This window comes from Pipistrellus hanaki (assembly GCF_964339955.1).
Source record: "Pipistrellus hanaki genome assembly, chromosome: 10".
In the NCBI taxonomy this organism is placed as follows: Eukaryota; Metazoa; Chordata; class Mammalia; order Chiroptera; family Vespertilionidae; genus Pipistrellus; species Pipistrellus hanaki.
The window spans coordinates 59,914,814-59,986,902 of NC_140512.1; the positions used below are offsets into that span (position 1 = coordinate 59,914,814).

Here is a 72,089-nt window from a genome sequence, read left to right on the forward strand (position 1 = left end):
GAATATGGTTCATAGAACATTACTTGCTCCAATCTACTTTATAAAAATTTACTCAATATGCAGATGTTTTGTGACTTACCAAATTCTTCATGCATTTACTGTGAATTACAAAGTCGTCGTCCTTCTTGAGATGGGCAGAAGACTAAAGCACTTCTAAGTAATTTTTTTCAAGTGTCATTGGTAAGTTTATGGTATTCAATGAATAGCAAATACTATAGACAAATATCAGAGACATATAGATCTTTAAGCAAACAGAGCATCTGCTCTCTAATGCAAGAAAGAAGTGGTTCAAAGTCTTACATTTTAAGCTACATCTATCAACAGATTGGGAAAGCCAAAATTACTCAAGAACTACTTCAAATGTAGCATTTGTCTTTTAAATTAGTCACAGTCCACAGAGTACAATAGTCAGGAGACACAATTGTGGGAAACTTTGAGGGGCTTTTATTTTTAACTTTCATTAAGATTTTAAACAGGGTAAATTTGGAAATTTTCTGTCAGTAAGATCTATAAATATGGTCTAATAATTTTTTTTCTGAACATTTTCCCAAAGTACTTTATATCTTTAAGTCAACAAACAATATTTGAAAAATATTTATTGAGTATTTCTCATGAGTTAGGCACTGTTGTAAATAGATACTGGGTACATGTCTTCTGACTTTTATTAGTGTGTAGCTCATACAGAGAGAAAAATCTGTTAATAAAAAAAGCAGTGAATTATTATAAAAGTGTTACAAGGACCAATGGAAATACAAAGAAAGAGATTTATTATATTCAGGGTGAAGGAACAGTTTTATAGAAGAGACAGCACTTGAATTGAATTTGAAAAGAAAAGTTGATATTTAATAGGTACATTAAAGATAGGATAACAAGAGAAAGCAGAGACCAGGAGGATGAAGAAATTTGACACATTTTATGATGACAATTCAGACTAGCCAGAAAGATACAGATGTAGATATTGATATAGATACACAAAACACATACCGGTGTATATATATATATATATATACTAGAGGCCCAGTATACTAGTATATATATGCGAAATTCTTGCATAGGTAGAGTCCCAAGTCCTGACAGGTGATCAGGGCCAAACTGTGGGGCCACCAAGGCCCCTCCCTCCCCAAAAAACTGGCACCTGCTTTGGCTAGCCTGGGGGCCTGTGGGCTGGGGGCCACTCCTGTGCTGAACCTCTGCCCCCTGGTGATGAGTGCATATCATAGTGACCTGTCATTCCACAGGTAATTCTGCCATTTGGTCAATTTGCATATTAGGCTTTTATTATATAGATAGGATATAGAATATATCAGACTAGTGCCCCAGTGCACAGATGTGTGCACATTGAAAGGATATTAATTAGAAGGTGGCTGGCAAGACGAGATTGGGTGTGACAGGCCCATCAGGTCCTGGAGGCAACCTCCCACAGACCCTCTCTGGCCAGCTACACCTTGGGCAGTGCTGGGCTTCCAGGGTGTCTGCAGAGTGAGTGGGGTCCCTCTGGAAGGTGGGGTCTTTTGGCCTGGCTTGTGGGGATTGGGCTGAAACCAGCTCTTTGACATCCCCAAGGGGTCCTGAATTACAACAGGGCATCAGATGACTCATCTAGAATCGGGTTTCCTCCTCTTTGGTTCTGGAGTTCATCACTCAAGAACTGCCGCTGCCAAGTCACCACAGCCCAGCAGCTCCTGCATTGAACATCTGCCCCTCTGGTGGTCAGTGCACCTCATAGCTACCGGTCAGATGGTTGGACAGTTGCGTAGCTATATATATATGATATTGAAATACTATCTATAATAATAAAAGCATAATATGCTAATTAGACTGGACATCCTTCCAGATGAAGCTGGGACTGCGAGGGAAGCCTGGGTCCCAGGTGCCAGAGGGAAGCCAGTACTGACAGCTGGGGAAAGGAAGGCCTACTCTTGAATGAATTTCTTGCATTGGGTCTCGTGTGTGTATGTGTGTGTGTGTGTGTGTGTGTGTGTATACCGAGCAGAAAAAGAATGTACTTTGTGATAAGGTTGGAAGGGAAGGAAAAGACTAGATCCTGGGAGAGCTTAGCATAAGATGTTAAGATATTTTGACTTCATATCTTCTAAGCCAAAGCTTTTCAAACAGTGCACCAAGTTCAACTGATATACTGAATGTGTCATGGGTACATAGTCCACAAACAACTCAGCTCTGTGGTGGATGTGGGAGGTCACTCTGGACAAATAATCTAATCCATTTATCCCAAGATATATGGCATTTACAGGTGTGCCATGATAAGGGGAAAGTTGAGATATATTCCTCTAGGTAGTAAAGATTTAAATTCAGTCTAAGCTAGTGATTTATATGCAATCTAAAAGGGTCACTAGAAACTGCATGAGAGGTAAAGAAGGTTTAAAGGCCAAGTACAGAGTTCAGAATTCATAACAAGAAGGTACAATTATTATCTTTGAGAAGGTAAAATGATGGCACCCCATTTTGGTTTAACTAATAGAATAATAATGACTTTCACTGAGTTTAAGAATAAAAGGTAAGAAAGAGCTTTTGAAAGAAAGGTGTCCTTGCATGTCTAATGTAAGTGGGACATATAAGATATATGTGACATGCCAGTAGAAATATCAAATATTACCATCAGGTATATGTGTCCTTAATAGAAACTATACATAGTACAGTTACCCTGTTTCTGTTAGAAGCTTCCCTGATGGTGAATAACAAATATGTGAAAAAGTGGATGAAACAAGTAGAGACATTTCTTCCCCCAGGGAGCATGACCAGTTTTGAGTTGGACATTCCAGCATTTGATGCATCAGCTCCAGGCTGTGAGCCACGAGCCAGGTCACCCTAGTCTTTTCCAAGGAGCTGTGCTTTCCGGTGGTTCCCAGCCTTACAGTCACCACAAGGTTGTCAATGGCTGTTGAACTTCTAGCCCCGTGGTCAGCAAACCGTACTTCGCGAGCCACATGCGGCTCTTTGGCCCCTTGAGTGTGGCTCTTCCACAAAATACCACAGCCTGGGCAAGTCTATTTTGAAGAAGTGGCATTAGAAGAAGTTTAAGCTTTAAAAATTTGGCTCTCAAAAGAAATTTCATTCCTTGTACTGTTGATATTTGGCTCTGTTGACTAATGAGTTTGCCGACCACTGTTCTAGCCAATAGATTCACATTCCACGAAGGAAGAAGGAGCTAGAGGAAAGGTCAAAGGGCACATGACAGCTGAGTTTAGTTATTCTTTCAAGATTTCCCAGAGATCCTTAATAGTACCTTCTGTCCATACCTGGGGGATCAAACCTGGCATGTGGCCCTAGCTGGTTTGGCTCAGTGGATAGAGCATCAGCCCATGGACTAAAGAGTCTCAGGTTTGATTCCAGTCAAGGGCACCTAACTTGGTAGCAGGCTTGATTCCCAGCCTTATCAATATTTCTCTCTGTGTGTCTCTCTCCTCTCTTCTACTCTCTTTAAAAAACAGTGGAAAGAACCTCTAATTTTGGAGGTAAAACAATGGGATTAACAACAAAAACCTGATATGTGGCTGCTTTAATCTGCAAGAGAGCTTGAGACTGATTTTTCTTTAAGCTGGGGACACTGCTATCTCAACTAAATCAAAGTCTGTTAGAAAGGAAAAGGGGATATTAAATACTAACTGCATTACTACTAATGTTGTATTGCACTCAACCTACAATACGGGGAAATATCATTTGAATGCTTATTTTAAGAACATTCTTCTCCATAATTTATATAATTCCTTTTTGCACTTCTCAAAGCACTTTCTCACACATTATTGCATTTGCTCCTTAAAACAGCCCAGTGAAATAGTGGGAAGTAAAGCTTTCTCAGTTATTTTAAAAAGCAACAGAGAAACAAGACATTATAAGCAGTGAAAATAACGCGAAGCGTCTAATTTTTTTTATTTTATTATAAAATTAGGACTTTTGCCATGGTAATAAGGAACAAAACTGACTGGTTTTCAACTAAATTGACAAGATGTTTTTAATATCATGTAGGCCCAGTCTCTCCCTCCTTCAGAAGACACAGGAAATTACAGCAGTTTATTTTCAAGGTGACATCAACTTGAAAACAGGAATCTACGATTTGCCTAAATAATTCAAGAACCAATATTAGGATGGCATCACAAAGTTCCTTGAGGTGGGTACTTATCCAATATGTGATGGGTAAAAGGATGTCAGGAGAATGGATGATCAATTTGTTCTCTCTCTCTCTCTCTCTCTCTCTCTCTCTCTCTCTCTCTCTCTCCCCCTTTATTCCCATAAGCTGCTTACTGTGATGGGAAGAGGCTTTCAGAAAAGCAGACTTTGCTCGTTTCCCTGTGTTTAATAATGTTGCCGTGAGACACAATTGAATGTGTGTACTGCAGGTAGCTCATGCTGAAGAGACTGGGGAAAGAAACCTCTTGCTTTGGGGGGGGAGGGGCATGGCATGGGAGGACCTATCCCTATCTGGTTATGAGAACTGTCACTCATCTTTACCTCAGAGCCACTGAAACTTGCCTCCAGAAAGATCCTAGGCTTTGTAGGGGTGACAGAGACTAGAGAACACGGAGGACAGCCTAGAGGAAGAGACTGGAGGAAGAGACAGGAGACTGGAGGAAGAAGGTATCCCCAGAAGAGGCAGCCCTTGTATATACAGAAAGGCAAGTTGATATAAAAAATAAAGTTTCACCCACCTCTGGGTCTTCATTGGCATCTGAATCAGCTAGTCATGAATTTGTTTTCTTTCTCATATGAACTATACAACTTTATTTCTAGATGTTCTGAGTATGAATAAGACCACTGATCAAAATAAAAGAAGTCATTGAAATAGTTTCTAAATTTTATTTGAGTAATAAAATTTGTATTACTGTTTATCCTTACTTATTAATGCCTCTTTATTATATAGTTCAGCATACCATAAGAAAGCAGAAGCATTGATATGTTTTATATCTATATATCTATATATTTATATATCTATATATCTATATATCTATACACACAAATATATATATATATATATATATATATATATATATATATATATATATATATGAGTTTTTACAAGTAAAAATTTCAATTGGAAGAGGGAAAGAAAAGGGAGTTGGACGGTTTGACCAACTGGGGTTCTTTTGTTTTGCCACATGTTTGCAATATTAATCTTCACATTGGTGGTTACAGCCAAATTATTGTCCTACCTCCAAAATTAGAGGTTCTTTCCAGCTGAAAATTAATTTAAACATCTTGGTGTAGCTGGGATAGAGCTTTAAACAAATCAAGACTTGAACACATGACAACAAGGTGTGTCAGGAGATGAGAAACAAAACTAAAGCATTTTCCACTGCCGTGGTCATGTTAGAGCTCAGGTATCTTCTCCATAATTGTTCAGATGCTTTCCAGCATCAATGGGAGAAAGTTAAGAGAAATAGAGAAGTATTTGTTGGTGGGTTTTTAATTCTAGAGAGAAAGAAAATAGATCCTGCCTTGGCCAGTGTGACTCAGTTGGCTGAGATCATCCCATCCACCAAAAAGTGGCATGTTCAATCCCTGGGTACATGTGGGAGGCAATTGATCAATGTTTCTCTCTCACATCCACATTTCTTTCTCTCTCTCTCTCAAATTAATTTAAAAACTTTTTATAAGTGACCCCATAAAAATGCAGTGATCTTTTCTTTTGTCTATGTGTCGTATTTGTTTCCAGATAAATATGTCATGAGGGTCAATTTTCTTGATTGTACCATGGTATTCTTCAATGCCAAACGATAATAAAATAATAAAATTTGTTAAGTATTTCATTTTAGTCTAAAAAATTTTTGACATTCTTTGTCTAGGTAATTGCCCATTGAGTAAAAATCATTTATTATGGTCATAATTGTTACATAAGCAGATCAATTTTTGAAATTTCTGCTTTAAAAGTATCATACACACCCATTATTTTTGGAAGACTGGCTCTTCCATGAGATCGTGAGAAAAGTGTTTCAAGGATCCATGCACAGGAGGTTGTAATGTGGATGTGGCAAGATGATTTATTAGTTCCCCTCCTGGCTTCCCAATGTCCCATCTCCCTCCATCCATCATAGAAAAAGTCTAACCATGTTTACAGCAAGACCAAAACAAAAGCCAGTGCCCAGAGTTTCTGCTTCATATTGAGGTCGAGTCTTTTCAGAGCCCATGGAGTCTAGGGCTCCCACTGCTGGTGGACCCACATGGTTGTTAGCTCTTGGGTGAATGCATCAACAAACAGGCCAAGTGCAGGAGAGAGAGAGAGAAACTTCAGTAAAACCTCAATATAAAAGACTAATTTGGATGAGGAAATATTTATTAAAGCCAAAAGTCCATTATATAATAAAGTAGATTTTTTGAAATGGGTATGTTTAAAAAAGTGACAAATTATTTAGTATATGTGTTTTTCACATATGTAGACATGTTTGTGTAATTAAAATTAAGTTTAACGTCACAGAAAAGTTTTCTGCATGTATAACAATAATTTTAAATTTAGACTGAACAGGTCTAGTAAATTCGGGCATTCACTAATAATGTAAACAAATGCACATGGCTGGGGGAGGCTTAGCCCGTGTCAGAACATGGGCCAGCAAGAGTTAAAACTGCTCTAGAAAGTCACACCATGTGACAACAGAGCTCATTACTATGTGGTGGGGGTGTGATCATGTGCCAATCGTTAGCTGAACATTGTTTACCAGCAGTGACCCTGGGATTTAAATATGTGTAGACTATAGTTGTAGACATGTAATATTTGTTTACCAGAGGCCCAGTGCATGAGATCTGTGCTCTATGGTCCCTAGGCCTGGCCTGTGTTCAGGGCCATCTTCCCTGGCTGCCTGCAGCCGGCCCTACCCCCCACCCCGCCACCACCCATCCCAAATTCCCCATTTGCCATTGGGAGACCAGAGCCTGCTAGCTGTCGGGGAGGAACCAAAAGGTTGGCTGTTCCCGCCTGCTCTCTGGCCCAACCCCCATCACAGATCATATTCTGTGTGGTGTGACCAGCAGGGCAGGGGCCTTAGCCTGGTGTTTCCCACTCCCCCACCACCCACCCCTGGTTCTCTGTTTGCCATCGGGAGATGGGAGCCTGCCGGCCAGGGAAAGGGACCAAGAGGATCATTGTGCCTCATAGTGACTGTTCGAGTGGTTGTTCTGGTCATTCTGCCATTAGGGTTAATTTGCATGTTACCCTTTTATTATATAGGACACATATGTCAAACACAAGGCCCGTGGGCCAAATCCAGTCCGCCAGGCCTTGCAATGTGGCCCACACCACACTGTCATCACTGCACTCCGCTGTCAGTTTATGACATTGTCAGTTTATGACTGTTCAGTAAACCATTCGGCCGGCAATTTAGGCTGGATTTTAGATTTTGGCCCCTTCTCTGATTGAGTTCGACACCCCTAATATAGGATGTGATGAAATTGCTACAGTGTTTATTCCAACATATGGCCTATTGGCTAAAATTTGTTGTTAAAAAATAACAGTGAGTTAATAACACAAAAAATAACCTGTCAATTTAATTATAAGCAAATCTTGGTTAAAAGCATTTTTAAGTAAGCAGAGTGTTAATTTTCACATATGACATACCCACCAGAAATTTTGTCTGTTAAATCAAGGCCTGAAAAATTCAGGGCTTACTGTTCTTCGCTCACATGGAATTATAGGTTCTCAGGCTTGGGAGGAATCAGAAGTTTTTCAAATAACCAATCGGCTTCTTAGGCTCGCATTTGGGTCCACCCCTGAGACAACTATCTTTTTCCCGGGTTAGACTTCCAGTCCTCTGTGGTGAGTACCTCCCCTGTGCCATTTCCACATCACTGCGCATGTCTTTATCTCCCTCGGAGCATCCTCTTTCCTACCGGGTGCTGAGGTGAGGGCCAGCCTTAGGATAACTCAAGAAAAAGAAATTCCTGAGACTTGATAAGATAACGAGTGATTTTTAGTTGTGAAATTACATCCCTGGGTTTCCAAAGTCCCATTCTAGTCATAAAGAAGAATAGCCTGGGTTCCAGTAAAGCTAGAAGCAAAGCCGTGTCTAGAGTTCCATGGTGTAGCCAGACCAGTTCACCATCACTGGTTGGCATCCACATGGCCCATTTTGTGGGGTAAAGTCAGGAAGCAGGAGTGAAAGAGCCCCACAAGCTGAGAGTCAAGGGCAACACACTGGGAGGAACCAAGCAGAGATAAGACAGTGAACTCTTTTATTTAGGGGACTAACTATCCCAAATTCCATGCCCCTGCAGTGGCCACTAACAGGCAAGTACCTTCATTAGTACCTCCAACTTCACTGGGCATGTGCCTATTTTTCCTCTGCCCAGTCTCCCTGGGGGGAATGTGGGGGGGGGGGGTAAAGTTGTAACTTCCTGGCGAAGCTTTCCAAGTGACATACCTATCATATTTGGCTTTCCTTCTGCTTATTTCCTGTCATTAATAGCTAGGTTAATTATAAGGGTATCACTCCTCCCACACACAATCCGGTACCAGAGGGGGCAGGGAGGGTAATGGATGTCAGTTTCTTGGAGGGACAATGCTGAGATCTCTTGGTGTGAAGCTGTAGCTTCCTGGTGAAGCAGACAGGCCTCTGCTTCCCAGCTGACAAAGTCAACAATGCCTGAGGCTCCCTTTGCTTCCTTTCCCATCAATCATTAGCTAAGGACGGTACACAGCCACGCTCTGCTTTCACCATCTTCCCTTTGTGACTAATATGTTTCCTTTTCAATTGCCACCCTGCTTACCTTCCCAAGTAAAACTTGGTGAGAAATGTAAGTGCTATGATCATCTCATAATCATCCCATGATGAATCCTTAATAGTTTTCCAGTAAACTCTTTTATAAGTGTTGTTTTTGTTACTTCCAGAAAGGCAAATTTATCCACCAGGAATAAAATGGAGCAAATTTATCCACCAAGAATAAGTGGAATAAATGGAGTAAATGGAGGGATTCCCTGTCTTTGTGTGTATTCTCAGCTCGGGGACAACACACCACAGACTTCTCTGAGCTGCCCAACAACTCCATCAGTTGAGTACTCAACACCCTACAGTTTTCTTTAGATCCTTCAGAAGGACAAGTGCATTTTCCAAGTGGTAAGCATTCTTGGCAGCTCAGGTAACTTTTCAGATTTGTGTTACTACTTTTGGCAGGACTCGTATCACCTGTTGGGGGATTTATCCATTCCTCCTGCCTTCTCTTTTCTTCTACTTGCAACAGCGAGGAAAGATAGGAAGTATCTTTTACTTCCATTCTCAAACTTTCAGTCCTTCGCAAATAGTAAAGAGAAAAATGTCTGAAGTTAAGGAAAGGCAATTTTTAAAAATGTATCTTGATGGTTGAAAGGATTACAGATGTCCCCATTTTTCCCCATTGACCTCTTCTAGCCCACATGGTTAATCTCTCCTTCACCCACTGGGGAAATTGAAAGTATGACCTTTTCAAGAGACATATAGAGAGGCAGCTTAAAGTCTTATGAAATCTCTGTCAAATTCCGTGTCCCCTATTCCATAATTGCCCATCAAGTCATTAGACTCAGTGAGGATTACTTAGGAGCCAGCCCATCTTGTGCAATTTACAAATACTCCCTCCCCGTTCCCCTGTGAATTACCCTTTAGTTTCATCCCCATTACGTTTCCCTGTCATTTTTCAGCTTTCACCCATTTGGTGATCAAATTACACATCAGACACCAGTAACCTTGAACACCAATAGCTAGCACAGTAAATTGAAAAGAAGTTCAAAGAAATATCTTTTTCACCAGAAAATAGCATCTTCATTTCTATGCTGAGAAGAAAATCTAAGTTCTATTCCGGATTTAGATATGACTAGCAATTTAACCTGTAATTAGTCTCTTTTTTAAGTTGTGAAATAGGGATGAATAATCCTTTTAAAGTAGTTATGAGGAATGGATAAAGTTCCCTTTATATTATAAATAAAAGAGGTTTTAAGAATGCTAATACATGAAGCAAATGATTGTCAGTACTTTCAGCAATGCAAAGGGGTTTCGCAGGCAAGTTTCATACATGTGTAATTTCTAACTTAACCTTGCAACAAACTGGAGAACTAGATAGATATCCGATGTTACAGATGAGGAAACTTAGAGACTTCAAGCACCTTGATCAAAGTCACACATTTAGGAGGAATCAAAACCTTGACTAAAACAAGGCCATCTGATTCCACTCCCCACACTGTCTTTCTATGCTTTTAAAATAAAAATTAAATTAAATTAAATTAAATTAAATTAAACTAAGCCTGCATATCTTCATTTATACAATAATATTGCTTGGATCATTTAAAAATAGACTAAAAAAACTAGAAAAGTCTCATAGCCCATATTTACCATGTCATAGCAGATTCTCTGAATTCTTTTTTCCAGTGTCAGGACCTTGTAAAGGACAGCCTGTTTTGCTGTTAGAGTTGTCCTATCTTCTTCCCTCAACTTCAAAGCATCTATAAACTCTGTCCTCTCAGAGTGCTCTGCCTGGCATTTGGTTATGTTCCCCAGATCCTTTTAGCTTAGCCCACTAAGTAACAGCTCTATGATGGCTCTACATATATTTTATTTTATTTTTAAAATATATTTTATTGATTTTTTTACAGAGAGGAAGGGAGAGGGATAGAGAGTTAGAAATATTGATGACAGAGAATCATCAATTAGCTGCCTCCTGCACAACCCCTACTGGGGATGTGCCTGCAACCAAGGTACATGCCCTTGACCGGAATTGAACCCGGGACCCTTCAGTCCACAGGCCGAGGCTCTATCCACTGAGCCAAACTGATTTTGGTGGTTCTGCATATATTTTAAATTGGTTTGCCTTCTATTTTTCTCTTCTCTTGGGTAAGTTTTCCCAAGTCCTTATATGAGACATTTACCTGCTTTCTCTTTAGGACTGACATCTCTTTTTTTTTTTACTTTTCTTAATTATCAAAAAAGAATCCAGAAGAAATCTTAGATTTCTTTCCACCAAGATAGTGGTCAGCAAACTGAGGCTCATGAGCCACATTTGGCTCTTTGGCCCCTTGAGTGTTTAATGCCACTTCTTCAAAATAGACTCGCCCAGGCCGAAAACCGACTTCTGCACATGGGCCACGAAGTTTCAGTGGCACTGTCCATGTGTGCCTGCATATGGTATTTTGTGAAAGATCCACACACAAGGGGCCAAAGAGCCACACACAAGGGGCCACACACAAGGAGCCAAAGAGCCACATGTGGCTCAGGAGCTGTGGTTTGCTGACCACTACACTAAGACATTAGAGGAGTCATTTAGACATTTGAGGTCTCATCCACTCTCTCCTACCCATTTCTCCAGGGATGAGAAAATCAAACCAAAGGGCTAAGTGACTTGTCTAAGGACACAAAAGACGAGGCACCGGACTGCTGGGTGACCTCTGGTAAATCTGATTCTGTTATTGTCATGACACTAATGACTCTCCCTTCTTTGACCTGCAAACATGAAATGCTGAAAAGTCACTAGAATGTTAAAACAACCAATGAAAGAATATTCTCAGCTAATTCTACAGTAAATTGGTCATTTGATGTATCTATTTTTGGGCCTAAGTCTTGAATAGTGTCAAGGCTGCCACAGAAGCAATGCTTGCCTTCCAAAAAAACAAATCATTTCCAAGATCACTACAGTTCTAACAGCCTCTGGGTCTATATTAGAACGTCAAAGGGTATTGTACATTCTACTTCCAGGAGCTGGAACTTGCAAGTCTATTGTTGAATCTCTGCTGCTGACTTATTGAATAACCAAATGATTTAAGGAAACGTCTTGAATGTCTCCCAGTTACCAAAAATAAGCTATAGGGAGTACTTTAAAAAAGAGTATTATATATTTAAAGTGTATTTCTAAGCTCTTATACAAAGTGCACAAATATTTATTAACTGGTAAATTGAAGGATAGGTTATTTTGATTGGCCCTCAAGGTTTCTAGATAATTGAGCATTCTCTTCCTACATAATAAAATTACTGGGTTAATGCAAGGATTTACCACATAAATTTTCTTCTATGTCTGTATAATTGCAATTTTTTATTTTTAAACAATGTGCTCTTAGAATATGGCAATTTTACACACCAAAATCTGACAGCAATATAGCCAATGACAATGTTGATGCATTTTTTATATTTTTTATTTTTTATATATCTTTATTGATTTCAGAGAGGAAGGGAGGGGTAGAAAGAGAGATAGGAACATCAATGATGAGGGAGAAACACTGAATTGGCTTCCTCCTGCACTGCGTTCTACACGCTCCACACTGGGGATCAAGCCTGTAACCTGGAGAATGTGCCCTGACTGGGAATTGAACTGTGACCTTCTGGTTCAAAAGCCAATCAATGCTCAACCACTGAGCCACACGTTAACCACTCAAGTAAATAATAGGCCTTACATCAATAGAAGAAATACATTTCACTTACCTATTTTCATATTTTTAGTTTTTCAAAAAGTATTTTAGTAAAGATACTGTTGGCACATTATTATGGATATATCAAACTGTGTTTAACCAAATCTCCTATAATGCATTAAGTTTTTTCCATTTACTGTAATTAAAGTTCTTCCTGATAAACAACATTGCGTATGTATATTCTGGGAGAACAAAAAAGATATAGTTATTAATATTTTGAAGTTCTTTATCTTATAGACTTCAGCTATATTTTTACTCCCACCAGACAAATATGGAATGCCTGTATTTTTCTAAACATTCATTGTTTTAACTTGCTTTTGTTATTACTATTGAGACTACTGTGGTAGGCAAGATAATAATTTTTCAGGATCTCGAACAAGAAACCTGTCAATATGTTCCTTTTCATGGCCAAAGGGACATTGTAGATGTGATCAAGTTAAGCATCTTGGGAGGGGAGATTATCCTGAATAATCCTAGTGGACCCAACGATTGGAAAGGTCCTTATAAGAGGAAGGCAGGTGATGTCAAAGAAGGCAGTGTGACAACAGAGACAGAGAAGCAGATGTGGTGACTGAGGGACCAAGAGGAGACAGGCATTTGAAGATGCAACACTGTTGGCCCTGAAGACGGAAGTAGGAGCCACAACCCAAAAAATTAAAAACATTTAAAAAATGCATGCAGAGTCCAGAGAGCTCAAAAGGCAAGGAGATGGGTTCTCTCTAGAGCTTCAGAAGGAATACAGCCCTGCAGACCAGAAAGGTAAGGTAATAAATTCTGTTGTTTTAAATCACTATGGTAACGTATTAAAACACAATAAAAACAAACACAACTACTCTTATTGACTGTGATTAAATTATGGTGATTTGTTTATAGTTTCTGTTTTTTGAATTGCCCAAACTAAGAAATATGTACCTAAATCTTTAAGACTATAAATACATTTGCTTTTTTACTTCTATAATCATGAGCATAAAATGCTTGACAGTAGTCACAGACCATCTGGGGTTACCACTCAAGTTAATAAAAACATAGGACTTAGATCAATTGAAGGAATAAATTTCACTTACATACTTAGAGACACATAGACACAAAGGCTACTAGCTCTCCAAGGAAATTTAGAGACTATATAGTCCCACAAAAACTAAACATTTTTTCATAAGAAATGTGGTAGGTTATGTTGATTTGTTTGTGTACGTTGAACCATCCTTGTACCCTTGGAATGAACTCCACTTGACTATAATATATTATTTTTTGGATGTATTGTTTCATTTGGTTTGCTAGTATTTTGTTTAGAACTTTTGCATCTGTATTCATCAAAAATATTGGTCTGTAGCTGTGTGTGTGTGTGTGTGTGTGTGTGTGTGTGTGTGTGTGTGTGTGTGTGTTATCTCTGCCAGAATTTGGTATCAGGGTTATATTGGCCTCATAGAATGTGTTAAGAAGTAGTGCCTCTTCTTCAATTTCTTTTTTTTGGAAGAATTTGAGAAGGAGAGTTTTTAAATTTTCTTTGACTATTTGGTAGAGTTCACTGGTGAACCATCTGGTCCTGAACTGTTGTTTTGGGGGAGGCTTGTTATGGTTGTTTAAATTTCCTCACTGCTGGTTGGTCTATTTAGATTGTCCAATTCTTCATGAGTTAGTCTAGGAAGGTTATATATTTCTAGGAACTTATCCATTTCTTCTCAGTTATTGAATTTGGTGGCATATAATTTTTCATAATATTTAGTACGATCCTTTGTATATCTGCTATGTTTGTGGTGACTCCTTCTCTCTCATTTCTGATTTTGTGTATATGGTTCTTTTCCTTTACTGAGTCTGGCCAGGGGTTTGTCCATTTTATTAATCTTTTCAAAGAACTATCTCTTTGTTTTATTAACTTTTTTTGTATAGCCTTTTTGTTCTCTATTTCATTTAATTCTGCTCTAATTATTATTATTTCTTTTCTCCTGCTGATTTTGGGTTGCTTTTGTTCTTCTTTTTCTAGTACTTTAAGATGTAATGTTAGGTTATTTACTTGGGATTTCTTTTATTTCTTGAGATAGGCCTGTAATGATATAAACTTCCCTCTTATTACTGCTTTCGCTGTATCCCAGAGGTTTTAATATGTTGTATTGTCATTCTTGTTTGTCTATATATATTTTTATCTCATCTTTTATTTCTTCTTTGACCCAGTCATTTTTTACTAGTATGTCATTTAATCTCCATGTATTTGTGGTTTTCTTTACTTCCTTTTTGCAGTTGATTTCTAATTTCAAAGCATCATGGTTAGAAAATATGCTTCATATAATTTCAGTCTTCTTGAATTTGTTGATTCTAGTTCTGTGATGCAACATATGGTCTATCTTTAAGAGTGTTTCATGTGCACTGGAGAAGAATGTATAATCTGATGTTCTGGCATGAAATGTTCTGTAAATGTCAATTATGCCCATTTGGTCTACTGTTCCATTTAAGGCCAATATTTCTTTATTGATTTTCTGTTTGATTCATCTGTCTAGAACTGTCAATGGATTATTAGGTCTCCAACTATGGTTGTGTTTTGATCTGTAAGTAGTTGTTTTATATATTTTGGTGCTTCCTGGTTGGGTGCACGTATATTGTATATATTAAGAAGTGTTATGTTTTCTTGATGCAGTGTCCCCTTTATCATTATAAAGTGTCCATCCTTGTCTCTTGTTATCTTGAAATCATCTATTTTGTCAGATATAAGTATGGCTATGCCTGCTTTTCTTTTTATGTTATTTGCTTGGAGAATCATTTTCCATCCTTTTACTTTGAATCTACCTTTGTATTTGCAGCTTAAATGTGTCTCTCAAAGGCAGCATATGGTTGGGTTTTTTTTTGTTTTGTTTTGTTTTTTGATCCACTCTGTTACTCTGCCTCTTTACTGGTGAATTCAGACCATTTGCATTTAGGGTAATTATTGATGTGTGAGAATTTCCTATGGCCATTTTATGTTTCGTTTTCTGGTGACTCCATTGGTTCTTTTCCTTTAGGTTTCTGTCTGTTGTTTTTGTTTGGTCGTATTCTGTATATCTTCCCTCTGTTTCCTCCTTTTTAAAACTGTATGTCCTGGTTTGTGGATTTCTGTGCATGGTTGCCATTAGGTTTATATTATAAAAAATGAAGTTGCATATATACCAGAGTCATTTTCCTTTTGAGTGCATCTGATCTTTATCTCCCTTTGCCAAATCAGATCTTTTCCCTTGCCCTTGTATGAGGAAACTAATATTATTTTTGTTGTCAAAAATTATCCCTGTTTACCTGTGCTGAGCAGAGACTTCTTTGTTAAATCATAGATGGTTAACTTGTTGAAATGTCAGGAGGAGAGGAAAAGATGTGCCCTTACCCTGCCATTCCTCTGACGTCACTCCTTCCTTTCGCAAAATCTTAAGCAAATACCCAATTACTATGTTAGTCCAGGTTCTCTGAGAAGCAGACATCAAGACAGGATTAAATGTACAAGGGTTAGAATATGGGAAATATTTTAATATATGTAGCTGCTCCAAACATAACTTGATTAGCTCACTTCCCTTCTAGATAGAAATAAATTAGGTTTAAAACAATATTTCTCTTTTGAAATGCAGTATAGGATAGTGAAGGGTGCTATAAAAACATAGAAAAACCTTGGACTTTGTAATCCTAGAAGACCAGAGTTTGAATCATATTTTAGCCCCAGCCCCCAAAACTTACTGACCCATTACAAATTAATTAAAATACCCTAGACTTCCCAAATATGTAAAGTAAGGGTAATAATATTTATATTACATGGTTGTTCAAAAATTAAATGAGATAATAAATGTATTCAAAATGCCTACCTAATGCTGAGCACATAAGAACTCAGTAAATGTTAGTTATCATTGATTCTTGTTCTCTAGTATATAACTAGAGAGTTGGTGCATGAAATTTGTGCAAGGGTGGGGGGGGTGTCCCTCAGCCTGGCCTCGACCCCTCGGGGGATGTCCAATTGCTGGTTTAGAGGTTAGAAAAAAAACTAGTGAGAAACAAACAAAAACAGAGGCCACTCTAACAAGGGTGGGTTCTGAGGAGCTGGAGTTAACTTTCTCAGTGAAGATTCCCCAGGCCAGGCACCCTCCTCCCCCCCAAAGACTTTTAAAGCACAAAACTTTGTTTTGCCCACATTTATCACATGTCTAAACACAAACCATCGTGTACCTCAAGCAACATGTATTAGGGAAGGAGAATGCTCCTCTCGTCCCCCCAACTGAAGCTCCTCGGGGGACCTGCCTCTTTGCAAATCCGCATTTATCTCTTGGCCCGTGGGAGGTTAGGGAGCACAGCATTACCCTGGGAGGGGAAGGTCACGGGGACTGCACCCATGGTACTCGCCCCAAGTTTCATTTCCTCACCCTCCCGGGTTGTTTTCCACCCACCACTGATCCAGTTAATGGGGTCAGAAGACTGCAGCTGGACACCTCCAGGTGGAGAGCACATTGGAGGCCACGTGGTCCGGTTCCAAGGCCCCTGCATCCACACCCACCCCCCAGCTTCCTGCCTGTGGGCAGTGGCTCTGAGTGTTCAGCCCCACCTTGTGCCAGACTCAATCTGACTGGATTCAGGGAATAATTGGGCGGCTCTGTGGCAGGTGACTCCACAGCGAGCACCTTTGAATTGCGTGTCACTAGGGGGGAAAGAAAAGCCTCCTCAGTAAGAGGTTTTTCAAAAGCCTTCAGAGACTGGGAGGTTGGCTGGCCAGGGCCTTCCTTCCCCTGGCTACTGGCTGCCAGGCCAGCCCCCTGCCCACACCTGCCTTGGCCTGATGCCACTGACATCTGCCACCACTCACCCCTGGTTCCCTGTTCCCCATCAGGCAATTGACACCTGGCCAGCAGGCCCCAATCAGGTGATCATGGTGGTCAGTGCATGTCAAAGCAACTGGTAATTCAGATCATTTGGTCATTCCACTGTAACAGTTGCTTAGGCTTTTATAGATAGATAGATAGATAGATAGATAGATAGATAGATAGATAGATAGATACTAGAGGCCCAGTGCATAAATTTTTGCATGGGTGTGGTCTGGCCAGCCCACTCTGATTGTGGCTGATCGGGCCAGGCCTGCTGGGGGGAGGGGCTGCGGGTGATTGGCTGGTCTGACCACACCCCCTAGATGAACTCTGAGTTGAACTCCTGGTTGAGGGGACAATTTAGCCTTTTATTACATAGAATACTTTTATGGCTGATAAGTTAAGTAGAGTCATCAATTCCTAAAGTGAATAACTATGAATGATTACCCTCATCATACTTCTTTAAAAGTCTTTAAATATCTTTTCTTGTCATTCATCACTCATGTACTCAGGGGTCATGCTTGTCATCATCACAAGAGTCTATGTGCTCATTTTAGTGTCTTTGTTTGATATCTTAGATTTTACTTCTAATCTGTTTAGGTGCTTGGTCATCAGAGATTCAAATATAATCCAATTTACACTAATAACAAGAAATAAGCAAATGGACCATACCTCCACAACACCCATCAGCTAATCAGGAGTGAGTATGCAAATTAACCCAACAAAGATGGAGGGTTAATTTCCATACACAGGCAAGGACCAGCTGGGTGGGGCTGGACGACTGCTAGGAAGAGGAGGGTAGGGGGCAGAGAGAGAGCTACAGGAGCAGTGCTCCTGCCAGAAGCGAAGACTTGCAGGCTTCCAAGCAGCTGAGAGTGAAAACTTGCAGGCTTCTGGGTGGCCAGGAGTGAAGAAGGGAAAGGAAGGCCTATTCTTGTATGAATCTTGGTGCAACATGCCTCTAGTTGTGTACAAAATAAGAATAAATATATTACGAATGAAGGTCTGAAACACTTTACTTGGGCAGAGGATTCAGTGTGAGTACCCAGACTTCTATGAACTGTACTGTGCTTCTCAAAGGTCACATTCACATGCCTCCTGATCTTGATTTTTCCCCTCAGAACTGAGCCTCAGCTTACAGTTGCTAACTACAGGCCTAAGCACATAGAAGATGCAAAAAAAAAAAAAAAAAGTTGTTAATGGAATGAAATGGAAACAAATTTAATAACATTATGACCCTCTTCTCTGAGTGTGATGCACAGTGCAATTGACTAAACGGTCTATAAGTGTCTACATTATTTTCTTTCTATCAATCATTTCACATTTGTGGCCATGTGTTATTAGTAACTTTGACTTCCTATCTTTTATACCAACAGAAGAATGAATGAAAACATTGTTAGTCTTGTCTTTCCTTCTATGAGGACCCACTCCTGTGCCTGATTCCACAAGTATTGGCATGTGGGACTGCCTTTAGTTGTGGCAAACATTCAATACTTCCCTGCTTATTAGACTTTAAAAAGGTTTGTGAAGTGTATGTCTGGGTATTCTCAGCACTTTCTTTTTCTCTTTTTCCCAAGTGGCATTTAGTACTACATAAAAACTGATCAGAGGTTTAGAATTATCATTGGCCCATTGTGTTTCCATGGTTACAGGTCTGTGTTGTTCATCTTCCAAATTCAGCCTCAATGGCTTAGGCAGCCTTTGTGACCCATGCTTATTAAATCTTGATTACTATGATCCATCCATGTTGGCCTCTTACTTATACCCTACAATTGCTTCTAAAGGAGGCAGTATTCCTGCATTGTGAACACAAACTCCACTCGTTCAATACCTGCCATGATGAAGTTCACACTAAAATCACCGGCCCCTTTTCAAGTTATTCTTTAGGAAAGTAACATTTTTTTAAACCTTTGACAATGTTGTTCCTTCACAATTCTCTCCAATGTATGATTTATCATCCACTTTTCTACCTTCCCATTTAGCAAAACTATTGTTTGTCTGTGTTGCTACCAAGATAATGAACAGATTAATGTAATATAGAAAACAATGAGGTTTTGTTACCAAATTAACAGAATATTACAACATTAATTAATATAAAATATTTTGAAAATAAAATGGTAATTCAACTCTGTTGGTGTGCCTGCTGCCCTTTGTGAGTAAATTTAAAAAAATCTCAGATAAGAATAAAGTACAATAAAGACAATTAAAGTAAATTATCCAAGGAAATTAATTAAAAAATAGTGTCAGAATTAGGCACAGCTGCATGTAAAGATAGTCACAAAAATAACACCTTGAGTAATATAGAAGTTCATAGATCTCCTAATAGGGCTCTAAAAGTAGGAATCTGCGAAGAGATGGCAGCTCCATGGTCATCAGGGACCAGGCTCCCTGAACTGCCTTAGAATGTTCAGTGGCTGATCACAAGCCAGTATGGCTGCTAGAGCTCCAGCTCTTATATTCACATTCTAGGCAACAAGGTAGAGAAAGGGGAGAACTGACTTTTTTTTTATTACTGCTTCTATTTCATCAGTTGTTAGGTGTGTTTACATCCTTTTGGCCAGAACTTAGTTATATGTGTAGTTTGCAAAAAAGTGTAGGGAATAAATGCAGTCTCTTAAATAGACTTCAAGGTGCCCAGCTCAAAATGAAGATTCTGCTCCAGAAGAAGGAGGAAATGGATATTTAGAGCAAGTATCAGTCTCTATCACAATTTCCAAAAAGTATATAAAGTAAAGCACATAAAGAATACAGTGAACAGCAGAAACCGGTTTGGCTAAGTGGATAGAGCGTTGGCCTGCGGACTGAAAGGTCCCGGGTTTGATTCCGGTCAAGGGCATGTGCCTTGGTTGCAGGCACATCCCCAGTAAGGGGTGTGCAAGAGGCAGCTGATCGATGATTCTCTCTCATCAATGTTTCTAACTCTCTATCCCTCTCTCTTCCTCGCTGTAAAAAAATCAATAAAATATATTTTTTTAAAAAGAATATAGTGAACAATGGGCACTACAGACAAAAATCATATTAACCTATGTACTGTAGCACCCAAAAAAAAAAAAAAAGCCACAAAACAAGCACTGATGTGGGGGGGGGGGGGGAGCACATACCTGAGTTTCAGGTTCACTCTCTCCTCAGATGGGGCACAAGTGGGAGGCAACCAGTTCATGTGTCTCTGTGACACTGATTTTCCCTCTCTCTCTCTCTCTCTCTTCCTCTCCCTTCCTCCCTTCCATATCCTCACACGAGAATTATAAAAATATATGCATTTTAGCCCTAGCCGGCTTGGCTCAGTGGATAGAGCGTCTCAGGTTTGATTTCAGCCAAGGGCATATGCCTAGGTTGCAGGCTCAATCCCCAGTGGGGGCCGTGAAGGAAGCAGCCGATCAATGATTCTCTCTCATCATTGATGTTTCTATCTCTCTCTCCTTCTCCCTTCCTCTCCGAAATCAATAAAAGAAATATATATATATATATATATATATATATATATATATATGCATTTCAAATATTCCTTTGTTTTAGGAATATTTTCATCTCTTTCCTGTTCTTGTCTCTCACAGCATTACCTGTATTTTCTGTTGGCAATCCTATCTAATAAAAGGGTAATATGCAAATTAATGATGGCAGCACCCATAGCCACAAGATGGCAGTGCCCAGTTGTCTCAGCCCCACCAGAATCCCCCAGTCCAGGGTGAGCAGAAGCTGAGAGTGAGCAATGTGAACGGCCTGGCGGAATGCTTGCTTTTTTGCCATGGCAATGAGGCAAGCGTTCTACCCCGGAGGACTTCTGGACAGTGGGCACAGAGGAAGGGGGGCAGGAGGTGAGGGGGGGCGAGAGGGGGACACTTGTGTCATTGCCCTGGTGATGAGGCAAGTGTTCCACGCCTGGGCATGGATGGGCCTCTGGGCCATGGAGAGCTTCTGGGCAGCGGGCGCAGAGCAGCCAGGCCCCACAGAGAACTATTGGTGCAACAATTCGTACGCAGGGCTACTAGTTTGATAATAAAGATAATGGACATTTATTGAGCATTTACTAAGTTCTAGGCAATGAGCTAATTTCTTTCTTTTTTAAAAAAAATATATTTTATTGAATTTTTACAGAAAGGAAGGGAGAGGGATAGAGAGTTAGAAACATTGATGAGAGAGATATTGATCAGCTGCCTCCTGCACACCTCCTACTGGGGATGTGCCCACAACCAAGGTACATGCCCTTGACAGGAATCTAATCTGGGACCCTTCAGTCTGCAGGCCGACACTCTATCCACTAAGCCAAACCGGTCAGGGCTGACCTAATTTCTTAACTTGAATTTTTTAAACCTTGAGCCAACCTTTTGAGATGCATATAATTGTATTCTCATTTTATAGAAAACAAATTTAATGAGGTAAGTAATTTGACCAGTCACAGAACTATCAAGCGATGAAGCCAAGAAAATCTATTTTCACTATACTACACTCTTCACTTACTGTGATTATCATTTGTTTCTTGCACTGTCCCATGTACAATTCTTATTTCTCATTCCTTCTACTTTTACATCCAGTTACATTTTCTATTCAACACTCAGTAAGTGGCCTGATCGCTCTCCTTAGAGGCAAGTATGTATGTTCATTGTCTTCTCTCCCCTTCACAGTGCCCACTACAGTCTTCTGCATAAAGTGCATGCTCATGAAATTATTAGAGACAAAATAAAAGAAGGCCAGAAATGTTAATTGGTGATATATTGCTAAGTTCAAACTTTAGGGCAAATTACTGAAGCAGAAATAAATTATAAAGTATTAGCAGAATAAAAAGCAGAAATTTTGAATGAGTCTAAACACTTGAGTTTTGCATCAAAAGATTAGATGTTGAAGATTGATGGCTGTCAGAGGAAAGGGGACATGTTGAGGATTTCAGTGTCTATGTTCATCAGGATATTGGCCTATAGTTTTCTTTCTTTATAGTGTCTTTATCTTGTTTTGGAATTAGGATAATGCTGGCCTTGTAAAAAGAGTTTGGAAGTGTTCCTTCCTCTTAAACTTTTTGGAACAGTTTGAGGAGGATAGGTGTTAGTTATTTTTTGCAGGTTTGGTAAACCTCCCCTGTGAAGCTATCTGGACCAGGGCTTTTATTTTCAGGGAGTTTTTTGATTACTGCTTCTATTTCATCAGTTGTTATTGGTGCACAGGTGACATCTCTAACAACCAGACCACCACTCTCTGTGCCCCCAAATAACACTATTAGTCTTCTTTGCTTGCTGAGGTATGAATGAGTCAGTTGTCAAACCCTGTCTTTTTACCCACTTCCCAGTCCATTCCTGGTACCACTTATGTTTGTTCAGATTTCCAAAAAAGTAGACACCAAAGTATTAGACGTGCAAGAGATTTATTGGAGAAATGCCTATGAAACAAAAAGAGAATGACGCTGGAGAAGACAGAGCGAAAATTCAAAATGAGATGAGATTTAACCTCTATCAAGGAACGGAGGAAGGAAGGAAGATTGGGTAGGAATATTCTAAGACTGCAGCACAGTTTTTAGAATGTTCTGGCCTGAATGAGAAGTGTCCTTGGGCCAAAGGCACACAGTTGAGAAGCCCCCCGTCTCATGGGAATGGGTCTGCACCATTGCTCCTTTAACACCGCCATGCTCGGTCCCTGGGTGGGAAAAGCCCGTGGGAAGCAGAGCCCATTGCAAATGCGGTTGTGGACCTAGAAGAGCAGGAGCTGGGCTATCAGTCAGCAATGCCACCAGCAGCAGGAAATTTGAGCTACGCATTTCCATAGCCACAGCCACCACGGCTCCTTGCAACTGGTGTATGTAAATGCTTCCCTGTAGAGTTCTGCAAGGCACAACCCCTAGAGGTCTCTGACACCTGAACACCTACTGCATAAATTCTCCTGAGTTCAAATGGCAACATTTAATTTCTTCCTCGTTCTCAATTCATGGGAACTTCTTTCCAACTTCACTGAAAAAGAAAAAAAGAAAAAAAGAAACACAATAAGAAAGGAACTTTTAACGTGTAATCACCATCTACATGAATCATGTGTATATTTCTTTTCCTCCTGCTATTGGCGACAAAAAACATCCTTGCATATAGCAAAGACCAAATTCTCCCTCTACTTGACTAGATCCCACCACCTCTTGTTACTCTGGACAAAGCTGCAAAGTCTCTCCCTCTCCTCTCCTCTCCTCTCCTCTCCTCTCCTCTCCTCTCCTCTCCTCTCCTCTCCTCTCCTCTCCTCTCCTCTCCTCTCCTCTCCTCTCCTCTCCTCTCCTCTCCTCTCCTCTCTTCTCCTCTCGTCTTCTCTTCTCTCCTCTCCTCTCCTCTCTTCTTCTTTCCTTTCCTCTCCTTTCTTCTCCTCTCCTGGCCCCTCACTTTCCCCTCATTTCCATAATACAAAAATATGCTGTTATCCATATTTTTTAAATTTATGAATTTATGAGCATGGATATTTGAGGGATGGGAACTGGTCCTAGCAGGATAGTGGCATGTGGTTGGCATCTTTATTCCTGAGAAATTATTGTTTCCAAACTCCAGGGACATAGTCTCTGCAGATCCTTCCATGTTTCTACTAATATAAAGAGGGTTGAAGTAGCCTGTGAACGAATCTGGATTCTGAGGGATAGGACAAAGACCAGGAGGTGTAAGAACTCTTGCCCACTTTCTCCTCATTTCTTACTCCTTTCCTTTTCTTCCTCATCCAGTCTTTCCTTCTTGCTCTTTTTATTCCTCCTGTTGTTTTCCCCATGCAAATCCTTTGGGTGGTACAGAGCTATCTAAGTCATCCACGAGGTTTGGCATCATTATTTGCACTCGGGGCTGGCTAACAAGTTACTGCTCTTAAAGCTGAGGAAGATACAGAAGGTAACCAAGTGAAGGTTTCTCACAGCTCAAAGTAGCCCATCTAACTCTTATTCCAAAACCTCTCCCTAAGATACTCAAATATACAGTATACTGAAAATATACAGTCCTAAAATTAAACAAGAACATTTTCCCAGTGGGACTCTATTTATTAAAAACAAAAATCTCACTTTTATCTGTTGAGAGTCTCAGTCTCTCAACCTTGATCCACGGTTGGCTCTTCCATTGGAGTCTGATGAACCTATTCACATCGGTAAAGGCTACAGGCTATAGAACAGTCATCCCAAGGCTAGAAGAAACCAGACATGATGTGTTTAAATCAATGATTTTAAGCTGTATTATACATCAAAATCACCTAAAGGCTTGTTAAAATTCAGATTATTGGGTCTCACCCCCAGAAGTTTTGATTCAGTAGGTCTGGGTAGGGCCCAGCAGTTTACATTTTCTAACTATTTTCCAGGAGGTGCTGATGCTGCCGATACACAGGAGCCTTGGCGATAGAAATTGTAAGAGATGACTGCCTCTAAAGCTAGTGTTTATTTTTCTGCCCCAAGCCTTCCCAGCCTCATGGACTTATACTATGTCGTAGGGCAGTGAAAATTTGACCATAGTCAACACAATAGCCATCTGGTGGGAATGCCCTGTCTTGAACCATAAATATATAGGTCATATAATAGAGTTGCATCTCATTAGTCATGTCAAATAATAAGTTTGTGTCTGATTTGTTAATTCTTACAGAATAAGTTTGTGTCTGATTTGTTAATTCTTATCAGAAATTATCATGTCAAATAATAAGTTTGTGTCTGATTTGTTAATTCTTATCAGAAATTCTTACATACCAGAACAGGCATCTGATATTTTTAAAAATCGCTTTGCACAAAAAAAAGTAGGTAATTACTGTTATTATATTTTGTCAGATTGGGAAAATGATATATTTTGGTGTGCTGCAGAATTTTAGTAATTAGCTTACGTATGCCATGAAGTGAAAAGGGTTGAAAATCTCCGTCTTAGGGAGGGAGACAAAGTCAGTAAAAATGTCTGGGGCTCTGGGGTGTGTCTGTGGCTTTGGTGCCCCTGTAATTGAACATATAGTGGAGGGTGATGTGGGGGGGTTATTCTCTTCTACACTAGTACATACAGATCACCAGAAGCTCTGCAGGATGAGTGTTCAAATATTCTAGGGCATCAGGAATAATTCCTGGAAAATAAGATGAAAAAAGAATAATTCCTAGTAAATAAGATGAAAAAAGATGACACTAGTAATTCCTAGTGGAGATAATAGTGTCACCTAAAACACAAATAGCTTTGTTGATGATGACTTCTTTTAACTCCTTTTGTTCAGAATTTTACCTAAAGCCTATGGTTGTTTTCATTTTAGTATTAAATTATAGTTTTTGTATTATCTATAACTAGGGGCCTGGTGCATGAAATTTGTGCACTGGGGAGGGGTCCTTCAGCCCAGCCTGCCCCCTCTCACATACTGGGATCCCTCAGGAGATGTTCTACTGATGGCTTAGGCCGGCTGCTCCCTGTTGGGAACAGATCTAAGCTTCAGTCTGGCCTCCCTTTGTGGGAGGCAACCTGGCTAATCAGGGGAAGGCAGCAGCCCCACCACTGCTGCAGCCACTGCCAGTCCCTGCAGCCACCAAGGTATTTTCATCAACATGGACTCCAGTCCCTTCACCATGAAAAATATGACAAATTTCTTTAAGTATTTTGAAGATGTGTCTTTTATAAGATATATTTTTTTTCTTTATTTTTCTTTTATCCTCACCTAAGAATATGTTTCCATTGATTTTTTCCCCTTCCCTCAGATCCTAGGCTCAGCCCCTTCCCAAGCCTAAAGCCTCTGCTCCAGGCTTTAGGCTTGGGAAGGGGCTTCCCCCACCCATACCTCTGATCACAGGCTTGGCTCCTTCCCAATCCTAAAGCCTCCGACCCTGGCTTTAAACTTTGGAAGAGGAAACCCCCAACAACACCCCCCCACACACACACACACACACACATACCCTTCCGATGGCTGGCTGGGAGTGACCTGGGTACCAAGGAGATTCCCAGGACCCAGGTATGTATGCAAATTAACCTCTATCTTTGTTGAGTTAATTTGCATACTCACTTTGATTGGCTGTGGGGGTAGCAGAGGTACAGTCAATTTACATGTTTCTCTATTATTGGGTAAGACTAGAGGCCCAGGGCATGAAATTTATGCATGGGAGGGATGGTCTCTCAGCCTAGCCTGCACCCTCTCCAATCTGGTACCCCTCGGACATCCCTCTCACAATCCAGGACTGCTGGCTCCTAATCATTCACCTGCCTGCCAGACTGATCACCCATAATCGTTCTTCTGCTGGCCTAATCACCCCTAACTTCTCTGCCTGCCTGATTGCCCCTAACCACCTCTGCCTCAGCCCTGCCACCGTGACTTTGTCTGGAAAGATATCCAGAAGACGTCCAGTCTATCCAATCTAATTAGCAAAATTACCCTTTTATTAGTATAGATTAGCAACTTGCCTGTTGAATACATACATGGGCCCAGGGTTTTAGCAATGTGTACTGAACAAATTGCATACTGAACAAATTCATGCTATGATTCTTATTTAAAGAATAACATTTTAAAAAATGACTTCTGGCCACACAGGTTGGTGATAGAATTAGAAACAGGAAAGAGAATGCACTCTGCTTCTATGCTTGGACCGCATTAGTTACTGCCAGATATTCTTTGTAAAATGCTGGCCATTTGGGTGTTGTTGCTGCATGAAAAAGAACAATTCTGTCATTGAATATTAGTAACAGAGGGGAGAAAATGTGTTTGACTAATTGGGAAACATCTGAACCCACTCTTTTTTTTCTTCAACTAGGGTCAAAGGCTCAAAACTCCAAGACAAGTTGTAAGGAAGGGTTTCTACTTTTCAGGAAAGGGACTTACAAAGGGAAAAGCAGGTAAGCAAACCGTGCTGCTCATTTTGTGGTGAGGTTAAAAGTCTTCAAAGATGGATGCCATCTTCCTCCACAGAACAGATATATATTGATACCAGGGAAAGCGAGACTGAGTCACAGACTGAAAAGAATCTTTGTTGTAGGAAGCAAGGACAGGCTGTTACCTCCAAAGCTGAATTATCTCCAGATTTATCGAACACTGGGCGAGAAAAGAGGAACCCGGAGTACAGGTCTTTCAGGCTCTTTAGAAAAGCAGGCTTTGTTTAGAGGCCCTAGATCTTGCCTAATGTGCAGACTCGAATGCTATTAGATAATTATAATGCATATAGGGTTGGTGAATGCTTTGTAATAGTGAAATATATGTAGTAAACATTTAATTCCATTACAGAAAAAGTGGTGGCTTTTCTAGCCATAACCAATACATCAGAGTTGGGAGTACTATCAGAAGAACCTTATGCATGTTCACAAATTTGGGAACAAAGCTAGCTCCCGCAAGTTTCATGCTGTGTGAGTGCAAAAGGGAAAGAACTACCTTGAAAGAGGGCTATTCTCATAGCATGGATTGACAAAAATATCCCTGGAGAAGTGGGCACTCCTGGCCTTTTCCAACGGCTCGCTGCTCGTGAACTTAGAGCTCACCTCCCTCCTCACTGATGATTTGCAAAGTAAAATATTTCGCGGTTTTGTTATCCTCACCAACGTGCAGTTGTCTTCTCCACAGGTGGCTCTAAAGCAGTGGGTGCAAAACTGAGCTGCACTTAGAATGAGATGGAGTGATTTTTTTTTTTTTAATCCTGATATCCAGGCTACACCCCAGGCAATTAAATCACAGGATTAAGCTTCAGTTATTGTTTTCATTTTCATTTTACTTTTAAAGCTTTAATGAGGTACAATTAATATACAAAGCAATATTCACATTTAGTGCATACCATGTGATGATTTTAGACATATTTAAACTATGGTGATACACAATCAAAGTAAAAGACATAAGCAACAACTCCCAGAACTTCCCTCTGTTCCTGATTTTTATCTTTGTGGTGAGACACAGTATGAGATTTGGTCTCCTTTTTTTTTTTTTTTTTTTTTTTTTTTTTTTAATCCTCACTCCAGGATATTTTCCCATTGATTTTTAGAGAGAGGAAAGGACATAAAGAAATAATGTGAGAGCCGAAACCGGTTTGGCTCAATGGATAGAGCGTCGGCTTAGGGACTGAAAGGTCCTGGGTTCGATTCCGGTCAAGGGCATGTACCTTGGTTGTGGGCATATCCCCAGTAGTGGGTGTGCAAGAGGCAGCTGATCGATGACTCTCTGTCGTCGATGTTTCTAACTCTCTATCTCTCTCCCTTCCACTCTGTACAAAATCAATAAAATATATTTTAAAAAAAGAAAAAAAAAAGAAAGAAAGAAAGAATGTGAGAGAAACACATTGATTGGTTGCCTCCTGTACATGCCCTGATCAGGGTCAGGGCAGGAGAGGAGCCTGCAACTGAGCTACATGCTCTTGACCAGAATCTAACCCAGGACCCTTAGGTCTACAGACAGACATTCTATACCCTGAGCAAAACCGGTTAGGGCAAGATGTGCCCTCTAAATAAAGTTTGAATGCATGATACCATATTGTTGACATAGGCACCATGTTGTGCAGCAGATCTCTGGAATGTATTCCTTTAGAATGACTGACAACTTGCACCCATTGAATAAAATTTCTTGGTTTCCTCCACCCAGCAACCACTATTGCATTCTCTGCTTTTATGCATTTAACTATTCTGGGGAACTCATTTAAGTGGACCAGCTTATTTTATTTAGCATAATGTCCTCAAGGTTGTCGCAAATACAAGGATTCCCTTCCTTTCTAAAACTGGGTAATATTCCATTGTATGAGTACAGTAGCCACCCTGCTCTGAGGTTTCACTTTCCAAGGTTTTACCTGCTGTAAATTGCAGTCCAGATGATTAAATGGAAAAGTCCAGAGATAAACAATAAGAGTGCATGCCATCATTGTATGCCTTTCTGAGTCACCGGATAAAATCTCCTGATGTCCGCCTCCGGGGGCCCAGGATGTGACTCATCCCTTTGTCTTCACTTCCATGCTGTGTGGCTATGTGTGCCCCTGCTCTCTGGTCACTTAGGAGCCGCCACCTTGGTTATCAAAGCCTCTGAATGATAGTTGTGCTTGTGTTCAAGTGACCCCTATTTTCACTTCATAGTGACCCCAAAGTTCTAGAGTTGTAATGCTGCCAATTAAAGTATGGAGCCATAAAGTACTTCCTTTATGTGAAAAGGTGAAAATTATCCAGTTAAGTAAAGAAAAAAAAATCGTATGCTGAAGTTGCTAAACTCTACCATAAGAATGAATCTCCCATCTGAGGGTGTGAAGAAGGAGAGTTCTGGGTAGTTTTGCTTTTGCATCTCAGACTGCAAGAGTGACAACTCTAGTGCATGATAAGTGCTTAGATAAGATGGAAAAGGCATTTAATTTGTGGGTGGAAGACATGACATCATCGTGGCTTTGTGATTCTCCTTCTGAATTATTGCCAGAAGGTCAAGACCAGCCTGACACTACATCACAATGCCTACGCCATTCACTTCAATTCATCTCATTATGGAGGCCTTATATACTCACAAGAAGAAGGGTGGCTGTAGTTCATTAACATATTTTGAGAGGAGGGAGACTTTCATATAACTTTTTTACTGTATATTGTTATAATCTATTTTATTATTAGTTATTGTTGTTCATCACTTACCATGCCTAATTTATAAGTTAAACTTTATCACTGGTGTGTATGTATAAGAAAAAGTACATCCATCCATCTGGGGTCTTGGAAAGTATCCCCCACAGATGTGCAGAGGGTACAGTTGTATACCAAATTTATTATCTTAAAGTTTTGAAGGTCAGAATCTTAAGTGGGTCTTATGGATCTAAATCAAGATATCGGCAGAGCTGTGTTTCTTCTCCAAATATGTTCCTTGCATTTCCCTGCGTTTGGATGCTGCCTGAATTCCTTGGCTCATGACTCTGAGCTCTGCTTTCATCATTTTCTTTCCCTCCGACCCTCACCTTCCTGCCTCTCTTTTATAAGGACCTTGGTGATAACATTGGGCCCACCCTGATTTTCCCATCTCAAGATCCTTAGCTTAATTGTATCTGTAAATCCCTTTTGCCGCATAAGGTAAGATATTCAAAGGTTTGTGGAATTATGATGTGAATGTTTTGGAGCCATTATTTTACCTACAACAGTGTAAATAAACTACTGTGTGATGGAGGCATGACCAGAGCATTATTGAATTCATATTTTATTAAGTTGGGGTCCATTTTACCAGTTTCCCATTGGTCCAAATACTGATCAATAATGCATGTTCACAGTACAGATCATAGTAATCACTCTTTACAATGGGCACATATAATGTGTGTGTGTGGGAGGGAGGAGTAATCACCATTTGTGTCATTCAGTTTCAATGCATTTGTTCAAAGGAAATATCTAAAACACATGTTTTTCCCTTAAAAATAGCTGTCAATTTGGCACACTTATACTTTAGCATATTTGCCAATTTCTGTTGTTTGAATGACATAGGAATATAACCACATGTAATCACATTGTGTATTTCTCTACTATGCCAGGCTGCTGGTTTTATGATTTCCAAGGCCCTTACAGGTGCAATATAGCAGAACACCTGCCTCTCCAGCCTGCTCTCCCTATTCTCATCAATCAGTCCACAGATACTTTCTAAGTACCTCCTGGGTGTTGTAATGTTCCAGTTGCTGAATCAAGGGCCCTTAGAGATGGCTCTGCAGGATTCAGATGCACACACAATAGAAGAGCCAGCCTTTGAACACCTCACGCCAGGGAATATCCACCACCAGTCTAGGGACCCATCTTGAACGTCTCCCATTCAAATTCTCCCAAAGAGAGTGTCTGGGTTTTATAGTCAGTCACTAACACATAGACACATAACCCTGTGGAGTAGAGTAGTATTGGGCCATCTCTCAGGCTGCAGGCCAGCCCAGGAGAGGTTGCTTTGGACAGCTGCTGATTCTTAGTCAAACTGCTGTGTCCGGTATCCAGTCATGAGGGCTGTAGATGGGGGCTGAATTCAAAGAACCTCGGATGAAGTTTGGAGCATCACAAGCTTTCTGAGGTTTCTCAGAATGAAGCGGTATAGTTAGGAGGCAACATGCTTAGTGCATCCAGGAAAAAAGGCAACTGTTAATACTATTATTGCATATTTCCCTACTTACCATCATTTCTTATCTTTCTCCCTTCTTATTATGTCTGGATATGTTTTAAGAGATTCACCTTTCAATTGCAAATCATTATTTTGTTATCTTGTTTTTTTTTAATTTCCTGATTCTTACATTTTATTGAGAATGCAAAGCAGATGCTTTTCTAATATTCTGACTCCTTGTGTAATTTTTTTAATCCTTACCTGAGGATATGTTTTTTTATTGATTTTGAGAGAGAGAGAGAGAGAGAGAGAGAGAGAGAATACTATCATGAGAGTGCACCAAAGAATGCAGAAGGCTGATGGACTTGGGTGTTGGCAGGGCTGATGCTAAGCACCTCATCTGTTGAGATAGTGGTGGCTCAAGGCAATTCCCTCAACCTGATAATCCTTTTACTGTTTACCAAACTTTACCTTTGATATGCCTATATGCATTGCTAAAGGACAAATGTGTATTCAAGTAAATAAATAGTGGACCAGGCCAGAAGTCGGTGTGCCTCTTCAAGAAAGAGATCTCTACCTGGCCCCCAATATCTTCTAAATTCATATTCCTTGTGTAATATTTTCATTTGTGCATCGACCCCTCCTTCAGATCCTGAACCCCACCTCAAAGGTCCCAGTAAGAGAAAAAGGGAGAGGGATAAAGAGAGAAACATTGATTAATTGCCACCCCTATTTGCCCAGACTGGTGATCAGTCCTGCAACCTAGGTATGTGTCCTGACCAGGAATTGGACCAACAGCCTTTTGGTATATTGGATGATGTTCCAACCAACTAAGCCACCTGGACAGAGCCTAATGTAATATTTCAACACTATAGTTTACCTTTGCATCATGAGTTCAGTGGTTTCTTGTTTTATTTTCAAGAATTCTTAACTTTATGTTAGATTACTTCTGTTTTCCCTTCCTTGAATAATTAAACCCCACCTAGTCTTGGTGCTTATCACACATAGAATCAATGACTCACTTTGTCTTTCTACCAAGTAACAATTACTAGAATTCTCCTCTCATTTTTGAAGCCACTAATTCAATATTTGGTGTCTAACTGGTATAGTTTTTCTGAATTCATTTCCTGAATTTATTCTTTAGCCTGCTTAGAAAGCTATGAATTAATTTCTAGATATTTAGAAGTAGTGTGTAGTTTGTCCACTGCCCAAAACAACACTTGAAGTCTACAGATTCACAAGTTGCCTACTTATAAGAATCCTTTTGCCTCTGAGCCTTTTAATTCTCAGCTTTATGTTATAATCTACCACACCAGCAACACTGGATACTCGAAAATGTGGTCCCAGAATCAAGATAGAAAAACACTCAGCTTCATGAAGATGCCATTGTAGTTGTTTGGGCAACTACAAACTCAATTTTCCTCTGCTGAGATTACAAAGGCTAGAAGGACAAGTTGCTTCAAACAGATGAGAGTGTAAACACAGATCTTCACCACAGACCACTGGCTGCTTAGCTCAAGCTCAGGCCTGCGGGGATGGGCTTTGAGCAGCATGGGCACATGGCAGGGACAGTGCAGCAAAGGCCACACTATGCTGCTGGAGAAGGAAGCAGCCGGCAGGTGCAATCACTTCAGCAGGTGCCTAACAGATCAGATCAGCCTTTATCCACTGGCGTCAGACTTCCTTGTGAGCCCACAGATTCTTCCAGAAATATCTAAGGGGCAATTTTCAGAAGAGTGCAGTTTTACAAAACCAGATTACACAAGAGTCCATGTCATTTTATGTCAAAACCATCAGTGATCCATTTGTCTCCATAAGTCTGGTCAGAGGAAGGGAAGCATAAGGACAATAAATTGAAGAGGAAAAAACAGTGAGCAAGGCTTCTAGGCCTTTCTATTCAATAGGCTTAATTTTTAAAAATGGTTTACTCTTTTATTTTGAGCAGTGTGAGCAGTAACAGAAAGAACTTAGCTATGTAAGGAGAAAACAAATCAAAGCAGTGATATTAATGGGACAAGAACAATTCCCAAAGATATAAAAAGGTCAGCGCTGCTGAACCGGAAGATCAATAGCAAAGGATGCCACACCTTGACATAGGGAGTGCAATGGGGTGTGTGCGGTGGTTTCTTGAGTTGAAGAATTTGACAGGCAGCTATGAAGTGGTCTGTATTGGAGGGTGATACTTGAAGGTCTGGGGTTCCAGCAATTTTGTGGGTAAGGACTTTTGTTTATTATTTTTTATTGATGATCGTACTTTGGTTGCAGCATCTACCCCCAGCTCCTGTGGAAGCTGGGAAGACAGGAATTCTGAAGTTGTCATGATTACAGCACTCAGTTAGCAGAATAGATATATTACCCAAGACATGAAGGAACAGTGAAGGATTCATCTTTCCTTCTGTTTAAATTGTAGGTTAAAAGAATGAGGCTATCATTTAAAGAAGATGGGGAAATAAGTTAAAGACACCTCACAGTGATAAAAAGGAAATCAATGGCGTGGTTATGAAACAGGCATTTTGTTTATGGGAATAATCAAATAACCTCAGGAGCAAAAGCCCACATTCAAATAACATTTCCCTGCATCCCAGGTCTGATAACAAATCAGCAAGCAAAGCATAAGCAAATTCTGAAGATAGGAAAATGGCAAAATATAAAATGAGTTAGGGAAAATTTGCATCCATAGACAGGTATTTTCTTGCATAAGACAATAGTGAGACCAAGAATGTATTTTCTACTTGGAAATGATTGCAGAGATTCTAGGTCTATGTGTGGGGAGATACTTTGGAGTGGAAGAATGATACCCAACCAACTCACTGTTTTCTTCATGATCATCTATCTGCTCGAGTCCTTGACAATAATTGTGCAGAGTAGCTTAATTGTTGCAGTGCTGAGCAGAGAGTGGGTGCAGGTCAAAAGGCTGTCACCTGTGAACATGATTCTCATCAGCCTGGGCATCTGCCGCTTCTGTCTACAGTGGTCATCAGTGCTCTACAACTTTTACTCCTATTTCCACCCTGACAATGAGCTTTGGTACATAGGAGTCATGTGGGAATTCACTAATACTCTTACATTCTGGTTAACCAGCTTGCTTGCTGTCGTCTACTGTGTCAAAGTCTCTTCCTTCACCCACGCCATCTTCCTCTGGCTGAGGTGGAGAATTTTGAGGTTGATTCCCCGGCTATTGCTGGGCTCGCTGATGATTTCCTGTGTGACAATCATTGTTTCAACTATTAGAAATTACATCAAGAGTCAGGTAATCTCCATAATGCAACTACCTGGAAACAACACGGAGACTGAGATACTGAAGTCATTTTTGGAGAAATATTACAAACATCAGAATCTGGCAATGCTGTTCATTCCTTTCCTCCTGTTCCTGGCCGCCATCATCTTGCTCATAGCCTCGTTGTCCCAACACTTGAGGCAGATCCGACATCACAACGCCGACCACAGCAACTCCAGCATGAAAGTTCATGCCACTGCCCTGAGATACTTTGCCTTCCTCCTCATCTTCTTCACCTCTTACTTTTTGACCATAATCATCTCCATTAAATACATCCTAGGATATAAGAGTTCCTGGTTCTGGGCCTGGGAAACACTCATCTATGCTATAGTCTCTATTCATTTAACTTCACTCATGCTGAGTAGCTCTACGTTGAAAAAGGGTTTAAAGGTAAGCTGCAATGGCCCAAAGCTGCCTGAGGCTCCATGTACAACAAGACTATGAGCAAATGGGAGCTTGCATTGATGCAACTAATGCCAACAACCAGCTTTACTCTTCATGATCCTATATGATAGTAATGTACCATAAATGCAAGCAGGCCCAAGCAAGCCTCCTTCTCTACCATCCCCACAGCCATTTATCGCTAAACAACCAGCCTTTCTCTATTCTAAGCCACTCCTATCGTTTCCTCTCCACAGTCCCCAGGTTGGTCCCAACTTTCTCATGACTTCCCCATCTCTCCTTAGTCTTCTCTATCTCTGGAGTTTTACTCCCAGTGTATTCTACCCAAGAGAGCCAAAATCATAGTGTCCATACATTATATTTATTTTATCCTTTTCATGACTGCAAATTACTCCACACATTAATAGAAATAGCTCCCCCACAATAATTTGTTGCCTACACCCTGAATGTTCTCCATGCTGAGGTCTCAATTAATCATTTTTTTTTTTTAATTTAGTCAAAAAAATGTCTGACCATCTTTCTTTTTCTCTGTTCTTTCTGGACCTTTATTTGATGGCATAACTTTTCTTATTTGTTTCTCTCCCACACAATGTGCCTTTATTCTTTTAAAATCCAAGTAAAAACCTAACTTTTCTTGGCGAAACCGGTTTGGCTCAGTGGATAGAGCGTCGGTCTGCGGACTAAAAGTTCCCAGGTTTGATTCCAGTCAAGGGCATGTACATTGGTTGTGGGCACATCCCCGGTGGCGGGTGTGCAGAAGGCAGTTGGTCTATGTTTCTCTCTCATCGATGTTCTAGCTTTCTATCGCTCTCCTTTCTTCTCTGTAAAAAAATCAATAAAATATGTTAAAAACAAAAAACTTAACTCTTCTTTTATTTTCATTTGTCAAGACATTATATTCTTCCCAGAATAGCAAACTACATACCCAATCTAGATTCTTCCTAGAACATCTCCAAATATTGGCAACTTAACTGGGTCAATTGCATATGGTTTCTGTTGGCAGGATTCTTGCCTCTCAATTGCACTGCAATTTGGAATAAACTTTCTAGAAAGATTCCTAGATGTCATTTGGAAACTCTTCTTACTTCATAAAAGCTGAGTGACATTGGCTTAAACTATACTCTACTATTTCTTCCTCTGTGATAGTTCAAAACCCTCCCAAATTGACAAGAATAAATGAATCATATAGTAATCAGTTGAAATCGCCTATGGGACTTTTCGGTTCTTTACAAATCCTTTTCTGTTTCCCCAATCCTTTTTTTCCCTTCAGCTTATCTCAAACCTTTTTTCTTGTAGGACTCTGTCTCCCCATCTCCCCATGGCATCTCTCTCATCATTCCTGTCCTCTTTACCCCCATCTACTAGCAACAAAGTATCTTGGTAACAGCCAACTCCCAGACTTTTGGGTCTCAGCTCCCATTTGCTTCAAGCATTTATTAGGGTGTTTTTCCTAAAGACAGCTTCATCTCTTAAGGCTTCCAGGTACCAGCGGTTAAGAATATACTTTTTATTCACCTTTCATACATGTATTGGGCATATCTGGTAAACTAAACTTCTGGATCTGCCATTAGAAGACTGAAATACCGCCAGAGAGAAAACCATCCTATGGGGAAAAGAATGCAGGTATTTCAAGCTTGACTATGAAAGAAGCACGTAGGCCTGGAGTGGAAATTTCTGATCTGGTCTTGGGTCTATCACTCTGATTTTTTTTCCAGTTAAGTCATCGCTTGAGTTAATATTTGAAACTGAGGGTGTGAAATATAAATACAAACTGAAAGACCACTTTAACCAAAGACACTGTGCCAATTGGCACACCTCAGCAGCATCTTTACCATTGCACAGAAAGGGGAGTAAAGCCTATTTTCCCACTTCGCAGCAGCTCGCCATGCAGCCTTGGCATCTCCCAAGCTCCAGTGGTTCAACGATAGTAGACGGTGGGATGGAACCTGGTGGATGCAGTGATGTCTGAGGAGCAGAATCATAACTAGATGATATGGGACTGAGGAGAAATAAAAGGTAGATATCAGCATGGTGTTATTTGTCCAGAGACTTCGGGGAACACTTAGGAGGCTGGTGAGGAGGTGGGTTGCAAGGGTTTAGTATCCTGAAAAAGTAAGTGGAACAGAGGCCAGTGAAATTTGAGTTACTGGTATCATTTGCATCCACACTGTGCATGTTCTAAAATCTCAGATAGCTGGAAGAAACCATTTCCTTTATATCAGTAGAGAATGGGAAAGTAAGAGCCTCCTTCCCTCCACTACCACACACACAGAGACATTCCTCCAGAATCTATTAAATATTTATAATACTCTCACTGTCTTCTTTTCCCTAAAGTGTAAGGGATGAGTATTAGAGAAAGTTGGGGGGAATCCAGAAATTTTTAAAAAAAGAAATAATATCTATCTCTTATCTTTGGGACACCTAATAATTAATTCATAAAGAGGTTTTACATAAATTTTCAGCTGAAAGGGCAGACAAGATTATTCAATCCAACTCAGCTGGAAAACATACCTAAGAAGATCAAGTGAATTACTTAAATTCATGAGACTGGTTAATATCATTCCTAAGAACCAAAGGACAAAGAGAGGAGACCAGGAGATACATTTTAAAGGAGCAAAGAGCTTAAATTTGGGGAAAGATGGTTGGGATATAAAGGGAGTTGTGTTTAGAATAATGAACAGCACCTCCAATGCTTGGACTTAGAACAAGGACATTCTTTTGAGTTTGAGTAGCTTGATATGAATTTCAGGAACCAAGAGGTTATGCACCTGTGTTGTCTAATCAGTAAGTATGCTGCCCTGTAACACTAATTAATACTCATGCATAAAGTGTGCTGCATGATAACTCAGAACATACAGGGAGCAGAAGATAAAGATGGCAGTGTCCCTGGGTTTTAGGAGCAAATGTCGGGACACTTGTGAGTAGCAACGTTAAATTTAGTAGGAGTTATGTAACTTTGATAGCCCAGCACCTGTATACAAACATTTATAAATCATATGTACATCAAACCATTGACAAGTGGAAAGTAAACCCCTGCCCTTCACACAATGTCACATATGGAGGAGACTGTCAAAAATGGTGAATTCTTGGTAGCACCTGACATAAAGTTTATTCCTAATTAGACACACCGCACATTTATTTGGTGGATACTGGTATGCCCCTCGATGCCTACTGTTCATGTTACATGTGTTAGAAAACTTCAGTCACACCATTTGCCTATTTAGGAGCCTGGTATGCAAGAATTTTCAAGATCTGCCTCTGAACTACTGGCTTAGCCTTAACTTCCAATAATCTTCAATATAAACCCAAGTGTTTGCACCCAATGCATCTGCTCTTTGTTTCCTGAATATCCATGCATAGCTCTAATTCCTCACATTTGCTGATGCCATTTACCTTACTTGGCACAAATTTAAGCTCTGTGACACTATTAAATTTCTCTTCCTTTTACCTCTTTTTTAAATTACAACATAATGGGTATGCAACACTGTATAAGTTTAAGGCATACAACATGTTGATTTGATATCCTTATATGTATATCAAAAATTCCCACCATAGTGGAAGGTAGCAGCTCCATCACATCACATAACTATTTCTTTTTTTGTGGCAAGAACATTTCAGATAGAGTCACATGATCTAACTCATATGTGGAATCTAATGAACATAATAAATTGATGAACAAAATAGATCCAGAGACATAGAAGCGTGGAACTGACTACTCTCAGAGGGAAGGCGTGAGAGGGTGAGAGGGTGGGAAGAGATCAACCAAAGTCAACCAAAGAACTTGTATGCATATATGCTTAACACACGGTCACTGGCAATAGGGTGGTGAAGGCCTGGGCTGAAGGGCAGGGGTGGGCAAGAAGAGGTCAAATGGGAAAATTGAGCATCTGTAATACTTTCAACAATAAAGATATTTTAAAAGATATAATTACTTAGCAATTTTCAAGTATATAATATAGTATTGTTAACTATAATCACAGTGCTGTGCATCAGATTCCCAGAACCTATTTATCTTCTTAACTACAAGTTTGTATCCTTTGACCAATATATTCCAAATTCCCCCATGCCCTGGTGACCAGCATTCTACTCTGTATGTACAAGTTTGGCTTTTTAATATTCCAACTCTGATATCATACAATGTTTATCTTTCTCTGTCTGACATATTTCACTTAGCATAATATCTTCAGGCCCATTCATATTGTTGCAAATAACAAGATTTATCCCCTTCTTTCTCATGGCTGAATAATATTTGTGTGTGTGTGTGTGTGTGTGTGTGTGTGTGTGCACATGCACACACAAGAAAGAGAGAGAGATATCTTCATAAGTAGAGAATAGGAAAAGAACGAATTTTGGTAGGGATTGCATTAAATCTATTGATGGCTTTGGGGTACTGTGGGCATTTTAGCGACATTAACTTTCCAATTCATATACACAGAATCCAGTTTTTTGTATTTTCATAAAAATCTTGTAGTTTTCAGTGCACAGATCATTCACCTCCTTGGTTAAACATATTTCTAAGTATTTTATTGATTTTGGTGCTATTAGGAATGGGATTATTTTCTTTATTTCTCATTAAAGTAGTTCATTGTTAGTGTACAGAGTCATAACTGATTCCTATATGATGTATGTGTATCCTACAACTTCACCAAATTCATTTATTGGTTCCAATAGTTTTTGGTTGAGCCTTTAGGATTTTCCTATTTATAAAATTATAGCATCTGCAAATAAAGATAATTTTACTTCTTCCTTTTAAATTGTTGCCTTTTAATTTCTTTATCTCACCTTTATCTTATCCCAGTACTATATTGAATGAGCAATAAAAGTGAGCATCCTTATCTTATTTCTGATCTTAGAGGAAAAAATTTCAATCTTTTACTGTTGATCATGATGTTAGCTGTGGGTTTGTCACATATAACCTTTGTTATATTGAGGCACCTTCCTTATATACACAATTTGCTGAGGGGGGTTATCATAAAAAGATGGTGAATGTTGTCAAATGCTTGATCTGTAACCATTGAGGTAATATTTTGATTTTTATATTGCGTTATATTAATATGGTTTATCACTTTTATTGATTTGTATATGTTAAGTCATCTTTGCATCCCAGGAATAAATTGCACTTGATCTTGGTGTGTGATCCTTTTAATGTGTTGATAAGGTTGGTTTGCCAATATTTTGTTGAGGATTTTTGCATCCATACTCATCAGTGTTCTTGTCTGGTTTTAGTATCAGGGTAATGTTGGTCTCATAAAATAAGTTTGGAAGCATTTCCTCCTCTTCAACTTATTGGAAGTGTTTGAAAAGATTGGTGTTAATTCTTCTTTAAAGGTTTGACAGAATTCACCAGTAAAACTACCTGGTCTTGGGCTTTTCTTTCTTGGGACTTTTTAAAATTTATTTATTACTGATTTAATCTCCTTATTCATTATTGATCTGTTCATACACTCTTCATGATTCAGTCTTGGTAACTTTCATGTTTCTAGGAATTTCTCCCTTACTTCCAGGTAACCCATTTGTTGGCATATAAATGCTCATAACTGGTTTCTTATTATCTTATATATTTCTTGGTGTCAGTTGTAATGTCTCATATTTCATTTCTGATTTTGTATTCTCTCTTTTTTCTTAGTCTAAAGATTTGTCAATTTTATCTATTTAAAAAAAGCTCTCAGATTTGTTGATCTTTCTATTTATATTTCTAGCTTCTCTTTCATTTATTTGTGCTGTGATCTTTGTTGTCTTTCCTTCTGCTTACTCTGGCCTCATTTTGTTCTTCTTTAACTAGTTCTTTGAGATGTAAAAGTAGGTTGAGATATTTCTTTTCTTAATATATACATTTATCACTTTAAATTTCCCTGTAAGAAAGAGGGTATGGGTTCCACAGTAGGGCAAGAGCTGAGAGGAGTTTAGCAGAGAAGTGTCCCTCTCTTACCAATGATTGAGCTCCGGAGTCCTCTCAGGCTCCTGAAGAACAGGAAGCAACATGCATTTGGACTCCTTTCCCAACAGAGGGCACCAATAGCCAGATTACAATAGCACCAGTCAATTAACACTTAAATTTTATTTCTTCCACCTCCTTAACTCCATGGTCCCATAAAGGCAAGAAGAAGAGGCAGTAGAGAAGTGAAAAACTGAATTCTCACTTTCTTACCTACTAGTCCCCATCCTCTATGTTAGAGCTACAATAGGGGGAAAGATGAAGACTTTAATTAGATGTAACATTAATGTTTGATTTAGACTCTTTATCATCTGCACACAACAAAACTGTGGAATCTATAATGCCATCAAGAGATGGGAAAGAATGAATGATCTCTGGAATTTGAAGGCATTGGATAAAGAAAAACTTTTTTCATCGGAGCTCAGTCTATCCAATAAATTTATTACACGGTACATAAAAGTCAGTAAGATGCTAAATACCTTCACATTTTCTCGGAGACTTCTTGTCAGATACTGTGTATTCCATTCCCCTTATAAAATGGCCCTGAGATAAATTCCTTTCTCAGGAGCTAAACCAAAGACTAAGGTAAGAGCTTACCTCTGATGATCCAGTTTTCCAGCCACAATGGCCCATATGATTCTCTCTACCTAAACCCAGATAGAGCAGCCTTAAATTGTGGGCTTGATCACAATACCTTTGCACACAGTGATGGGGAACCCAAGCAAGAAGTTACAAATGTTATAGCTTTAGATACATAGCTGATAGGCATAGTAATGAATGTGGGTAGAAAGCTATTGTTCCAGGGACTGGAATGTATGAGTGGATCTGCCTGACTTTAGGAGACCCTCAAGCAATTGGTCCTTTGTGCCCCAGGAGTACTGCAAGGGCCCAAGATGTTATCTGAGCCATTGTGCTCCAGGGAGAGAACATCAGCTGCCCAGGATGCAGACAAAGAATCGCCCATCAGATTAAGAGTTGCTCAGAAAAGCTCAGACTACAATTTTTGTCTGATTAACCTTTTTCACTAAGTTCCTGACTATTTACCTACACTTTTCTTCTTCTTATAAAAAAAGGCTGGCTTGAGACGAGATGTAAGACAGTCTTTTAAGGCACACAACCCACTGTCTTCTCAGATTGCAGCCATTTGAATAAAGAGCCCATAAAGATTCAATCCTTGTCCCTACGTATTGGCAGCAAAAACTCTGACTTTCCTGGTTTGAATAGGATTTCAAGAGCAAAACACTGAGTTCTGATGTTTGTGCTTCTGTTTTGTTAATGGTGTTGTTTTTGTGTCAATGATCCTCATTGTTCGTGCATTTCTATTATAAATTGTGGTAAATTCATTCCGGAAATTGGTCTTAGGGGAGATAAAGAAAGAGCAAGAAAAGAAAGAAAGGCTCCAAAGATAATAGTATAAGCATTGTAGCAATGAAACAATCATGACATAACTGCAATTATAAACCAATTTTTTAAAATTATCCAGATTTACTTTTATTCTACGAATGCACATTAAAGAAAAGAGGTTAGGAACTCTTTCAAATGAAGACTACATGATTATCTACTTATAATCCATATAAAAATAATTTATTCCTGTGACTACTATAATCGCAAAAAGCTTCGTAATCATTGGGGTAAATGCACCTTTTAGAGACTCATTTATAATCTATACATTGTGTCTCAAACTCCAAAAATTTTTTAAATTATTTATTTTTTTAATAAACCATACAAAATTTTTTCTAAGCATGAATTCACTTTTTGCTAGTTTTGGTGACAAGGGTCTATAGTTGTAGAAACTATGTTGCAGTGCCAAGTTTCTTTAAATACTATTTTAGATAAAATACATCAAAATGGAAGATTACATTGGTTAGATAGGAGAGAAATCCCTTATTATGAGTTAAGGTTTTTTTTTGTGTGTGTGTGTTTTTTAACCTAACTGCTAGAGTTTTGTGTGGTTTTTTAAATTAACCTTTATTAAAATATGCTAGATGTAAGAGATGTAACTGAAACACAGCCAACTCATAATCAAAATGATTGGGCATAATCACTTGCATTTGCAGAGGAAAATAAATTTTAACATTTAAGTTTAAAATTAGAAGAAAGATACATTTCACAAACCTTCATTCTTTAAAGATAAAATGTGTAGGTTGATATTTCTTGAGAATATTGGCAGCTGGATGTTGTCAGTACTGGATGGTTTGAATGAAGCCCACTCCAAGAACTTGGAAATGAGATTGTCTTCTAAAGGGTAAATCAACTGTTCTCTTACCTCCACTCTACATGAATTAATCAGAAAATAGGTGGTTAAATGTCTTCACATCAATCTAGGCAGAGTCCATATTGTAACATGTTACACAAAAAGAGGTAAACCAGGTCTTGACATGAACTTATATCAAAAAGATAAATTTGAATGTCATTATGTTTATCCCAGTCTGCCCGGGTTTGGGGAACTCACTGAGATGCAATATGGCTCCAGCAGCAAAGGTGCCTGGGAAATGTTGAACTCAATCTTTGTAGCCCCAGGCTTGGCTGACTATCCAGAAAACTGGAATGCCAACCAAAGACAAACATGGTGCCCCAGGAAGAAGGTGAATGAATGTATAGAGTGCAATAGCTTCTTGATGCATTGCTCTCTGGTGGTCTATGTGACTACCCACCATATTGTTTTGATATTCACCCCTTGTAAAAAGGAGACTCTATCCTGAGAGGGGTGTGGATTCTTTCTAGCCTTCTACCACTGAGAGAAGCTGCTTTGCCAGTGTCTGTAAGTTTCTCCTATTAAAGCTCTTATGAATTTGAATAAAGCTACGAATCAGTTCTTCGGAATGATTCTGACTTTTGGGGCCTTCCACCAGCACCATGATAGCGGGATGATTGGTCAAATAATGTAAAGCTTTCATGTTCTTTTGACAAGTCCTTCAAACTATTATCTGAGAGATTTGTCATAAGGTCATATGAATCCTGCCAGTTTTTGTCCTATATGCTCTCACATCATTATGATTTGGCCTTTATGATATGATAATCTATGACTATATTCCTAAGTAGACATAAAAGGAAAATTCCTACCTTGCCCAGTGTATCTTAGTAGTTAGAGCATCAGCCTGTGCAACTAAGGGTCATGTCAATTCCTGGTCAAGGACATGTAGTATCTTGGTTGCAGGTTTGATCTCCACCCTGGTTGGGATATGTGTGGGAGATAATCAATCAATGTGTGTCTGTCACATTGGTTTTTTTTCTCTCTCTCTCTCCCCCTCATTCTCTCTCTCTCTCCCTACTCCCTCTCTTTCTTCCACTCTCTCTAAAATATCAATGGAAAAAAATATATTTTGGTGACAAATAACAAATAAAAACAAAAAGAAAATTTCTAAATCCTAAAATATGAGGATAAGTAAAAGGAGAATGTGTAATATAGAAGAGTATGGCACAGCAAAACTTTCAGGATCCAGGTCCCATACATTAAGACAGATGGCTAAGCCTGGCCAGCATGGCTTAGTGGTTGAACGTTAACCTATGAACCAGGTCACAATTTGATTCCCAGTCAGTGCACATGCCCAGGTTGTGGGCTCCATCCCCAGTGCGGGGTGTGCAGAAGGCAGCCAATCAATGATTCACTCTCATCATTGATGTTTTTCTCTCTCTCTCTCTCCCTTCTTCTCTGAAGTCAATAAAATTCTACTTAAAAAAAAAAAAAAGATAGGTAGCTGGTTCTGTAACCAAACAAAATATTCATCCACCCAGCACCAGCTGAGCCAAACACTGAACATTGAGAACTGCAGTACAGAAATTAGATTTGTTTTATTGGTAATGCTACACCAAGAAGCTGCACAAGTTTTAAGTACAAACTTGTTTTTAAAGGGTGAAAAAATGGGGGTAAAGTTTTTCAAGAAATGGTCAGTTTATGGGTATCTTCTGATTGGTTGGAGCTGGAGTAACAAAGAGATATTTTAGGAGTTCTGGTAATCAATCCTCCAACATCAGGTATTCTGGGGTTTATGTGACTATGGTTAGTACCAGTAAGCACTAGTAGTTTTCTATCTGGTGGAGGTTTTGCAAATACAACTCAAGGTGCACATCAAAGTTTTCTGTGATTCTAGTGCCCCCAAATCCTGATTTATGTCTGAAAAAAATTAACTTAAGTAAATGTAAGGAAAAGAGACTCAGTTTTGTTTTTGTTGTTTTTTTTTTAAGCAAGAAACTTGGGGGAGGAGGTCATAAAGTGATTCCGGCTGGGTTTCAGTACTCTACACACACTGCTTATCATTCAGAGAATCTCCTGAGAAACACAAGAGAAAGCTACACTCACACTGTCTCTGGTGTTGTCATCATGTTTTTGACTCTTGTCAAACATTGATATATTGGTATAGGTGAAGTTTATTTCTGCCAACTTCATACTCAGTTTCAGATTCTTTACTTAGACTTATGATCATACCTAACTTGAATTTAGGCAGAAATTCCCCTAATATCTTGTCATCTTATATAATAAAGAGGTAATATGCAAATTAACCATCATTCTAACACACAAGATGGCCGCCCCTATGTGGACACAAGATGACTGGCAGGGGAAGGCAGTTGAGAGTGACCAGGCCTGCAGGGGAGGGCAGTTGGGGGCAATTGGGTAGGGGAGCAGTTAGGAGTCAATCAGGATGGCAGGGGAGTGGTTGGGGGTGATCAGGCTGGCAGGCAGAATCAGTTAGGGGCAATCAGGCAGGCAGGCTAGTGGTTGGGAGCCAGCAGTCCTGGATTGTGAGAGGGATCCCAGATTGGAGAAGGTGTAGGCTGGGCTGAGAGACACCCCCCAGCCCCATGCATGATTTTCTTGCACCGGGCCTCTAGTTTAACATACATGCTTATCCCCATCTCAGTCTCATTTGTCTCAGTTTCAAGGTATGAGTTACGTAGTTTCTTAACTTGACCACACCAGAGAACTGACAAGGATGGGTTCCTGAACTCATAAAATTGAGCAGTACCCCGATATTAAATAATATTAATAGCATTTGACACTAAGATATTATCTTGAGAATAATTCTACCATACTTGAGATTATTACTGTCACTGTCTGGGTTACTTCTTTGTTATAGGCAACAAAATTTATTCTAGATGGTTTAAGGGAGGAATTTCAAGATTTTAGAAAGCAGATAGATTCAGGGAGGTCTAGGAAAATGGTCAGAGCAATGCAGCCAGAAGAAATGCCCAACTATGCAACAGAGTTGTTCCAACAACACCATCTGCCACTTGGCATCCATGACATCAGAGAACAGGCATCACAGCTGTCCCAGGAGCCTTAGATGCCTCTGAGCCAAGATGAAATCTGGCCTACACCGCCACTATTCTACATCATTTATTTCCTTCCTGTAGAACCTGGTGGGTGCCTCTGCTGACTGATCATGTGTCATGTATAGAGCCCTACCTGCTAACAGTCTGGCAAAGGTCATGTGTAGTTTTCCAGCCTTTATCGAAGCCTCACAAGAAGGGATCTCTAGGTGGAGAAGAGTAAGGCTAAGCAGTCTCTTCACAACTTTCTTACACAAATAACTGTAACCTGTAATTTGTAGTCTTCACATATTTATTACCATTTTTCACTAATAAAAACTCATTATCGCCCAAATTGTTTTTATTCATAAAATGGATATGAAAATAAATCATGAACATTTATAAGCAATTGATGCCAGAAAAAAATATATCTAAAACAAACAAGGATAACTAACTATGGCAATTGTTAAAATCAAGAATCCCAAATTCAAATGATTTCAGGGCTGGTAGCATACATAGGTGAAGTGAGTGTAAGGTGATGGTAAGCTTTGCGGTACATGCTTTACCCCTTCCCCCTGTTGTTTGCTTTCTATTTCAACGGTGGGAGGGAACCTTGAACTTAATGGCAGGGAAAGGGAAGGAGACATTATTACCTGTAGTCAATGGTCTTCATTTCCCTCCCTAACCCACTTTACCAAAAGTCCATGTGCTTACCTCCTAACCGTTGTCAGTGTGGGCGGCTTTACGCTCACAAGGGCTCCCTTCTTGAGAGACTTGCCAAGAAGCAACAGCAGACACAGCCTCCCTCTGGAAGCTATTTCCAGCCCACAGATTGCAGCCACAGATAATGACCAACTCCCCTGGGTCAGATTAACTCTAGGGGGTTAGTCCTGCTCAGAATTCCCCCTGGCCTTCCACATCCCTCATTACCCAGCTTTTTCCCACCCTGCCTCATCTGGCATCCCTCACTCATTTCCTCCTGAGAACATTCTTTCAATATATCACTCAGCCAAGATGCTGCTCAAGTTTTGTTTCCAGGAATATGAACTAAGAAACTGCTAATATCAATATTATTGTAGTGGAAAACAAGGAGAAAGTAGCAAAGTAAAAATAGGAGGGACAAATAATCAGTGAAGAGAAATGTTTGAGAGCTAAACGGTATTAAAAGTAAGGTAGTCATATGTCAAACTCTAACAATAGAGTATATGCCTTTATTTTAATTGTGCATGTAGCATGTTTTAAAATTAACCATATATTAGACCAAAATGAAAAAATCAAGAAATTACAAAATGGAAATAATATTAATAGCATTTGACATAATGCAATAAACCTAGATATTAATAATAAAACTATAAGGATCCCTTCATATAAAAGTTGAAAACATTCTAATAAAAACAACTTGGGCCCAGCCAGCATGGCTCAGTGGTTGAGCAATTGATCTATGAGCCAGAAGGTCATGGTTCAATTCTTCGTCAGGCACATGCCTGGGTTGCAGGCTCAATCCCCAGTGTGGAGCGCACAGGGCAGCCAATCAATGATTCTCTTTCATCATTAATGTTTCCTTCTCTCTCCCTCTCCCTTCCTGTCTAAAATCAATAAAGAATATATTTTTTAAAAATCTTACACAAGAGAGAACAAAAATCAAGATTTCATAATTTATTAACAATAAGAATAGAAAAAGAAATCAAATCTATGAGATAAACTAAAGCATTTTCAGTTTATAAAAATAATATACAAAATGAAAATTAATTAAACATCCTCCTCAAAAGACTATAAAAGGAAAACAAAAGAAGCAAGAGGAAATTAATACAGATAAAGGCAAAAATTAATGAATTAAAAACATAAGAAGAGTTAAAATCAAATTGAAAATTTTAACAGAATAGACAGATTGCTAACTAACTTAATCCAGAAGTAAAGGAGCAGAACAAAATTATAATTGAGAAAAGAGAAATAAACCATTTAAACAGAAGGACTTTAAAAAAACATCATGAGACTGCTTTGAAAAATTCTAAGCAAGTCAATTGTAAGACATAGATCAAATAAATATTTTTCTAGAATAATATGACAAAAAATCCTAGTTTTCTATTCCACATGTAAAGAGCTTAGACGTTGCCATTCCATCCTCTCAGAAAATAAAAAGCAGGACAGACTGAATCCTGGCAAATATTGTCAAGATCATGTGATCAAGGTTAACCTCATCCCTCATCAGTGATATATTATGTTGGTAGCATGGGCATGTGGTATAATATAATGAGAATGATACTTTACCTCTGTGGTATTCTTCCTAAAAATCCAGTCTAACCATGAAAAAGAAATCAGCCAAACCAAAATTGAGGGACATTCTACAAAATATATGACCAGTACTCTCAAAACTGTCCAGTTTATCAGAAAGTCTGAGAAACAGTCACACACCAGAGGAGGCTAAGGCAATCTGATAACTACATGCAGGGTGATGGCTTGGGGAAGACTCTAGAATAGAAAAAAGACATTAGGGGACAGCTAGTGAAATCTAAATAAACTTCAGAATTTGATTAATAGCAATGTCTCAAAGTTAGATCCTTAGTTGTGACAAATGTACCACAGGCCCCCAATGTACTCTAACTAACAATCAGGGAAACCAAGCATTAGCACTCTTTGTCCTCCTATCTTTACGACTCTTCTGTGTACCTAGGTATCTTAAAATAGAAGTTTATAGAAGAGCAATATAATCGCTTACATAATACTTCCAACATTTGGGTCATTTCTTTGTCTCTTGAGAGTGATTCCATTGTTCTTATTTGCATGTTTTATAATTTTTTATTGAATGTCAGACATCTTAGGAAGAATAGTGAGTTGAGGTAAATAGTATTTGTTCCTAGATACAGGCATTCTTGCCTTCTGTGAGGGTATGATTTCTCTCCCCGCAGGAGTTTGTCCCTCCATGGGTTTCAGATTGTGTCCTTAGCCCTCTCATGGGTTCAGGAAAAGTTATAATTTTGTCATTTACCCAGCTTTGTTTCATTCACAGGTGAGAGCATGTTCTTTTCATCTTTCTATATCCTAAGGGTAAGCAGAAATCTAGGGTGCTCTTTCTCCTGTTGGAATAGATTCAAATCAAGCATCTCTGTTCTCCTACTAGAGGCAGAAATCCATGTGAAGGGGAAATCAGGGGCATCTAGAATGTGAGGCCTGAACAACCCAGTCCATCTTTTCTTTCTGTCATTTTTAAATGCTGAAGAAAAAAAAAGCATTACCATTGATGAGTAATTATTGACAATAATTACCATCAATGAATACAACCTAACCTTATAACATTGTTCCCTCAATTTCATCCTAAGAATCATCTGGATTTTTACTAAAAATAAAGATTCCATTCTAGATGAACAATTCAGAATCTTCAGGAGAGGATCCTCAGAACCAAGGCCCACGGGATTCCCAGTATCAGAATTATTTAGAAAATAGTCTTAGAACACAGTCTCTTCACAGTGTCTTACTGTAAACCACATTTTGTATTACTGGCAAATCATTTTTTATGATCAAGTCATGAAAATCCTTATGCTTAACACTAAACTGTGAAATACTAGGAGCTGGATGTGCGCTTGTTAAACTGTAATTTCCTTTCTGGAGTTATAAAGAGAAGAAACTCAATATTGAATTTACCTTACAGTAAATTTTAGTGAGAAGCTGGTAGCAAACTAAGCACAGTGTTTCATTTACTTTTGTTTGAATGATTTCCTTTAGAAAAGTATTTAAGGACAAGAGATAAGCTTTTAAACAAATTATTCCAATGCATGTAGAAGTATATGTACAGGAAAAAAATCAAAATAGGTTTATGAAAAACATGTGACCGTAGAGAGTAGAATCATTGCTCCAAACCTCAGGACAGTATGTCTCAAACTGAACCTCCTTTGAGAAGCTCTGTGAAATACCCAGGGCTATATACTTCAGTGGAGAAGGATGAGCTTCCAATGAGGAAAGCTTTGTCTTTTACGGAAAGACAAAGAACATTGAGGCTTGATTTTAATTTGGGGCAGAGAGATGAAAAATGAGTGAAGAGCTCTTTGAATTTTTGTACGAACTACCTCCTAAACTTTTATTCTTGTCCCTTAGAAAGTGTTTCCCTTTTTAAATTTATTTTTTATTAAAGTATAGTTGGCATATAGTATTATATTAGTTTCAGATGTACAACATAGTGATTTGACATTCACATACCTTACAATGTGATCACAACAATAAGTCTAGTAACCATCTGTCGCTGTACAAAAAAGTTATTACAATATTATTGACTATTTTCCTTATGTTGTATACCACATCCCATGAGTTATTTATTTGATAACTGGATGTTTGTACCTCCTTCTCTCCTTCACTGTTTTCATCTACCACCACCCCTCTAACTCTCTGGGAGCCATTAACTTACTCTCTGTATCTATGGGTGTGTTTCTGTTTTGTTTGTTTCTTTTCTGTTTAATCATAGAGTATTTGTCATTTTCTGTCTGACTTATTACACTTAGCATAATTTCATCTAGGTCTATCCATTTTGTAGCAAATGAAATGTTTCATTCTTTAAAAAAAAATATCTTTTCCATTGCTTTTCAGAGAGAGTAGCAGGGAGGGAGTGGGGGAAGAGAGAAACATCAGTGTGAGAGAGATACATCGACTGGTTGCCTACCCCACATACCCTGAGTGGGTGGGGGGACAGAACTGGCAACCCAGGTACATGCCCTTGACTGGGAATCAAACATGTGAGCCTTCATTACTAGAGTGGACACTCTAACCATTGAACCACATGGCTAGGGCTCATTCTTTCTTGTGTCTGAATAATATTTCATTGTCTATATCTATATCTATACCTATATTTATATCTATATTGACACATTTTCTTCATAAACTCATCTACTGATGGGCACTTAGCTTGCTTCCATATTTTTATTATTATAAATAATGCTGCAATGGACATAGAGGTGCATATGTCTTTTTTATTTAGTGTGGGGTTGTTTTTGTGTTTTTTTGTGTGGTTTTTTTTTGTGTGTGTGTGGTTTCCCCCCCCACCCCCACCCCCAAATAACTATACAGGAGTGCACTTACTGGATTTTGTGGTAGTTCTATTTTTAATACTTTTTGAAGACCTTATGTAAACAACTCATACAACTCAACATAAAAAACAATCCATTCCCCAAAAATGGTCTGAGGACTTGAATAAACATTTTTCTAAAGAGAAGTTTTGAAACAGACAAAAAAATGCTCAGCATTACTAGTCATCAGGGAAATGCAAATTAAAACCACAATGAGCCATCACCTCACACCTGTCAAAATGGCTATCATCAACAAACAACAAGTGCTGGCCAGGATGAGGGTAAAATGGAACACTTGTTAACTACTGGTGGGGATGCAGACTGGTGCAGCCACTATGGAAAATAGTATGAAGTTTCCTCAAAAAGTTAAAAATGGAACTTCCATTTCAGCCAGCAACCCCACTTCCAGGAATATACCCTAAAAATTCCAAAATACCAATCAGAAAGAATACATGCACCCCTATGTTCATAGCAGTGCTATTTACAATGGCTAAGATTTGGAAACAGCCCCAATGCCCATCAGTAGATGAATAGGTAAAAAAAAAAAAAGCTATGGGACATTTACACAATGAATACTATGCAGCTGTAAAAATAAGGATCTCTTACCCTTTCTGTATGGATGGACCTAAAGGCTATTATGCTGAGTGAAATAAACCAATCTTAATAAGACAAATACCACATGACATCACTTATTTGTGGAATGTAATGAGCAAAATGAACTGACCAACAAAATAAGACCCGAAGTAGGGAGGCATGGAACAGACTGAAACACCTTGGTGAGGGAATTGGGGAGATGAGAAGAGATAAACCAAAAAACTTATATGCTTTTTACAAAGCTCATGGACACCAAGAAATAGGGAGATGACAACATGGGGGGATGGTGTTAAGGGGTGGGAAAGAGAGGGTAATGGAGAGGGGGGAATGGGAGACACCTGTAATACTATCAACAATAAAAATATATATCTTTTTAAAAGGATTATGATTCACTTTATTGCTGTGGTCTGGAATTAAACACACAATATATCAAAGGAATGCCTGTACTGAGTATTTTGTTTTTTAAATTTTAAACCACTTTTTTGAGATATGATTGGCATGTAAAAAAAAAAGTACTTACACAGCTCAATGAGTCGGAGGTTAAGTATATACCATTAAAACCCTCACCACCTGTAAATTCATATCCATCACTTTCAAGTTTCCTCCTGCTCCTTTTATTATCATTGTTTTTTTTGTGTTTGTGATAAGAACACTTTACATAAGATCTACCCTCATACCAATATTTAAGTGTATAATACAGTATTGGTAGCTATAGGCATTATTCTGTATAGTAGGCCTCCAGAACTCATTATCTTGCATAACTGAAATTTTGTACCCTTTGACAATCATCTTCCCCATTTTTCATTCCCCATGGCCTCTGGCAACCGATTCCAACTCTGTTTCTGTGATTTTCCCCCCCACATATAAATTAGATCATACAGTATTTGTCTTTCTGTGTTTGCTTATTTAACGTAACATAATGTCCTCCAGGTCTATCCACGTTATCACTAATGGCAGAATTTCCTTTTTCTTCAAGACTGATAATACTCTGATATATATATATATATATATATATATATATATATATATATATATATATATTCATATAGTACAGAGGTTCCCAAACTTGTTTGTGCCGTAGACCCCTTGCCATGTTTTTCGGTTTTGGGTAGACCCCCTACTTACCTGATATTGATTTTGTTGTAAATTTCTAACTGTAGTGAAGTTTAGTGTTAAAATTTAATAAAAAATAATGTACCTACTTTTCTCCGGCATTCTCAAACAAAATAACACTGATTCACTATAATTTGTATGATAAACTACCAGTTTATATTTTTAAAAATATTTTCTCAGCACTTTCCTATTCAAGATTCAGGAAACGAATGAACGTATTTTTCTCACATTCATATTTATAGAGTGACGAATTGAACAAGTCGGTGCAAGTTCGCGAAGCTTTGAGACAAAAATTGGCAAGAATGTTTACTGCGCGTATGCTTGTAACAAGATGATACTGGTATATCATTATGTGCAGGTTTTTATCCTACAACTTACACAATTTTATAAACATATATAATAAATTTTTTACTTCATAGGTACTTTTATAAATAATTTATATGTTTTTATATTATAAGATAATATGATGTAAGTAAATAGGTACTATCAGTGTATGTTGAGATCCACTATCGTGGACCCCCATTTTCATTTCATGGACCCCCAAATTTTTTTTTCCGCTGACGTAGACCCCTTGCAGGTTGTCATAGACCCCTGGGGGTCGATATAGACCACTTTGGGAATCACTGATATAGTACATCTGTCATGAATAGGTAGCCTCCATATCTTGACTATTGTGGGCAATGCTACTCTGAATATTGGAGTACAGGTAAGTATCTCTTCAAGATCCTGATTTTAATTTCTTTGGATAAATACAAAGAAGTGGGATTGCTGGGGCAAATGGGAGTTTTATTTTTAACTTTTTTGAGGAGATAACGTAGTTTTAGAATGCATATAGCTAGAGGGATAAACAAAACTGTAATTTTATCCAGAATGTTTTGTGTTGTCTACTTAAAAAAAACTCTTAATAATCCTAACTGCATTTTTAACAAAAACCTCACTTAGAAACTCTAGTCATAATTAAGTGCTTCATTTATTTTTAGCTTAGTTAGAAAATGACTATGACTTTTGGAGCTCTGGGGACAAATTATCATTTGAATTGCCACCAGAAGACTTTTGGCTTAATATCTTTTAACTTTCTTTCTTTCTTTCTTTCTTTCTTTCTTTCTTTCTTTCTTTCTTTCTCTCTTTCTTTCTTTCTTTTTTGTAATAGATAAATGTACTTTTACATCTACAATACAAAATTTATTTCATACCAAGTTTCTATAATTTTTTAGATCCATTATCCAACCTAGCATCAGCTTTGTTTTTATTTCATACTAAAAAATTACTATGTCCATGAAGCATGTATCTCTTTTCAAAGGTAAACTTTGAAGGCTTTCTTAAATACTACAGGTTCCCAATCATCGTATGTTATCTTTCTGCCTTTGCTATTCCCATTCCCTAATCCCCATATCCACTGTGTCCACACACACACACACACACACACACACACTCACACAGAACATAGACACACATTGTACATCCTCTTGGCCACCGACATCTAAACATGTTTACCTGGGCTTTTCTGATTTACTAAAAAATTCTTTTGAGGGAAAAATTTGACTAATAATAACAGGAAAAAATATGAACAGAACTGAATAGAATGGAGTAAGTTAAGTATTGTTTGGGGGAAGCAATGAATGAAGTAATTGAATGAGAAAGGGAGTTGCATGTAAGTCCCTTTCTTCATGATCCTATATAATAAATGGATAATATGCAAATATTCCCCTTGGGAGTTCCACTGACCAGGAGTTCGACCACTCACTTTGATGTACACTGACCACTAGGGGGTGGCATGGAATGAAAGAAGGCCCTGGCCAGCAGCTGGCAGCTGTAGAACAAAGGCAGGCCCTGGCTGACAGCCAGCAGTCCCAGGAAGGAAGGCCTGATCAGCCCTGATCACTGGCTAGGCATAGGAACCCTACCCATGCATGAATTTTGTGCTCTGGGCGTGTACTCTTGAAATAATCTTATGACATGTTGATAGAGAACTTGGAGAGATCTTTTATTTCTCTAGTTACAGTGGTTGGCAAATTCATTAGTCAACAGAGCCAAATATCAACAGTACTATGATTGAAATTTCTTTTGAGAGCCAAATATTTTAAACTTAAGCTTTTTCTAATGCCACTTCTTCAAAATAGACTCGCCCAGGCCATGGTATTTTGTGGAAGAGCCATATTCAAGGGGCCAAAGAGCTGCATGTGGCTCATGAGCTGCAGTTTGCCAACCATGGTTACAAAACCCTTCATTAACAGATTTTTTAAAAAGAAGTTAATAGTAGGTGACTTGCTTCAGGAATTAAGTAGCTGGTAGGGAAACTAAAGTTTACAACTATCTTCCAGTTTTCAATTGAGATGCTATTTTTTTTTTCCAGTTCATGCATTCTTAGCATAGTGTACTCATCCTAACCAATGTAAGACAAATCTGATATTTTCAGGTCCTCTCTTCCAGGATCGTTATCATCACCATAGTAGTGGCAGTATATTCACCATTGCTCAGGATTACAGGGACCTAGTTACTTTCAGATTGCATAAGAACAGAACTGTGATTAGTTTAGTCTAATTAATCTGCACTTATCAGATAGATATACGAGGAAGTAAATCATGTAGTAAATGGTATCTCCTATCCCATAACCAGACTTCACAGAGCACTAGAACACTAAAGCAATTTAGTGTTCCAATTTTTTCATTCCCAATAGGCACATTTTGTTCTCTACTTCATTGTTCTGATATGATGTTGATTTAGCTCATCTCTAAATGTAATGCTCTTGTTTTTACTAATAATAAACTTCTTTCTCTTTCTGTGTTTGATTCTTTAATATCAACATCTTAGGAAAATGGCAGTCACCATTCAATATGGAATAACACATACAAGACAGAGCACTAGTGTGTGGCCACTTCAACCAACAGATTTGGTTCCTTAGATCAGATGCTCATCCTTACTTCAATGAGCTCTGGTGACTTTGGGGCCACAAAACATGGCATGATAGCCTAATGATTTCTCAGTGAAACCATAGCACTATGGTTTCCAAAAGGACCATTGTTACTATAAGCATTTCACATGGCCTAGTTTCTGTAGAAACAAACTCTGAAAAAAATATACAGTGAACTAATATATACTACTAGAGGCCCAGTGTATAAAATTTGTACACTCAGGGGGTTGTCCCTCAGCCGGCCTGCACCCTCTTGCAGTGGGGAGCAGGCCTAACCCAGCAGGTGGATATACTCCGAGGGATCCTGCTACTACTGCTGTGCTCACTGGCCATAAGCCTGTCTTCTGGCTGAGGAGCACTCCCCCTTTGGGAGTGTACTGACTACTAGGGGGCAGCTCCTATGTTTAGCATCTGCCCCCTTGGTGTTCAGTGCATGTCATAGCAACTGGTCGTTCTGCCATTCAGTTTATTTGCATATTAGCCTTTTATTATATAGGACTACAGGCCTGGTGCATGAAATTTGTGCACTGGAGGGGTGTCCCTCAGCCCAGCCTGCATCCTCTCCAATCTGGGACCCCTCAGGAGATGTTTGACTGCCGGGTTAGGCCCAATTCCTGTGGGACATGTCTCTCACAATCTGGGATGCTGACTCTTAACTGCTTGCCTGCCTGCCTGCCTAATTACCCTAACCAGTTCTGCCTGCCAGCCTGATCACCTCCTAACTGTTCTCCTGCCTGCCTGATTGACACCTAATTGCTCCTTTGCCAGCCCGATTGCATCCAACTGCCCTCCCCTGCTGGCCATCTTGTGGCAGCCATCTTGTGATGACATGGGTGGCCATCTTGTGGCGGCTATCTTGTGACAACATGAGGCAGCCATCTTGTGATGACACAAGGGCGAGATGCCACCTAGGCTTTTAATAGTATAGATATGCATAAAGCAGTGACATTTCTTATTGAAGTTGATTTTCTCAGTAATTACTCCTGAAACTACATTAATAATGTTGATAAAAGTATAGGGGGAGTGGGGTGCTGAAATAAACTTATACAGACAAAGAGAAAGGGAGAAGAAAGAACAAAAAGAAGATTTTGGAAGCTGGAGAGCAGATGTTTGGTAACTGACAGCATTACTGAGAAATTTGAATTGTAAACTGGTAATATGGAAATCCAAGAAGCAAACCAATGACACCACACAACCCAGGGGGAGAAAAGAAGGCACCGGGCACCTCTGGAAGTGAGAGTGAAAGTGGGGTAAGGGCAAGAGAATGTGCTGAAATCTACTGAACAGTGGGATCCACATTCCTCTGCCTGCCTTGGCAGAAGCCTGCAGGGTTATTCTCTAGAGAGGATCACACAAAGGTTGCCTGAAACGAGACAATAACATGGCTGAGACAGAGAACCATATTGCCAGCAGCCTTCTAAAAGAACTCAGGACAGAGCACCCAGCCACCAAGTTGCTACCTGGGACTTAGGAACACTGTCCAGGAGAATTTGACTAATAGGAGTTCCCCCAACAAATGGCCCAGTCAAGTCACCCAGTGGTGCAGCACACCCTGATCCTGTGCACAGAGCTTTCCATCCAATGTGATTGAAGAGTATCTCCAGAAACAAGAATACAGGGAACAGTAGCTTGGTGGGAACAAAAATTAAGGAGTATTTTTTTTTTTTTTTATCATGTCCTCTATTAAATCAAGCTCTCTGGGGCCCCACCCTTTGCCAGGTTGTACTGCTGCTCCTCCCAGGAACAGAGTCCACCTCTCCACACTCTGTAATCTGGGCTGACTTGTGACGGGCTTTGACTAACTGGCTAATGGTGGGGTCAGTGTGCATCTAGGAAGTCTTGAAGCCACCACTCTTGCCCTCTTAGTACCGGGAAACTGCCCAGCCAACAGCAGTCATGAAAAATTGTAAACTGAATTGTTACTTTAAATCACTAAATTTGACATATGTTCATTTTAAGATTGCATAAGTCATGATGGTATTAGTTTTTTGTTTGTTTTTTTTTAATTATACTTAACCTAACAGCTAGGTTCTCACTTTTCTTAAGTTAAGAGATGATGTCTAAAATTAAAAAAAAAAAAATAAACATGTTACTTAAAGCAATGGGGGTTAATATCAAAAGAATCCATTTAAACTTGAAATTTCTGCTTTTCCTAACAAACTTTGAAGAACTTTTGTTCTCTTAAAGCCTTGTGCAAGTGTAACTACATTTCAAAATATAAAATACAAATAACTTAAGAATAAAACATACCAAAACATTCATGATGTTCTTTGCTTATTTGAATGGAAGATTGCAAGAGATTTTTATTTTGCTGGCTATATAGTTCTCCATTTTCTAAATTTTCAACATTGAGTGAATATTACTTATATAATAAGAATGGAAAAAAAAAAAACTCTGAGAGATGAAGAAAACAATAAGAGAGAAAGCTCTCTTAACTATGTTTAATTGATTATGCTTAATTCCCAGGCTTTCCCAGTCCCCACATTCCTTCTCAGGCCCTTTCTGATATCTGTATGTTTTCACCTCTTTCCTGCTCTCACATATAATGAGGAAATTAGCTCCTGTACAAAAGTTCAATTTATTTTAGGATCTTAGTTCTTCTTGAACACAAGGCTTCTCTTGCCTGTATATTTCAGTTTTCTTTGATTTCTAACAATCCTCTGCACTTCTCCATAACTTTTTGTCCCTACTGTATCCTAACACTAAGACTCCTGGCTCTGCCTACATATTCTGTTCTCGCCCTCTCCCGTCAGGAGACACAAACTCACATGATTTGATTAGCAGACTAAACAGTGATTCAATATATCTGTGTTAAATTATGATCCATTTTTCTGGGCCGTTTTTCTGACCATCTGGACTAAGGTTAGCCAGAAGAATGACACAAGTTTACTGGTCTCTAGTTTCACTCCCTATGAGATTTATGTATTTATTTATTTAATCTTTATTGTTGAAAATATTACATATGTCCCCTTCCTCCCCCCACCCCCACCCCTATTGACCCACCCCAGGTCCTTCACCACCCTAATGCTTTTGCCCATGAGTTATGCATATATGCATACAAGTTCTTTGTTTGATCTCTTCCAATCCACCCCCACCTTCTCTCTGAATCGAATCTCTCTGAGAGTCCATGATTCTATGGAATCTGTCCTATGATTCTATGTCTCTGGATCTATTTTGTTCATCAGTGTATATTGTTCATTAGATTCCACATGAGTGAGACCATGTGATACTTGTCTTTCTCTGACTGGCTTAATTCATTAGCATAATACTCTTCAGGTCCCTTCATACTGTCTCAAAGGGTAAGATAACTTTCTTTTTTATAGCTGCATAGTGTTCCATAGTGTTAATGTCCCACAGCTTTTTTATTCATTCATCTACTGATGGGTACTTGGGCTTTTTCCAGATCTTAGCTATTATAACTTCCATTGCTATCAAAATAAAGGTGCATATATTCTTTGTGATTGGTGTTACAGGTTTCTTAGAATATATTCCTAGTAGTGGGATTACTAGGTCAAATGGCAGTTCCATATTTAATTTTTTGAGAAAACTCCATATTATTTCCCATAATGGCTGCACCAGACTGCATTCCCACTAGCAGCCTGGCCTGCATGTGTCATTTGTAGATTTGTTGATGATAACCATTCAGACATGTGTGAGGTGATACCTCATTATCATTTTAAATTGCATATCTTTGATGATCAGTGACTCTGAGCATTTTTTCATATGTCTCTTGGCCATCTGTATTCTACTTTGGAGAAGTGTTTATTTATTTTCTTTGCCCATTTTCAAATTGGATTGTTTGTCTTCCTTTTGTTAAGTTGTAAGAGTTCCTTATAAATTTTGGATATTAATCCTTTATCAGCTGTATTATTGCCAAATATATTATACCATAGAGTGGGCTTCCCTTTTATTTTGTTGATGATTTTTTGGTGCAAAAGCTTTTTATTTTTATACAATCCAATTTGTTTATTTTCTCCTTAGTTTCATTTCCCTTAGGAGATATATCCATAAATATATTGCTACCAAAGATGTCTGATATTTTGCTTCCTATGGTTGATTTTTATGGTTTCATGACTTAACATTTAAATCTTTTATCCATTTTTAGTTTACTCTTGTGTATGTTGTAAGTTGGTGGTCTAGTTTCATTTTTTGCATGTATCTATCCAATTTTCCCAATACTATTTATTGAAGAGACTATCTTGACTCCATTGTATGCTCTTGACTCATTTTTCAAAATATTAATTGAGCATAATGACTTGGGTTGATTTCTAGGGTCTCTGTTCTGTTCCATTGATCTATATGACTGTTCTTGTACCAGTATCAGGCTGTTTTGATTACAGTGGCTTTCTAGTATAATTTGATATCTGGTATTGTGATCCCTCTAATTTTGTTCTTCTTTCTCAATATTGCTGCAGCTATATGGGATAATTTAGGTTCCATATACATTTTTGTAGTATTTTTTCTAGATCTATGTTAGTATTTTAATGAAGATTGTATTGAATCATTTAATCTATAGATTGGTTTGGATAGTATAGATGTAGGCATTTTAATTATGTTAATGCTACCAATCCATGAACACAGTATATTCTTCCACTTGTTTATATCTTCCTCTATCTCTTTTTTCAATGTCCTGTAGTTTTCCAAGCCTGTGAGATCTTTGACATTGAATGTCGTTGCTCACTGAATAATAGTACAGCCCAGTCTGTCTACATTATTGCCAAGGTCACAGATTGATCTGCATGAAACATAAGTTAGAGTCCTAAAGAGCTGATCATTTAAGAAGACTAACCATATGAGAAAAATTTTTCTAGAGTATTAGTTCTTTTGTTTTCAGAAGGAAAGCTAATTTTACAAATAAAATATTATGGAGACAAGGAAGACCAGGAGGAAGGGCAGATAAGAATTTGCCTTTCACTAAAACATAAATATTTATATATGAAAGCTGAGATTAGCTTTTGCTCTGCTGTTTGGATTTTATTCTCCAGCTAGACTTTGCTTTTTCAAACTGTAACAGGAATATTATAATACAATAGCATTTCCTAACATTGCCACTATGCGGCCCTCAACTTTCCTAGGTCACCTCTTTAAACTTCACTTCAGATTACACATATAAGTAATACTTTTATAAAGCACATATTTTAAAATATCTGCATTTTTAGTGGAAAAACAAATCTCCCTCATCCTCTTTCTCCACCTACATGGGGACAAGTGGAGGAAAAGGGAGAAAATGATTAAAAAGCTAAGGGCAGGACCATGAGAACAATATTTGCTCTCATCTGAAAATTTATCAGTCAATGGTTTGAGTAAGCAACTCTAAGAGCATGTGAAGATCCTTGTGTTTACATGGAACACAGCTTGTATCTATATACAGTGCAAGGTCTTCATGTGTCAACACTACGTGTGGCTGCAGCCCCTCCCTAAGGAAATAACACCCACTTCCTTTGTGCTGAGGGACTGAGAAGCTCTCCACTGTGTGAGGGAAACCATCCAGGGGAAAAGAAGGAACCAACTCTAATACATGAAGGAATTTAGAGAAATTCTGGCAAGAAAAACATTTTTGGCAAGAAAAACATTTTTAATTTACTATTGGGGGGGGGGGGAGTGATGTCTGATCATATCAAAAAGGGGAGATTAAATTCTGTCCTGTACAACTGTGAGCAATAACAATCTGTAGTTGAGACTTTTTATGTAAAGGCACTATTGACGGTAGACGTCAAGTTCTTGCAGTGTCTCGAGAAAAAGCATTTTTGGGAACCCAGAGGGAAGGATGAGGTCTGGTGGTGCTAGTTATTTTGGGGATGTTACTCTGATGGCTCATCTCCATCTGTCACACCACAGAAAATCAGGGCCAGGAACAGAGTCCATGTCGAGATTCTGTGCCATGTTAAGGCTTAGTCCCGAGCCAGCATTGGCTAATGTAGCTTATGTTTCCCAGCTGCAATCCATTGCTTTCCCGCTGTATCCAGGCTCCTTCCTGGAGCCAGTGTTTGGCCAGCAGCTATGTGGCTAGTAGGGCCACCTGGCTACTATGGCGAGAACAGGCAAGTGCAGAGAGCACAAGCAAGCGAGAGAGAGCTTCTTTGCTCCCCTGGCATTATGTATTCTTGGGCTTGGGGGGGAACTAAGTGTTTTTTCAAAATAACCAATCAACTTACCAAGTTTTGGGGGTCCACCCCCCTAACCAATGATCTTTTTCCCAGGTTAGAATGACAGGCTCTATGGTTGAGCATCCCCTCTCCCCTGCCATTTTGACTTTATTGTGTATCTCCCTGTCTTCTCCTGCCATCCCTCCCCATCCCCTTGCAGCCCAGAGGGGAAGGGAGGAGTGGTCATCCTTGGCAGAGCAAAGCTCTAATCCCCCAGAGTGTGTGTGAAGCTCTAGCTTCCAGATAAGCAAACAGGCCCCGCTGAATGTGCTCAGCGATGCCTATCTCCTCCGTTCTCTTTTCCTCATTAATATCTGGCTAGCTATGGTAACAGTATCATAAAAAGTAAAAAGACAAAAAAAAAAAAGTGAATTCTGTGGACGAAAATAAAGGCCATATACCATCCTGACTAGCTCAAGGAAAGCCTGCATGACAGTTTTACAAACTCAAAGATCTAAAGTGACCACATAGAATGATCTAAAATTAAAACTTTAAGCCCTAACCGGTTTGGCTCAGTGGCTAGAGCGTCAGCCTTCTGACTATAAGGGTCCCCTTCAAAGCCATGTACCTTGGTTGCAGGCACACATTCCTAGTGGGGAGTGTACAGGAGGCAGCTGATGGATGTTTCTTTCTCATCGATGTTTCTCTCTATCCCTCTCCTGCCTCTCTATAAAAAATCAATAAAATATTTTTTTAAAAAAAAAACTTTAACTAAAAGCAGTTCATAGTGAGTAGCCATGTCCTAGGCTGGTATTTTCCCTGACAAAGATCAATCTTTCACTGCATCTGAGAGAACATCCTTGTGAAATGTCAGGGTAACTTGTAACTTCCCTTTTTCTGGATCTCTCAGGGCATAACCAAATGCACCTGGGCACCAGGAAGGAGATCATGAATTCCTTCATTGTTATTGTTATATTATTGACTGCTAACTATCCTGTACCCACCTGGGTAAAAGAAGTATGTGTCTATGATTTTACTTTTTATCCAATCCAAGAGGTTTCCGCCACCACACTTTGCCTTCTCCTGCCCTAATTTATCACCAATGGATTTCATGCAACCCACTTATGTCTCTACAACTTGATTGTAATGTATAAAACAAGCTGAAAAACTGCCATTCTCTGGGGCATTATCCCAATTCGTTGAGATTTTGCTTCCTGCAACTGTCGACAGTTTGGCTCAAATGAACTCACAAAAGAAAAAAATTCTTTTCAGGTTTGAATGTTTTTACATGAACATTTCTTATATCTCCCTCAGTCTGTGGACATAGCTCACTTTGCCTGGTGTAGCAGGGGACTGGAATGGGTGGGTGTAGGGGCCTGCATAGGGGCCTGCATGGGACATTTAGGTCACATACCTGGATTTGGAGAGCTTTTGGAGGATGGCAGTCTGGTTGGTTTGTTTGTTTTTGTTTGTTAGGGTGTATTAACATTTTTCATTTTATAAAATAAAGTAAAAGAAGTCAGAGAGATGGAAAATTGTGATAGAGATTAAAATATTAAAGTAAAGTCTACAAAGAATGAGGATGGGATGGGAAAGTTAATTACTAACATCTATTCTGATCCTTTCACCTGTATTTTATCAGAGTTCTGGCATCTCACGTTAAATAAAACCTTTATCTTTTTCTGGAACCTCATTTCATTTTTTTCTTTCTCTTATCTCCAAATGTCCATATTTATTGCTTCACTCTTCTTAATTTCCTGCACTTGTCTTTCCTCCTCTACTTTCTATTTTTATTTCCCCAATAGCAAGAGAATACAAAATATAGAACAAAATGGCTTTTTCTTTTTTTAATAAGATGGGGGAAAATTTCACAGAAACATGGAACATTTGGGAGATCAGTTTAATTCTACCTCTCCTCTCCTCTACGAAGGCAAAGAGGAAAAGAAGGAGCAGGAAGCAGGAGGAGGGGGTTTCAACAGATAATATGCAGTGACTTTGGTGGGCAATTGAGCTCAAGCTTGAAGCACTAAAGAGTGACATGGGGAATAAGAGAGTGCTAGTGAGGGGCAGGGAATGGGACTAGTGGTGAGTACAAAACAAACAGAGAAATGGGCAAATTTGTTAAAATGTACAGCCAATACTTTCAGTGGTATAAATATAGGAAATATCTAAACATATAAGAACTTTTGTGAATTTATTTTGGCCAAACGGAGGACAACTGTTGGGAAGCAAAGATCTCAACAAATTGAGGAAATGTTCCAGGGAATGGCAGTTTTGCACTTTATTTTATCACAATCAAAGTGGGAGGCTTAAAGGGGCGTTACATGAAGTCCATTGGTGATAGATAAGGGAGGTGGGAGAAAGCAAAACGGGGAAATCTCAGGGATTGGATAAAAGGTGAGTGGAACAGACATATACTTATTTTACATAGGAGGGCATTCCATAGCAAACAGTTAACAATAAACAGGATAATGATAACAGTGAAGGGTCTGTGGTCTCCTGCTGTGATGGAAGGTTGTTCCCTGAGGGCTCTGGGAAAAAGGAAATTATCCAAAGTGTGTCACTGCAGATGCAAAAAGACAATAAAACAGGTAAAGCTTGACTTTTGTGAAGAAAGATATCTGCCCAGGACAGACAGAATTAGAAAGTTTTGATTTCACACCATCCTATGTGGTTCCTTTCAGTCTCTGAGTTTATAAGGCCACCATGCTGTCTTCCCCTGAGCGTATCAGGTTTAGTACTAGTATGTGGCCCCTTTTTCATCCACAGTGATCAGAGCAAAAGTATGATAAACCATTATAAAGGCTTTTGTTCCTGTTGGATCTCATCAAATAATTGAATCAATACCCCTCCCCGGAAACTGACTTTTCAGGCCATTTCACACACACTAAAACTATTCATTCTTGAAAAGAAGCCTTTTAATAATGATTTGGGTTGTTTTATTGAGCAGGGTGACTTCTTTCCCCAAGGTTCTTGTCCAGATGGATTCAAAGAATGAAGCCACGGACAAAAGGTGATAGGTGAAAAGTACAGAACCTTTATTGCAAGCAGACACTACCTCTAAAACCTCAATTCTAAATTTAATGCTACAGAAAACCGGAGAAGAACCAAGCAATACTTAGAGAGATGGAGTTACATTTATTATGCATGGGTCCAGAGGAAAATGTCTCTCAAATTCTGGGCTCCAACATGGAGGAATTTGCCCAATTTATACGTTTTTACCTTCTTTGTCTCCCAAATATGGGGTGTTTCCAGCCCACTTTGCAAGTTCTTAAAGAGCCCCTATGTGCTGGGGACTTGAGACCTCAACCAAAGGCTTGGCCTGGTGCCAGCACTGACAACTTCATTCAGGGAAAGTTTAATGGCCTCTTTGAAGTGGAAGTAAATAGTCTTATTTTCCTTCTTATTTAAGCAAGCAAGCAAGCATTTACAGAAGCCAAATAGCAGGGTTAAAATTTCAAATAGCAGTTTTTATATAAGATGGATGATTCACTAAGCCTAAGACTCTGTCCTTCTGAGCCAGATGGCCCTCTAAGAAAGATGACCACTACTTTCTTTGTCCTAAGGCATCAAATAGGCTGGAGACTCCCCCTTTTCTACGGTGGGACCTTAGCCTCATAATCAGCTTTCATGACCCCACATCTGCACTTTTCCTTGTTTGGTCATAAGTTGGAGTCACTGTTGATGCATCTTAAAGCTCTCCCAGTTGTGCTGGCAGAGAAAGCCTTACAGCCTCCCAGCTACTCAGGTCAGGGCTTCTCTTGGCCTAATTTATGGTTACTTTAAATACTCAGGCCAGAAATATTTCTATTTGCCTGTGGCATTTCTCCATCCTCTGTACAAGTAAGATAAATACGCTGGCGTCTTCAAGTCTCCATTAGGTATTCCTCTCCCATAGACCCTCCTTATCTCCGAGACTCCCTAAACCTGCCAAATTAAGCTAGAGGGCTAACCCTTTCAATCATTGCTGATTGTGTGGGTCTTCTGTAAAGATGGATCTTCTGTTCTTTTCTTAAATGAAACTTTTAAGTGTTTCATAACTGTCATAGTTTTGAATCACTTTATTATTGTAAGGTTTGAGGCGCAGGAAACCTATCACCAAGCAGTTTTAAAGTAAAGTTTATTCCCCAGTAATGAATGGGACTCATTACGGAGGTAGAGAAATCAGAATTGAAGGAGTTGGGGAGTGGGGATGGACCCAGCAGGGCTGCCTCCTGGACATAGAGGATCAGCAGCACGTGGCTGGTCTGGGGGTCCTTTTAAGGGGGGGAACAGGAAAGGGTTGGAGCCAGGGCAGAACAGGAACTGGTGGGCTCCAGGACACTCCGGCAGGCACTGATTGATGGCCCAATGTCCTGGAGATGTCCCTGCAATAAGTGCCAGCAATGTCACAACTCTGCCCACCAGTTGGGAGGAGGGAGAACCTTACATTCCAGACTCTTTGATTATATTTGAAAAATTGAAAGTCTGGCCAGGATTCAGGGGCTTTGCAGATGCTTGCTTCAGCTCTGGGCTTCCCCCCCTGCCTCCCAATGTCCTGGAGATGTCCCTGTGACAGGTGCCAGCAATGTCATAACTCCGCCCACCAGTTGGGAAGAGGGAGAACCTTACAATTATCACCATTGTTTTCTTCTAAATCAGTTCCATATTGGTCACAGCCTTTCAAATGTGTTGTCAAAGTCATTTTGATGATGACAAAGCAAAACTGGATTACAAGATCTTCTACTTCCAAATGCAAATTAAATAAAGGACAATCCTAAAGGATGAATCTGTTGCAATCATATAAAATCTGGGGGCCTTTGTATATGGCTATTATTATTATTATTATTATTATTATAGTATTATTGAGTGGAAAGTATTATTGAGTGGAAAACTGAATGATTAAATCCTTAGAATTTTCACTAATACTGTCATTGTGGAGGGAAATATACTGTATGGTGAATAGTCAGCACAGGAAAATGTTGAGAGTGGAAGGCACTAAGATTTACCTCTATCTCTTAGAAGCTCAGCATAGGCAGAAAAATGTTAAGGTTATCATTGTCCAAGGGTTAATTCCAAAATAGGGGAGCAATCCACAGCCTGAAGCCACTGTCATGAGAATACAATATACCTTGAACTAGATAATGTAGACCCTATGCAGTCTAGTGGGCCATTAACAAAATACTAAGCAGGATCTCAACATTCAAGTCCTATGCCTTCAGCTCCAGCTCTCACATGTATTTCAAATTTCAGAACAGAGGATAAAATATAGTCACCGATCTTCAAGCAAAAGATAAACCAGTCTTAAAGTATTAAGGTTTTCAAAAAGAACTCAACCACTTTACAAGAAAACATTGAGAATATCTAGATAAAATTGTCCACATTCAAAAAGAGCAAGAGGGGAGGAAGAAGTAAAAAAAAAAAACAAAAACAAACAAACAAACAAAAAAAACATAACAAAAAAAATAATAAGCAAACAGAGAGAAGGAGGAGGAAGAGAAGGATGAGAAATAAGCATGCAAAAGCAGATGGCGAATGCTTTATGAAAGAAAACCTTATTCAAGATAAAGAAAAGCCCCCCCAAAGTGCCTTGAGCCGCACACACACACAAAAAAAACTATGAACAGGAATTCAATAAAACACGAACTGAAGGAGAAGATGATAAAGCAATTATAAATGGCTAAGGAAACAAATGGAGAAAAAAACATGTTCTTTTGGAACTAAACAATAGCTTAGGATTAGAAAGGAAAAGTGTTAATACCATAAAGAAAAGGCTTGAGATAATCCTTATATCACAGAAAATGAAAAATAGATAAAAATGATTGGCTATAACAATGGTTGGCAAACTTCGGTTTGCCACTCTGTTGACTAATAAGTTTGCCAACCACTGGGATAGGGGCTTAATCACAAGGAACAACAACAGTCTGTAATTATTAGAATCAAGAATCTAGGTCAATGGTTGGCAAACTCAACAAAGCGGAAAACCAAGACTCGCAAGCCACATGTGGCTCTGGAGCCACAGTTTGCCAACCAGTGGGCTATAATATTATATATATACTAGAGGCCCAGTGCAAGAATTCCTGCACTTTGAAAGGAACTGTGGGCCCTGAGGCTGCAGTGGGGACAGGGGTGGGTCTTGGCCCATCCTCCATTGCCCCCACCCAGCCCTTACACTGTGGCCCCCCAGTTCCCTGTCTGATGGCAGCTCTGTTCCCACTGCCACCACTCCCAGCCCTGCTCGCACCTGCTAACAGCTCGAAGTGATTGAAGCCAGTGCTAGCAGCAGGAGTGATCTGGGCCAGCACCAACAGTGGGTGCCAGCAGTGGCTGCCAGCCCTGATCACCCCTCAGGAGCAGGGAGAGGTGGAGAAACCCTGAGGGGCGATCAGGGCTGGCAGCCAGTGCCCGCACCTGCTGATGCACAGAGCAACCAGACTGGTGCCAGGCACCGGCAGTGGGTGCAAGCAGTAGCTCTGGCGCCAGCAGCAGATGTGAGTGCCAGGTGGGACCATGGCACACTGGAGCAACAAATTTTCAGTAACCACCAGAGGCTTGCCCCAATGTCAGCAACCGCTGCCTCACTTTGGTCTGGCGCCCCTGCTCATCTGCTCCACCATCCCACTGCGGCTGATGCCCACCATGTTCCATGCTCTGTCACCTCCTGCCAACGCCTGCTGTCTTCTGCGCATGACCCCTGGTGGTCAGTGCATGTCATAGCAACCAGTTGTTCAGTTGTTCTGCTGTGGTCTATTTTCATAGTTTTTTATATAGGACTAGAGGCCTGGTACATGAAATTTGTAAACTCAACGAGGGCAGGGTGAGGCCAGAATCCCTCAGCCAGGCCTGAGTCCTCTTGCAGTTCAGGAGCCCTCAGTCAAGAGTTGGACTTTCTTAGCATTCCGCTGCACTCCCCAGCCATGAGCCTGGCTTCCGGCTGAGAGGTACTCTCCCTGTGGGAGTGCACTGACCACCAGGAGGCAGTTCTTGCATTAAGAGTCTGCTCCCTGGTGGTCCATGAGTGTCATAGCAACCAGTCAATCAGTTGTTTGGTCACTTGGGCTTATGTATACATCCGGTATATAAATATTTTTATATTATATTACTGAATATAATTAGAATCCTAAAGAATAATTTCCCTGAAATAAAGACAATTTAAATATATACATCAAATAGGCACATTGTGATATAAGGAAAATGAATATAGAATTATCTATGTAAATATACCCTACTTAAATTATTATACTTTAAAGACAAAGTTTAGAGATTTCCTCATCTATGGGGCCAAGTATGAAAAAATCTCTGTACCTTACTTCTAATTTTGCTATGAAGCTCAACAGCTCTAAAAAAATTAAGTCATTAAAAAGAAAAAAGAGTGAAAGAGTATTCTCAGTTATTTTACAAAAAAAGAAAACCACTTTAAAGGGAAAAAGTTATTCTGACAAAAGAAGTCAGTAATGTTCTACAAAATAAAAAACACATAGCCACATGCTTTATGCCCAACCTAGTTGTCTGTTCTTCAGGTATATGAAATTACTTCCACATAACTTTATATCTATGAGTCTATCCTTTCATAAATACTTTAATGTTTTAATTCACTTTTTTTTTCTAGTTAAATATTCACTGTTTGGAATGATATTCACCTAAGGTTAAAATGCTTATTTCTGAGTTATGGGTAAAGACAATAGTTTTTTTTCTTTGTACTTCCCTGTATTGCTTGAGTATTTTTAACATGTATCTTCAAAAAATGACAACATCTAAAAGGATTCTAGAAAAAGTAGTTTCAGTTTAATCCAGTTGATATGTTTGGTAAACCAACACATTAGCAGCCTACTGAGCAAACCAGAGGAAGTCTGTATTATGAACATTAATATGAGAAAATACAATGAGCAATAAATAAATCCAATTTTTATATTTTATTTATTATGTACTAGGAATGTTCTAAAATATAGTAATTCATTTAATCTCAGCTGTAAGTTAGACACTAATATATATATATATATATATATATATATATATATATAGAGAGAGAGAGAGAGAGAGAGAGAGAGAGAGAGAGAGAGAGGGATTTTTAATTTTTTTTTTCAGAGAGGAAGGGAGGGAGAGAGAGATAGAAACATCAGTGATGAGAAGGAATCATTGTTCAGCTGCCTCCTGCAGGCCTCCTACTGAGGATCGAGCCCACAAACCAGGCATGTGCCCTGACCAGGAATCAAACCATCATCTCCTAGTTCCTAGGTCGATGCTCAATCACTGAACCATGCAGGCCAGGTGGTAGACACTATCCAAATTTTACAAGTTGGGCAACTGAGACACAAAAAAGTTAAATAATTTAAAACCATACAACTCGCTAATGGTGGAGTCAGAATTTGAATCCAGAGAGAGTGGCTCCTTTTTAACCATTAAACTACATAGAAAAGACAACATTTTATTCACTATTTACCTACAGCTATAAAACAAATTACAACAAAATGTAGTTGCTTAAAACAACCATCATTAATTCAAGCAGGACTCAGCTGGGCAATTCTTCTGCTCGGTGTAGCATCAATGGATGTCAAGCTTGGTTTTTCAGTTGATAAGTGAAGTCCTAGGTGGCTTCCCTTGCATGGCTGGCCTGTTGGCAGGGATGGTTGGAAAGCTGGGCTCAGCTGGAACAGTTGGCTGGAGGTCCTATCCATGACATTACAGCTGACAGGCTCAGGAGAGTCAAAAGAGAGATTCAGAAGCCCCATTAGAGTGTTCCAAAGGAATTTGATGGAAACTACAAGGATTTTTATGACTTAATCTGAAAAATCCCTTCTGCTACATTCTATTGGTGAAACAACTTTCAAAACCTTACCCAATTCAAAGGGAGGATATTTAGACTCCCAATGGAGAAATAGCTAAGAGTTTGAGACCATTTTTAATCTACCATAGATATTTACTTAAATAAATTTAAGAACTAGTTCCTCAAACTTTGTAAGCCTATAACTATCCTGATATACATCAGAATGGTAATGTTCTTAATGACCTGTACATATGCATTACCTGAACTACAAATTAGGGGACTTACTTTACCCTTTTGTTTAAGACTAAGTAATCTTGAGTAAATTACTTAAACTCTCGGTCACTTTTTTTCATCTATAAAATAAGGATTTTTGGACTATTTTTTAAAAGTCTTTTCTCTCAGAATCTTAAAATTATAAGCTGAAAAGATGATGCTAAATGTGGGACAGAGTGCAGAGAGGACTGCTCTCCTTCCTGCTTGCTGCCTGTAATGGGAGGTGGTTCTGTGTTACACAAGGATCTGTCAGGGAGGTACATGGGGTGAGATATTTTCCACGTCTGTTTCAGCTTTAAATTTATCATCTGTTATATGATACTTTTAATCATATCTAACTGCATTCAAAATTATTAGATGTGTCTATCGACAACCTCAAAATGTTAGGGAGTGAATTTAATTAAAGTTTACAATCAATGTGTGTGTGAAGGGGGGGAGGGGTCACTTTTTTGCTCCATGAAGTCATTCAAGGACAGAGGGACTTTAAATACTGTAGCCCTCCCATCTCCTATGAACTCAGAGACCTCAATTGAATTCTCCAAATCCAGTTGGCTGGCAGAGGAAGAGAGAAAGCCAGGAAAATCACACAGTTCTCCCTATGCCTATGGATTAACCTGCATTCCATTGGCCAGAGCTCAGTTATATAGCAAACTTAGGAATAAAAAGTGAAGTCTACCTGTGAGCCCAGAAGAAAAGGAAATAGATTATGGTGAATATACAGCTATCTGACACACAGTCTAATCATTAAAGCAGGGATGCATCATGGTGTTGAGTAAATCCAGATGAATCCTGTATAATAAAAGCCTAATGTGCTAAGCGTCCGATCATCCATTCAACCAAAGTTTACTATACCAATGACTAGAGGCCCCATGCACAAAGATTCATGCAAGAATGAACCTTCCTTCCTCAGAATGCTGGCACCACCTTCGCTCTGGCCAGAGCTGTCTTTCTGCTCCATCCCAGAACCTCCTTTTTGCCTTCCCACACTTCCCAGAGGCCCAGAGTGGCTGGGGTGGTGCGGAACACCTGTGTCATTGCCATGATGCAAGCATCCCACCTCGCTCCCAGCCTCTTAGTGTCTGCGTATGAAAATTAACCCACCATCTTTGTTGGTTAATTTGCATGCTCACTCCTGATTGGCTGGTGGGCATTGTGAAGGTATGGTCAATTAGCATGTTACTCTTTTATTAGTGTTGATATGCTAAGACCACTCAACCGCTCACTATGATGTACACTGACCACCAGGGGGCAGACGCTCCAACTGGTAGGTTAGCGTGCTGCTGGGTCCAGCAGATTGGGACTGAACGAGATGGGTCAGACATGCCCTGTCCCTCCCCAGTTGGCCAACCTTCCACATCCCTC

At 39.3% G+C, this 72,089-nt stretch overlaps 1 protein-coding gene across 1 annotated transcript; it reads left to right on the forward strand.

The window, feature by feature from the left end:
• Positions 1-33,886: 33,886 nt before the first annotated feature.
• Positions 33,887-34,816, forward strand: TAS2R16 (taste 2 receptor member 16; the record flags this gene model as incomplete). The annotated part of the gene is made up of 1 exon (XM_084896441.1): positions 33,887-34,816. The coding sequence occupies one exon, from the start codon at positions 33,887-33,889 to the stop codon at positions 34,814-34,816; it is 930 nt and encodes a 309-aa protein (XP_084752567.1).
• Positions 34,817-72,089: the final 37,273 nt, after the last annotated feature.